This window comes from Dama dama, chromosome 15 (genome assembly GCF_033118175.1).
Source record: "Dama dama isolate Ldn47 chromosome 15, ASM3311817v1, whole genome shotgun sequence".
Lineage (NCBI taxonomy): Eukaryota > Metazoa > Chordata > Mammalia > Artiodactyla > Cervidae > Dama > Dama dama.
Window position 1 is genome coordinate 85,725,034 of NC_083695.1, and position 72,089 is coordinate 85,797,122.

General features: G+C 43.0%; 1 protein-coding gene across 1 annotated transcript; it reads left to right on the forward strand.

The window, feature by feature from the left end:
* Positions 1-36,002: 36,002 nt before the first annotated feature.
* On the forward strand, positions 36,003-36,268 carry LOC133070782 (small ribosomal subunit protein eS27-like). Its single transcript, XM_061163178.1, has one exon. The coding sequence runs from the start codon at positions 36,014-36,016 to the stop codon at positions 36,266-36,268; it is 255 nt and encodes an 84-aa protein (XP_061019161.1). The 5' UTR covers positions 36,003-36,013.
* Positions 36,269-72,089: the final 35,821 nt, after the last annotated feature.

A 72,089-nucleotide genomic window follows, 5' to 3' on the forward strand; every position in this document is an offset into this window, starting at 1 on the left:
ACAATCTCCAAGCTCCTCTCTTTCAGTTTTTTGGCTATCCTGAGTAATGCTCCTATAAACATTCATATACAAGTCTTTGTGTGGGTAGATATTTGTGAGTGGAATTGCTGGGTCATGTGGTATCATTTATGTTGACAAATGGCACTTCTGATTCTTCTAAAAATCCTGTGAAGCAGAAATTTTTATTCCCATTTTACTGATGCTAAAACTGAGGCTGGAGGTGGTTAAGCATCTTTTCAATGTAACACAATTAGCAAGTGGCTGAGCCTGGATCTGAACCCAAGTGAGTGAGTGAAAGTTGTGTCCAACTCTTTGTGACCTCGTGGACTGTAGCCTGCCAAGCTCCTCTGTCTATGGAATTCTCCAGGCAAGAATACTGGAGTGGGTAGCTGTTCCTTTCTCCAGGGGATCTTCCCAACTCAAGAATCGAACCCAGGTCTCCCGTATTGCAGGCGGATTCTTCACCAGCTGAGCTACCAGGGAAGTCTTCCCAATTCCAAAGCCTGGGGTTCTTTCCACTGTGCTCTGCGGTCAAGGCTTAGCTCTGCTTCTGGTTTGCATGCATTGATGCAGGAAGGCCACCATGAGCTGGTGGAATCAGCTTCCTCCACGTGTCTCTCACCTCCTTCAGGTCACAGGACTATTTCTGATAGTAAGCCCACGGTGTAAAGTCCACTGTGAGTGGGACTTACATGGGATTCTCTCTCTACAGCGACGATGAGGTATTTAAAACACGACTGGACCACCAACTGAAGGGTGGACCTTTTTCTTACGAATATCCAAGTTGTAAGTCACCCATTGCCAACTGTCGCCTGCATTTTCATCCCCCATTAGTTCTGGTCCAGCGAGTCCCATGCCCTGAACATAGCAACAAACTCCTGTTTCCTCTGCTCCACTGCTGCCGCCGGATTGTTGCTACGACAACGCACACCTCTGACAGCTCTTGGCAGCTTTGTGGACTTCTTGTTGAGTTATTCTGATTTTCAGGTCTGGAGAGCATGCAGCAGGTGGCATGACCTACACTGACTCTTCTAATAGTGTGTCTAGGAGTTGCTGAACAGAGGTTTCAGCCACAGGACAAAGCTATGCACTATGTGTGGGACAGTTTCAGAGGTGAAGGTATTTAACTGCACTGATTCCTCCCACCCCCCCCCCACCCCCCCCCCGCCGAATGTTGTTATGTGTAAACAAGTGATTTTGCTGAAAGCACTTCAAAAATAAGCTCATGACCATACTTTACATTTATTTATTGTAGCAGCCCTCTCTAAGGAGCCAGCTGCTTTGCTAATATTTAGGACCATTAATTCTATGGGCTGAGTCAGGGAGCAGACAGGATTATTAGGCAGCCATATTTTCACTATGAAATTTATATGAGATAAGGAAAATTTGCATAAGCCTTCCCAACACAATCATTTTAGTATTTTGATGCATTTCCTTCCAATCTTTTTTTCTTTTTCTTTATGCACAGGATTGAAATCAAATCTAGTTCTATGCATGTTCTGTGCTGAGCTGTTATATCTGACTCTGTGACCCCATGGGTTGTAGCCTGCCAGGTTCTTCTGTCCATGGCATTTCCCAGGCAAGAATACTGGAGCAGGTTGCCATTTACTTCTCCAGGGAATCTTCCTGACCCAGAGACTGAACCCATGCCTCTTTGTCTCCTGCATTGGCAGGCAGATTCTTTACCACTTCACCAACTGCCTGGTTCTAGGCATACTGTGTACACAATTTTATATCACCCTATGACTTATTATAATTATACAATATTATGTGTATTATAATTTTCAAATTATTACATTATTTTTATCACCATTTTAAAAGGTGCCAACACATGATCAGATAATAAGGTTGTTTATTATTTGCTTACATCAGACATTTAGATTACTCTTGTGCATTGCAGTTATTTCCTTAGGAGGAATTCCCAAAGGTGGAATTTAGAGGGATCTCTACTATCTGTTGTCAAATTGTGTTCCAAGAACAAGTGAGTTTGTTTTCACTTCTCTGGGCAGGATGGGAGTGCTGGTTTCAGCATATCTTCACCAAGTTTGCCTGGCTGGTGTTGGAAAGTTCAAGTGTTGGGGGTGATGTTGGGCTCAAAGAGAAGATAAAGACTGCCTCTCATCTCTGGGGAGGATGTCCTGGGAAGGCAGGAGACTCATCTTGAGCAGGGGGAAATTGGGATATGTATATTATAAAAAGCAATTTGTATCAATTACGCTAGAGGAAAGACTAAGTACTTTCTATTCTCGCTGTAGAAACTGATAGACATCATTGTCTCATGGCAACGTGAACAAAGATTGTGCGGCCAGCAATGTTGGAAAGTAGGATTGTAGACAGATGACAGGCAGCTAATAAAAAGTGTGGTTTTATAAATTGGTTGTAGAGGGGTTCCAGGTCTTACTTTTTAATTTTTTATTAAAATTTATTTTTAAATTTGTCATTTCTTTTCTCATCCTAATTATCCAGTTTGCACTGAAATTTGTGTTTGCATTTTTAAACTGTGGTTAAAAAAAAAACACATGACATGAACTCTACTCCTTAACAAATTTTTAAGCTATAGTACTGTATTGTTGGAGGCTTCCCAGGTGGTGCAGTGGTAAAGAATCTGCCTGCAATGCAGGAGACGCAAGAGATGCAGGTTTGATCCCTGGGTTGGGAAGATCCCTGGAATAGGAAATGGCACCCTGCTCCAGTATTCTTGACTGAAAAATTCCAAGGACAGAGGAGCCTGGTTGGCTACAGTCCTTGGGGTCACAAAGAAGAGGACACCACTGAGCACACACTGTATTTTTAACTATACTCAAATTATTGTACAATGTATTGGCAATTATGGGCTTCCCTAGTAGCTCAGCTGCTAAAGAAGCTGCCTGCAATGCGGGAGACCTGAGTTCAATCCCTGGATTGGGAAGATCCCCTGGAGGAGTGGATGGCAACCCACTCCAGTATTCTTGCCAGGGAATTCCCATGGATAGAGGAACCTGGTGGGCTACAGACCATGGGGTCACAAAGGCTTGGCCATGACTGAGCGAATAAGCAAAACACAGCACATTGGCATCTATAAAATTATGTGTGTTGAAGAAGGTTCCCCAAATTGTATACATGCAAGGCTTACAAACCTCAATCCATTCTTGTCCTTGGACTTTCCAAAGTGGCATTTTAAAGCTACATATTAAAAAGAAAGTTTTTATTTTCTTTTTTTTTTTAAGAACAGTTTTATTGAGATATAGTTTATATACTATATGTTCACTCTTTTTTTTTTAAAACAAAGATATATTTTAAAAATTATTTATTTGTTTATTTATTTTTGGCTGCACAGGGTCTTCTCTTTGGGGCACTGGCTTCTCATTGAGTGGCTTCTCTTATTGTGGAGCACGGGCTCTAGGGCTCGTTGGCTTCAATAGTTGCAGTGCAGGGTCTGAGTGGCTGTAGCGCAGGGGCTTAGTTGTACCAAGGTGCCAGGAGCCAGCACACGAGATCCTCCCCATGACAACGTCATGGGGAGAAAGCCTGACGGGCAAGGCGGATCAGGTTTTCAGGGATTCTGAAAAGCTGCCCCAAAGCTGCCCCCGGCGCTCAGAAAGATGGTATCTGTTCTTCTGATGCTTGCTTTAATAAACTACTCCCTAATTTCTGTGACACAGGCAGAAGGCCTTCCCCCATCTCTTCCCAAATAAGAATCAATTTAGAACTTTAATCAATAAGTTTCCCAGGTGGTGGTATTTTATGAGATTATCCAGGGTGAAAGGAGTGTTTTAATTTAAACTCCTTTGTTGGTAGTTTGTTAGCCAAATACATTTATGCCCTTGGTACTAATATGCATGATTGCTTATAATATTTTAATCATAAAATAGCATAAAGAATCTGATTACATAAAAGCCCTAATAGACATAGAGCATTTTTGAGGGGTGAAGGAGTTTTATTAGAAAATATAAGAAAAAATTATTATAAAAGTGGTTATTGGGTTAACGTTTGCTTGCTGTGTTTTTGCTTTTAGTGTGCTAAGGTTGTGTTATAGAAACCATTGTTAGTATAGTTAAAGATCTAGAGAAATAAGAACTTAGCCCTAGTGTGGTAACAATGAGATGGTTGTTAATTGTCAGCCAGGAGTGCTAGGCAGAAGCTGCCTCACCAAAGTTGCAGAGTCAGTGTGGGGTAAACTTCTTAGATAAATGCAACTGACAACTTCTGCAGAAGGATTAATTTTTGTGTTAACAAGGTTATACTTCCACTCTGTACTGTTGCCGTATGAGACTGCTACCTTTCAGTTAAGGTCACCATAGAAACAGAAAATAGGTTTACATTCACCTGACCTGCATAAAATGTTAATAGGCCCCAAGGCCAGAAGAAAATGTACAAGACCCGCATAAACAAAGAAATATGCAGAAAACACCCTGGTTTTGTGAAGGACAAGCTGACTTAATGTTAAACTATCTTCCCCTTAGAAATGTACTAACTTAGGGTATAAAAGCTATGGTAAAAAATAAAGCATTGCCAGACTCTGCCAGACTCTCTGCACCCCCGTCTGGTCATTCTCTCTCTCTCTCTCTCTCTCTCTTTCTCTCTCTCTCTCTCTCCCTCGCAGACTGGGCCCTATCAAGGCTGGTCTCACGTGTCTTCTATCTCTCGCAGACGCCGTTCATCCTGAGGGTACCCCCTGGATCCTGCCAAGGTTGGACCCCGGCACCAAGGGATGTGGAATCTTCCCACACCAGGGATTGAACCTGTGTCCCCTGCATTGGCAGGTAGATTCTTAACCACCCATCACCAGGGAAGTCCCTATATGTTCACTCTTTTAAAATATGCAATTCAATGGTTTTTGGTATATTCACAAAGTTGTTCAACTATCATAAGATAATCTTCAGAACATCTTCATTACCTCCCCCAAAAAATCTTCTACCTAGTAATAGTCACTGCCCACTTCCCTCTTCCCTGGGAACCACTACTCTAATTTCTGTCTCCATGAATCTTCCTACTTTGGACATTTCATGTAAGTGGAATTGTATAACATGTGGTCATTTGTGACTGGCTTCTTTCACTTATGACATCTTCAAGGGTGATCATGTCATAGCCTGTATCGGTACTTCACTTATTTTTTTTATTACTGAATAAGATTGCATTGTATAGATACACCCCATTTTGTTCACCCATAAATCAGTTAGTGGGAATTTTGGTTGTTTCCACCTTCTGACTATTACAAATAACATTGGTATGAATATTTATGAGCAGCTCTTAGTGTGGATATGTTTTCATTTCTTTTGAGTTGATATCTCAGAGTGGAATTGATGATTATATGGTTACTGTATAGTTAATATTTTGAGGAATATCCAAACTATTTTCCAAAGTGGCTTTACCAATTTATGAACTCACCATTACTTGTTAATGTCTATCTTTTTGGATTTAGCCATCTCAGTGGGTATGAAGTAGTATCTCCCTCCATACTTAATTGATGTTTAATATGTACACTTACATCTATTCAATGTTAATGTCATTAACACACAGAAGGGCTTCCATTACACTGAGATTGTAGGGATAAGAACACATCCATTCATAAGTGGGTCTGGATACATATGAGTTTAACATGTAAACTAATTTAAACTCACGTTTAAGCCCTCTTTGAACTCTTGGCTCAATTTCTTAAAACCCAAACTACATTTTTGGCTTTAAAAATCCAGACAATATGTAAACCCTTCTTTACATTTCACTGCAAGACACTCTTTCTGAGCAGGGACTATTCCATCCACCCTCACCCAAATTTCCAGCCCAGTACATCTTTGCATTAGTACCACTTTCATAAGAGTGTTGTAAGGATTAAATGAGATTATGTATGTCAAACACATAACATAGTAAGTCTTCAACAAATATCAACAACAACAAACACGATAAGAACAGGTAGGGTGTGCTGGTTGTGAGGAGAGAAGTCTCACTTCAGGTCAGTTCCTAGTCTTTTGTACCCAGATTTTATCAACTATGTTGAAATAGGCATTTCCATAAACTTCCTCCCACGACTGGTTTGTTTTGTTGCTTGGGGTCTAAACATCATCTTAGTGATGTGAGCCCTTAATTTCTCTGATTAACTAAGTCCCCCAGAGCTGGAAAGCCCGCAGCCATAATACCCCCACTAGTCCCCGGCATTCTAGTCACCCTCTAGCCATTTCCTGAGCTGGAAGAATTATTGGGCTTATCATGGGGAGTATATTTTGCAGTCTGTGAGGGAACACTGCCTACATCCTCTGAGTCTTTTGTTATCTGAAGACTGTCAGCTATGTTGTTCAATAAAATGAACCTTCCCGCCAAACTTTCCTGGAAAGGCAGTTCGCCAAACATCACCTTTAATAACCCTCAGGCTATAAAAATCCAACAATACCTGTGTCGAAACCTGTTACAGAGAGGACAAACTGAAAACTCAGTTGATAACTCTTTTGAAAGTACATGCACATACTCCTATTCAACAGAAATCCTGGTTTCACCTTTCAAATATATCTCCAAATTAAACTTGTAAATACTTTAAACCTGGTCGTTATTTGTTGATTACATTCCACGGACAGAGCCCTGTGCTGGCTTTACTGAGAGGGTTAGAGATATGCCGCTTGCATAAAAACGATGAAATCTTGTGATCATCTTGTGATCTTGGCCTGCAGAAAATCACGTGTGAGAAATAACAGCAAGGCAGAAAAACAGAAATGAAGGCAATTCATATCTTTACCCCATCTCTTGAGAAATGTCAAAGGGCAGAGAAGAGTCTTGATGTGCAGTGAAACATCTTAAAAATCCTCTGTAGAGATCTCTGTCATGCACAATTTTTCTCTTCTGCCAGATGGTGGCTCCTGAAAGCCTTCTCTGTCTTGTCCAGGCCTCTCCTGGAAATCAAGTGCATGCATTGCTTCCCTTGTTCCACCATGGCAGTCCTAAGAATGTCTTCTCTCCCCTCTGTGTCCTGTCCCTCCTGTTCACTTCCCCTGTTCCTGGTCCTTCTCACAGATTGTTGTTCGGTTGCTAAGTCATGTCTGACTCTTTGTGGCCACATGGACTGCAGCATGCCAGGCTCCCCTGTCCTTCACCGTCTCCCAGAGTTTACTCAAATTCATGTCTATTGAGTCAGTGATGCTATTTAACCACTCATCCTCTGCTGCCTCCTCTTCTCCATTTGCCTTCAATCTTTCCCAGCATCAGTGTATTTTCAGAGTTGGCTCTTCACATCAGGTGGCCAAAGAATTGGAGCTTTAGCAATAGTCCTTTCAGTGAATATTCAGGATTGATTTCCTTTAGGATTGACTGGTTTGATTTCCTTGCTGTCCAAAGGACTCTCAAGACTCTTCTCAAGCACCACAGTTTGAAAGCATCAATTCTTTGGCTCTCAGTCTTCTTTATGGACCAACTCTCACATCTATATATGACTGCTGGAAAAACCATCCATAGCTTTAATTATATGGACCTTTGTTGCCTGATGTCTCTGCTTTTTAATATGCTATCTAGGTTTGTCATAGCTTTCCTTCCAAGGAGCAAGCGTCTTTTAATTTCATGGCTGCAGTCACCATCTGCAGTGATTTTGGAGCCCAAGAAAATAAAACGTCACTACTTTCACTTTTCCCCTTCTATTTGCCATGAAGTGATGGGCCTAGATACTATGATCTTAGTTTTTTGAATGTTGAGTTTTAAGCCAGCTTTTTCACTCTCCTCTTTCACTTTCATCAAGAGGCTTTTAGTTCCTCTTTGCTTTCTGCCATTAGAGTGTTATCATCTGCATATCTGAGGTTGTTGATATTTCTCCTGGCAATCTTGATTCCAGCTTGTGCTTCATCCAACCCTGCACTTTGCATGATGTACTTCGATTTAACTTCGCATATAAGTTAAATAAGTAGGGTGATAATACACAGCCTTGTACTACTTTCCCAATTTTGAACCAGCCTGTTGTTCCATGTCTGATTCTAACTGCTGCTTCTTGACCCGCAAACAGTTTCTCTGGAGACAGGTTCTTATAGATGCTGGTCTCCAAGTATGATCCCAAGGGACCATGCTTCTAGTAGTATGCCCTGTGTGGCCCCTTCTCAAATCAGAGCTCACCCTGTAAGACACTTATAATCAACAGTAATGTTGCTGATTGCTCTGAGGCTGGGTCAGAGAAAGCCTTGCAGCTTCTGCCTTGTCTTCATGAAAAATCTGATTTTGAGGGAAACCAACTGTAGAGGTTAAACAATGTCCCTTAAAAACTCATGTCCACCCAGAAATTACTTGGAAATACTGTCTTCACAGATATGATTTGTTATGGGTATCTAGATGACATCATGCTCGATTTAGTTAGAAAGTGAAAGTGAAGTCGCTCAGCTGTGTCTGACTCTTTGTGACCCCATGGACTGTAGCCTACCAGGATCCTCAGTCCATGGGATTTTCCAGGCAAGAATACTGGAGTGGGTTGCCATTTCCTTCTCCAGGGGATCTTCCTGACCCAGGGATTGAACCTGGGTCTCCGGCATTGTAGGCAGACGCTTTACTGTCTGAGCTACCAGGGATTTAGTTAGATTGGGTCCTAAATCCACTGGTACCCTTGTAAGAGGACAGGACACAGAGAGACAAACACAGAGAAGGCCACGTGGAGTTGGAGGCGAGACTGGAGTGATGCAGCTCGAGGCCAAGGGACCTGAGGATTGCTCACAGCCCCTGAGAGCTGAAAGATCCCATCCTTCATTTACTTCTGTTTGTTTCAAAAGTACCTGGTGTTTGACAGAGATGTTTTGCAGCTATGCTTTGAGAGCCATGCAGTGGTCCACTGCCCCGATTGGGCTCAGACTTGACCACAGGAATGTACCTGCACAGATGAGACCTGGACTTGTCTGGAAGTTTTCTTTGCTTCCTTGCTATGCTAAGCTCTCTGCCCAAGGCAAGGGTCTGTACTCTGCTAGGCACAATTCCACGTGCAAAGAAGCACGGAAGACTATGCATGCTCCCGCTGCTTCTGGAAACCTCTGCTCCTTTCCTAGAGCCCTGATGTCACTTCTTCTCCTACCCCTTAATATTCCCACCTTCCCTTTCCTTCGGGGTGAAGGTGTTTTTAGAGCAGGAACCGTCCCTTCTCCAGGCTTGATCAATGAATAAAGTTTCTGCTCTGCTATACCAACCTGATGTTGCTTGACTGGCATTTGCAACTCAGGGCAAAGGACCCATCGAGGGATCCCCACCTTGTTGGGGACCGTCAGCACCACAAGTTACAGAGAGGCAAGGAAGTTTCTCTTAAGGAACCTCCAGAATGACATTCCATTGCTTAAGCCACGCCGTTTGTGGCAATTTGTTACAGCAGCTCTGGGAAACGAAGGTGATATGGAGCAAACGGCTTGCTGCCCAACATGCATAGAAGCCTATGCTCTGGCACCTGCTTTTGAGAAAGGGAAAAGCTTCATTGAGACAGGGAGACAGGAGGCACGGCTCAAATCTGTGTCCCCAGTAGAAAGACGAGGGGGATATTTAATAAGAGTTTGGGTTTGGAGGCTGTGAATCAAGGAGAAACATGGCTGTTTACAAAGTTTAAGGCAAGCGGTGGGTTCTTACACCCAGGTGCAAGCACGTGGCTTGTTTCTTCCTGGGTTGCACGTGCCTATTTGCCCAGAGCTGGTATGAAACTCCCGGTGGAAATCCGAGCTGTGACGTCAGAAGGACGCCCCACCCGCAAGCAAGTCTCTTCTGCGCAGACTCTGATCAGCTGTCTTGGCTCCAGCCGGTTTCGGCCGCTTCTGTCCTGTTACAAACGAAGTTGATTTCCACAAGCTGCCTCCCTATCTGTCCTCCTGGAAGACAAGGTCAAGAGTTGGTTAGTCACCAATTTCTTTAACCCTCTGGGGCATAGTTTAAGGACACCAGCAGTACCCCAAAATGCTCTGGAGATGCCCAGGCAGGCTGGGTGCAGAGACACACGTTCTTGTCTGGATGGCCGCCAGCGGTAGGCATGAGGCCGTCATCTGAACATCTGTCCCTGTGGACCATTCTTCAGCTGACCCCAGCCAGGATCTGAGTGCACCTGGAATGGTGCTGGAGAAGACTGAGTCTTGGACTGCAAGGAGATCCAACCAATCAGTACTCAAGGAAATCAACCCTGAATGTTCATGGGAAGGACTGAAGCTGAAGCTCCAATACTCTGGCCACCTGATGCGAAGAGTTGACTCTTGGAAAAGACCCTGATGTTGGGAAAGATTAAAGGCAAAGGAAGGGGGTGGCAGAGGATGAGATGGTTAGAGAGCGTCACCGACTTAATGCACATGAACTTGAGCAAACTCTGGGAGATAGTGAAGGACAGAGGAGCCTGGCTACTACTGCCCATGAGGTCGCAGAGTTGAACACGACTCAGTGACTAAACAACAGCAACTAGAGACCTAGGTGAGAGCCGCCAGGTGGAGTCTGGTAAATGCACAGAGCTGTGAGAGGTAATGCCCATCGCAGTGACTCTAAGCCGTTCGATCCTGTGCTGGTTTGTTATGTAGCCAAGGTCTTCCTACAGCAGCTTCCCATTGAACACTGGCCCTTGGGAACAGGGTTTTTCTCCCTTCATCTTTCTCATGAGAATCAGCCCCCACCACCCCTGCCAGTCTGAAATTCAGATGAATAATGTTCTCTGTCTCTTCCCACATACATAATAGACTGGTTCTTCTCTTCAGGTTGATAGCCTGATTGCGGGGGCAAACCTAACTTAAGAATGCTGTTTTTAATTCTTTCCAAGCATCATGATAATGAATTCAAAACTATGTGCAACCCAGGTATGGAGGAGGTGCATGGTAGAGATGAGGAAGAGGCCCCTCTGGGAGGACTCCCTGAGTTTTGAAGGAGGAGCTGGGAGGGCATTTCGGAATGGGAACAGGTGCGGGTGTTAAGTAGTTGCTTCACTTGAGGGGCAGATTGAAGGGAAGCTCAGAGTGGCTGCCATGGCCACGTTTTCGGATGTGCTGCAGGTCAAAACAAAAGCTAGACCATGACAGGAATAGTCTTTCTCTGTGGAGGAGCCGAGGGGCACAGCTGGGGCTCTGGGCTGGCGCTTGTCTGTTTTTAAAAAGAGAGGAGACACATTTTATGCTCACGTAAATTATATATCAAGATCACACAAAGTACTTGTTTTCAGGCCTGATGAAACGCCGTGGTTCCTGCCTGCGGCGTCCCCCTGAGATACAAGCTGCCATTTAAGCATCCTTAATTGGTGATGGGCTGTGAGGCAGTTTGTTGCTATTCCCGGTTCCCTGGGGAGAGTCCATGTTCCATAGCATTCGTGATTCTCTGCAATTTTATTTTTTAAGTCAAGGAGCAGATTGATCCTCTGATACGTTCCTTCTCAAGAGAAGAGACATCACAATGGACCTTAATTTAGTCAAGGACATGATCATTAATGTCACTTTTTAAGTGGTCAGACAACACAGTCCCATCAAAACATACTAGGACTTCATGGTCTGACCTAACCTCCCACTTGAGGAGAAAGATACCTCCTGGCCTTTGAGGTTAGTCAGACTGGAGTTCAGTGCTTGTTTTGTTTTCTAGCTGTGTGGTCTTGGATTAGTGCTGTGCAGTACTTGGAATGTGTCATAAATTCAATACTTGTTGGTCATTATTATTTTTGATACTATTCATTTGCAAAGCACTCAGCACAGTGAATGGGCAGCTGTTAGTTTTCTCTCTCTCTTGGGTCTCAGACGATTTGGGGAATCACAGACTCTTGGGGCTGGACTGAAGTCCAACCTTCTTCCTGAATATAAATTAAAAAAAAAAATTATTTATTTATATTTATTTTTTATTTGGCTGCACCAGGTCTTAGTTGTGGTATGTGGGATCTATAGCTGTAGCATGTGGTCTCTAGTTCCCCAACTAGGGACCAAACTTGGGCCCTCTGCATTGGGAGCTTGGAGTCTTAATTGCTGGACCACTACGGAAGTCCCTGAAGTATAAATTCTTGAATCCTTAGCATCCTTGCCAAGTGGTCTTAGAGATTCTTCTTGATTACCTAACATGATGTGCAACTCACTTCTCTTGAAGGCATCTTTCTCCTCAGGCATCTCTGATTAGGCAATCCAACCCCATCATGAACTCTTTTTTTCCTTTCTTTTTTTTTTTAACTATTCTTTAGTATTTATTTTACTTTACTATTCTTTACTATTGAGCCACCAGGGAAGCCTGAAATCTGTCTTCTTACACCTACTGTGATGAAGAATCAACCTATGTTTAGTGAGCAATAAATATTCATTGTGCAGATGGTATTAATAGAGGATAAAAAAATTTAATTGATGTTCCTTAACCTTAAGGGGAGTAAAGAATTATGCCCAAGGGAAGTAAAAGGGAATGGAAGGTAGTGTTTGACACACAAGAGAAGCCCTAGAGCTCCCAGCTCCTCAGAGGACCCAGTCTCCCAGATCCCTGAGCTTCAGGGATAAGGATGACTGTGGGAAGGAGGCAGGGGATTTAAAAAAAAATGTTATTGACATATAGTTAATTTACAATGTTGTATTAATTTCTGCTATACAACAAGGTGATTCAGTTATACATACAGATATGTATAATTGTGTATATATACATTCTTTTGCATATTCTTTTCCATTGTGGTTTATCACTGGGTCTTTTTTTAATTAATTAATTTATTTTAACTGGAGGCTAATTACTTTACAATATTGTAGTGGTTTTGCCATACATTGTCATGAATCAGCCATGGGTATACATGTGTCCCCATCCTGAACCCCCCTCCCACCTCCCTCCCCATCCCATCCCTCTGGGTCATCCCAGTGCACCAGCCCTGAGCACCCTTCCTCATGCATTGAACCTGGACTGGCGATCCATTTCACATATGATAATACACATGTTTCAGTGCTATTCTCTCAAATCATTCTACCCTCGTCTTCTCCCACAGAGTCCAAAAGTCTGTTCTTTACATCTGTGTCTCTTTTGCTATCTCGCATATAGGGTCATCATTACCATCTTTCTAAATTCCGTATACTGTATTGGTGTTTTTCTTTCTGACTTACTTCTCTCTGTATAATAGGCTCCAGTTTCATCAACCTCATTAGAACTGATTAAGATGCATTCTTTTTAATAGCTGAGTAATATTCCATTGTGTATATGTACCACAACTTTCTTATCCATCATCAGCTGATGGACATCTAGGTTGCTTCCACGTCCTGGCTGTTGTAAACAGTGCTGCGATGAACACTGGGGTACACGTATCACAGGGTCTTGAATATAGCTCCCTGTGCTATATAGTAGGACCTTGTAGTTTATCCATCTTAGGTGTAACAGATTGCATCTTCTAATCCCAAACTCTAAGTTCTTCCCTCCCCTACCTGCCCTTGGAAACCACTAGTCAGTTCTCTATGTCTGTGAGTTTCTTTCTTTTTCACAGATTTGTTCATTTGTGTCGTCTTTTAGATTCCATATATAATGAAATCATATGGTGTTTGCCTTTCAGGATCTGGCAGGATTCTTGATGGAGCTATATGTCTAGAAACTCAGGCTCCTGAGTCAGTACAGAACATTCTTAAGAAGAAAAAATATTTTCATTTATTATTTAAAAAATTCACCTGAGGATTATGACTGTGGTGCCTTAGCCTGAGAGCTCTAGAAAACAGGCCTGAAGCAGAGCTTATGGGCTGAAGCTGGACTGGCAAACTTTGGCCTGCGTCACCTGGTTTGTATAATCTGTGAATGAAGAAACCTGACGACTCAGTGATTTCAAGGAGGGCTATCAAACTATGGGCCAGATGCATCCCCATATTGTGTTATATGATCCATGAGCTAAGAATGGTTTTTCCATTTTTAGTGGCTGAAAAAAGATGAAAAAAGAATTTTTTGACATGTGCATATTAACATGAAATTCAAATATCAGCATCCATAAATAACATTTTATTGACCAGTCACACCCACTCATTAACAAATTGCATTGCCACCTGCTTTCAGGCTGCAAGGGTGGAGCTGAGTCGTTGTGATAGAGACCATGCGGCCTGTAGAACCTGAAATGTTTACTGTCTGGCCATTTACAGAGAAAGCTTGGTGGGAAAGTGGAGTGGTGAAATACCAAGAGGAAAAAGAGAATTGAGAGAGGCAGCCAATGACAGTAAATACAAGCTGGTGTTTGCCAGAGGGGGTTAGAGTTAGTAAGGAATACAGCAGTGCAGGGCATCACGGAGCAGAGGCATAGAATCACAGCAACTCAGAACCATCCAGAGCCGGGTGGGGAGGCTGGGGGAAGGGGATAAGAGGTGGGAAGCGTTTACCAGCTGGCTTCTTCGTTTCTTGGCTGTTGGGTGTTAACAATCCTGCATTTCTGCGCTCTGTTTCCTGACCGATCCAGGGAGGTGCTGGGAGAGGCAGAGCTTCGGTGACGTGGTCTGGCCAGTGGGTCAGTCATGCTGCGGGGCAGGGGGGCTCCTAATTGATGGCATCAAGCGTGCTGGCAGGGGCTTCCCTGCTGGCTCAGCCGTAAGGACTCCACCTGCAATGCAGGTGACCCAGTAGATACAGATTCGATCCCTGGGTTGGGAAGATCCCCTGGAGGAGGAAATGGCTACCCACTCCTGTATTCTTGCTGAGAAAATCCTGTGGACAGTGGAGCCTGGCAGGCTAATGTCCATGGGGTTGCAAAGAGTCGGACATGACTGAGCGACTAAGCATGTGAAGGCAGCTGGGCTGTATAGCAAAGAAAATGGCATGAACCCTCCCTAAGAAGGCTCTAGAGAGCAGGGGTGGGGGAGAGGGAGAGGTGGGTGGAAAGGTCTGGAGAGGTGCGTAAACAGGGCCTGGTGCATGGAATCAGTTCCCGTACCCAGCCTCTTGTCAGTGCGTTAAAGAGATCAGGTGATGCCTGCTAGAATTAAAACCATGTGAAGTCTGGGCACAGGGTGATACTTGGGATGTGGGTGAGGTTGAGAAAAGGGAGGTCTGGAAAAACTCTTTTAAACTTAATCTCCCAGCATTCCAGGCCCCAGGGATGTCAGAAGGGAAAAGCAAGCTCTCAACCACACGGAATTTGTTTATTTATTTTTAGAAAAGCTTTGGTTCAAGGAGCTGATAGGCTAACTGAGAAGATATTAGATTAGGGGCAAAGTCTGTAGATATGGAAGCTGTAGTTGGCTTCCCAGGTGGTGCTAATGGTAAAGAATCCACCTGCCAAGGCAGGAGACGAAAGAGATGAGGATTCAATCCCTGGGTCGGGAAGATCCCCTGGAGAAGGGCGTGGCAAGCCAATCCAGTATCCTTGCCTGAAGAATCCCATGGACAGAGGAGCCTTCTGGGCTACAGTCCATGGGGTCTTCCCCCCTGAAAGTGTTAGTCACTTAGTTGTGTGTGAGTCTGTCCGTGGGATTCTCCAGGCAAGAATATTGGAGTGAGTTGTCATGCCCTTCTCCAGGGGATCTCCCCAACCAGAGGATCGAACCTGGATCTCCTGCGTTGCAGGCAGTTTCTTTACCATCTGAGCCACCAGGGAAACCTAGGGAGCCATGAGTAGTGTTGTATTGGTCATCAATGAGTAGATATATTGGGTTTTACTTTAAGATGATACAAACATTTTGACCAAGCCAATACATAGCAATGTACAGTGTAGTTTTTTTTTTTTTTTTTTTAATTTAGAACAGTTTTCAATTCATAGCAATATTGAACAGAAGGAACAGAGGTTTCACATGTGCAGAGCCTCTTCCATTATCAATATCAGAGTGTAAATTTGTTATAATTGAAGATCCTACACTGTCATATTATTATCACCCAAATCCCACAGTTTATGTTAAGTTTTGCTCTTGGTGTTGCACAATCTACTGGCTTGGATAAATGTACATGTATCCATAATTGTAATATCACAAGAGTATTTTCACTGCCCTAAAAATCCTATGGGTTCTGTGTATCCATCCCTCCCTCTCCCCTAAACTCTGGCAACCCCTGATCTTTTTATTAACTCTATAGTTTTACCTTTTCCAGAATTGATGTATAATTGCATACTGGAATTATATAAGATCTATGCTTTTCAGGTTGGTTCTTTCCACTTAGTAGTATGCACTTAAGTTTCCTCCATATCTTTTCATGGATTGATAGCTCATTTCTTTTTAGCACTGAGCAGTATTCCATTGTCTGAATGTACTACAGGGAAATCTCTTTACTTACGTACTGAATGACATCTTGGTGGTTGTTCAACAGTTAGTTGTGATTTTGGTGTTTCTGTAAGAAGGGGTGAGCTCACGTCCTTCTATTCCTCTGCCTTGTCTCTGGAGCCAGCATCCATGTTTTTGATGTGTAGTGATGTTGATCCTTTGGCTTCCGCTGCTCACATCTTCAGATCAGACTCAGGACTGAAGCCAGATCTTTCTCTTCCTTCCCTTTGTGCTTTGTCCAGTCACACTTGCTCACGGGGTGCCGTGTGCAGACGCTGTGCCCGACCCTGTGATCTGCAGCCTGACTGAAGGACATCTTGGTTGCCTCCAACTTTAGGTCACTTCTTCCTCACAGCCTCAATTTCCTGCCTGTTAAATGTTAGCTTGAACAGGTCATCTTTACTTTTTTTTTTTCCCCCCAGCTCTAATGTATTTCTTCCAGAATGCCCAGACTAAATATGGTACCCAGGCTGACCTAGGTAGGTCCTTGGCAATGGGAAATGTTGATAATGGGACAGATAACTGTGGACGCCTTTTCTGTGCAGCTCGAATCCACGGGCTGATGATTGCTGTTTTCCGAATTTCATAAGGGCGCCCTAATGCCTAGGGAACTCTGTGCTGTCAGCTTCATTTCTTTAGTGTTAAGGTTTTGTTTAGAAAAAACCAAAACAAATAAGAAACAAGTCAAGTTTAAATAAAAAGGATAAAACACCACAGAGCCAATGTATTTTTGCTAGATGATGCATAATCCTGCAACCGTCTGAATGGATTTAAAGACTTCAGGGAGACGATTTATGGTATTTGTGAACCCTTTTGCCAGCGCTGGTAAAATTATGAAATTTAACAAGGAAAAAAATTGCTTTGCCTGTTTAGCAAATAATAAATCAAATAACTCCCACACTGAACCAAAAGCCAAGAAGGAGAGAGAGCAAGCAATACAGAGAGGAAAACAAGGAATAATGAAAAAGGCCCCGGGCAAGCCCACAAAACAGCAATAAAGTGAGATTTTCTGCAGGAGCTCCTGTCCTTCAATAAGGGGTGAGAGTCGGTGACGCCAGGGTTGTCGTCGTTGTTCAGTTGCTCAGTTGTGTCTGACTCTTTGCAACCATGAACTGCAGCACATCAGGCCTCCCTGTCCTTCACTATCTCCAAGAGTGCTCAAACTAATGTCCATTGAGTGCGTCAGAGATGCCATCCAACCATCTCATCCTCTGTTGCCCCCTTCTCCTCCTGCCCTCAGTCTTTCCCAACATCAACGTCTTTTCCAAAGAGTCGGCTCTTTGCATCAGGTGGCCAAAGTATTGGAGTTTCAACTTCACCATTAGTCCTTCCAATGAATATTCAGGGTTGATTTCCTTTAGAATGGACTGCATTGATCTCCTTGCTGTCCAAAGGACTCTCAAGAGTCTTCTCCAACACCACAGTTCAAAAGCATCAGTTCTTTGGCACTCAGCCTTCTTTTTGGTCCAACTCTCACATCCTTACATGACTCCTGGAAAAACCATAGCTTTGACTAGACGGACCTTTGTTGGCAAAGTGATGCAGGGATGTGGGAGGCATAGGTCCCATCACCCCCTGCAGTGGATGACAGTGATAACTATGGCCTGTGTTCCTGTGTACCTGGTCCAACCCAGACCCTGGGCTGATCGCTTCTGATGTGTTAACTTCCCTGAAATTTCCCGCTGAACTCCCTGGTCTCTGATCTCTGCAATTCTGGCTCTGCACCATGCCGCACCCCCGCCTGTTCTCCTGCTCTTTCACCCATGCCAGTGTGTTTCCTTGGTGACACCATTGTCACAGCGGGCAGGTAGGTAGGTATGAGCAGAGAAGCGGGGGCAGGGGCCAGGTGGCAGGAAACTATGAATCTTGTAGACAGTGGGCGTCTATAGACAGACAAAGGAAAGCAGGAACCTCCAGACTGACAGGAAGCCACAGATTTTGGGTGATGAGTGTCCTGGAAGCAGACAAAGAAAGGTGAGGAGAGATGGGAATGTTCTGTGTCCAAATGTAACTTTTGCTCATTATGCTCTCATTATAATAAGATTAGCCTTACAGATAAGAAGTACCCATCATGTACTGACACTTCTGATCTAAGCTAAATAAGGACAAAATCCTTCCTTCTGGTGGACAGAGGTGGAGAGGAGCCTGGTGGACTACAGTCCATGGGGTTGCAAAGGGTCAGACACAACTGAGCGACTGAAGACCCACACACATCCCCTTCTCCCCTCGCAAAAATGGAGCCGGGATGAAAATCAGGGAGTGTGACCCCGGGGCTCCTCCTTCCCCAATGACTATTCCACCCTTCATTTGTATGCCTGCCATAACTGGCTTGCCAAAGAAGCCCAGGGCAGCAGCTCCTCACTGTCTGCCGGCTCTCCCTCTGAGGGTGTGCTTCTGGGCTCCATTGCTTCTGTCCTGACTCTTTGTGACCCCATGGACTGTAGCCCATCAGGCTCCTCTGTCCATGGGATTCTCCAGGCAAGAGTACTGGAGTGGGTAGCCGTTTCCTCCTCTAGGGGATCTTCCCCACCCAGAGATTGAGCCTGCATCTCCTGCCTTGCAAGGGGATTCTTTACCACTGAAGCATGGGGAATATTCTTGCTTAAATAAACTCTCACCTTGCTTTCTTAACCCTCTTGCTCCACCTCCGAATTCTTTCACAAGGAAGAAGCAACCATAAGTTCACCAGGAGCACTGAACACTGAATCTGAGGGGAGAGTGTGTTTGCCTCATGTGATTGTCCTTGGCCCTGAGTAGAGAGGTAGGTCTGAATTGCAGGCTCAAAATGACCTTGATGGAGTAGCTTGCAGAGCCCTTTGATGTAATAACGACTCCTGATGTTTATGAAGGACTGTGTCCTGTGCCCTGCGCTTGCTACCATAAAAGCATGACCTCTGCTCATCCTCATAGCAGCCCCTGGAGGCAGGCAGTTTTGCCTCTGCTTTCGTGTAGGGGGCTGAGGATCGAAGCGGTTATGCTACTTGCCCAAGATCACAGCCAGAAAATGGTCAATGTGGGTTTTGAACGGGGGTCAACCTGACACCCCAGTTACGCACTTCATCACACATGCTTTTGCTTGGGGAAGTCCCTGAAGCCAGGAGTAGAGAGCTCTCCTGCAGTTAATGTGGATTAATGCGGGCTCGGGTACATATGCAGGAACTGTCTGTCAGGCCCTGGAACTTAATCCTAAACAGTCTTCCCTGCTTTTGCTGAAAATCTATTTCCTTGGTTGTTTAGGAATGAATTGAAGTGGAAATGACACTAATGGTGGGCAAGGTGGAGGGATGATATAATGGAAAAACAGAACTTAAAGGAAATTGCAGAAGCAACACTGTACTCCCTTCACTTAAAAGCAAACAACCGACTGGTGCAAAGCATTCTAAAGGACTCCTATAAAGCATGTGCAAGTCCACACATGTTTCTATGCAGCACATAGCAGAAAAGCCTGTGGGTTCTAGAAATAATCCATATGATAAATGGTCTCTGTCTACATATATTGGAAGCAACAGTGTCAAATTATTTGGACAGGTTTGCCAACAGATGCAATGTGTTTAGCTAAACAGATACTAATTTTCCAGCTCTTTGACCTGCTGATAAATTATATCCTGTTGGAGATACACTTGGGGCTTCCCTCATAGTTCAGTTGGTAAAGAATCCGCCTGCAATGCAGGAGACCCCGGTTTGATTCCTGGGTCGGGAAGATCCGTTGCAGACGGGATAGGCTATCCACTCCAGTATTCTTGGGCTTCCCTTGTGGCTCAGGTGATAAAGAATCAGCCTGCAATGTGGGAGACCTAGGTTCGATCCCTGGGTTGGGAAGGTCCCCTGGAGAAGGGAAGGGCAACCCACTCCAGTACCCTGGCCTGGAGAAAAAAACCTGATGTTGCATGTGATTGTCAGGACATGATTCAAACAGGGTGAAAACTCTTCTGCCACATACCATGTTCTTTGGTATAGAAAATATCCATACTGCTTTTGATGAAGTAGATTTTAAAAAGACTATTTTATATGATGGAGTAATAAAGGCACTTCTTATACTTAAAAATTATATATTAGTCCCAATTTTTTTTCAGTATTTTGAGCCATTTATCATTTCTGAGACAGGTTTTGGAATTTGTGACCTGCCTTTTGGTAAGATATTTTTCTCGAGCACTTCTGCAGAATCTTCTGATACCAAGTACCCAGCTTGAAACGTTGCTAGGTTACAAAATAAAGTCAGGGGTAGTCCGAGATACATGCTGCTTTTGTGGGATGTATGATCATGATTTGGAATTCCCAGTGATTTGAAAAGTTGCTGTCAGTCTCAGCTGTAGCTTTTTTTTCTGTGAAAAGTGAATTTCTCAACCTTGACACTGTTAACACATTGCTGTTCAGTCACTAAGTCATGTCCAACTCTTTGCAACCCCATGGACTGGAACATGCCAGGCTTCCCGTGTTAGACTGGATCATCTTTTTTTTTGCTGTGTGTGTCTGTCTAGTACATTGTAGGATTTTTAGCATCATTGTGGCCTTTGCAGGCTAGATGCCAGTAATGCTTCCCCAACTGGGACAACGAAAATATATCCAAAGGCTGCCAACATAGCTCCCCTTCTTCCTCGCCCGGTTGGGAATCACTGATAGGAAGCTTCAGAAGTCAGATGTCTGCAAAGCTCTGTGTGTTGCCCTGATTTTATGGATAGTTATAGAATATTTTACATGCGCTTTCCTTTAGCAGCCTGCTATTAACATAAATATTCTTATTTGTAATTCTGGCAATAGCCTGGCAGTGAAGATTAATAGAGGGAAAAAAGCAAAAACATCCTCCTGCAATGTTGCAGCATGTGGAAGTACATGCCGTTGAGGTGTCAAGAAAGGAGACGATGATAAACAGAGTAACTTTCAGTTAAACACTGCTTTCCCTGCTTCCTGTTCATAGTGTCCCTCACTAGAGCTTATCCTTGTGGATCAATTAATTCTGTGTTTCTCTTTAACCTTCATTGCTATCACTGAGGGTTGACTCTCCAGTATTTTATTTTTTATTCTTGCAATCAATAAAGCTTTGCTACCTACTTGTGATTAAAAGTGTCAGCTTGTTTTCCATTCCATATATCTGACTGACTTCCTCTTGGGTGGATGGAAAAAAATTTTTTTGTCTTTCATGGGGCTAAGATTATACTGCAGTGTCTTTTGCATGGCAGCTTAGTACAAGTAAAATCATAGAATTTTAGCCTATGCAGGTGAACAGTAATATTAAGGATAGAAAAAAGATACATACTCAGTTAATAGATCGAGAATAATCTCTTCAGTTAGACTTCAGTTAGGCATCTGATTTATAGGATGATATAATGTGGACTGTGAATTTAAGAGTTTTATTGTTCTAGAGAACTACTCCAACCTCCCTCACTTTGTAAATGGAAAAGTTGTCAGGTGAGAAAAAAAGTGATGCTGTCAAGACCATATGACCAGATAGTTCCAGAACTAGGACTAGAAGCCTATGTGGAAGATTGCAGTGATGGCTCTAATCCAGAAGTTGGCAGACTCCAGCCTTGGAGCAAATCTTTCCTGCTGCCTCTTTTTTCTAATACAGTTGTATTGGAACTCGGCCACACCCTTTAATTTACTTATGATGTATGGCTTCTTTCATACTACAATCACAGAGTTGAGTATGGCCCAAGAAGCCAAAAATATTTACCATAGTTCTAGCCAAGGCTATGGTTTTTCTAGTAGTCATGTATGGATGTGAGAGTTGGAGTATAAAGAAAGCTGAGCACTGAAGAATTGATGCTTTTGAAATGTGGTGTTGGAGTCTGTTGGACAGCAAGGAGATCCAACCAGTCCATCCTAAAGAAGATTAGTCCTGAGTGTTCATTGGAAAGACTAATGTTGAACCTGAAACTCCAATACTTTGGCCACCTGACGCGGAGAGCTGACTCATTTGGAAAGAGCCTGATGCTGGGAGGGATTGGGGGCAGGAGGAAAAGGGGACGACAGAGGATGAGATGGTTGGATGGCATCACCGACTCAATGGACATGAGTTTGGGTAGGCTCCAGGAGTTGGTGATGGTCAGGGAGGCCTGGCGTGCTGTGGTTCATGGGGTCACAAAGAGTCAGACATGACTGAGCGACTGAACTGAACTGAACTTTTACAGAAAGAGCTTGCATAGACTTGGACTAATTCTTCATTCTCTTTGCTGTGTAATATTACAGTGCCCTCCTTCCCCACTTCCTGACCTTGGACTCAGCCATACGACGTGCTTTGGTCCTGCTTGGTCTCGTGCCTCTGCTTTTGCAATGAAAAATGCCCAAACTAGCCTGCTGGAGGGTGACAGACTTGTGGAACAGAGTCAAGTCATCTGAGTCCTCCCGACCAAGGCCAGCCTCCATCAGCTGTCTGCTGAGCAAATTCCAGACAGGTGAGTGGGGTCAACTAACAAGCAATAACAAGTGCTTATTGTTCATGCAAAAATAATTGTGTCTTATGAAATGGATATACTTCTCTTGAGACTTAAGTGTTAGTTAAAGACTCAGATTTTAGCAAGAGGTAAACCTGGGCCTGGGTCCTGACTCTGCCACTTTTTAACTGCGTGACCTTTTTACTTCTTAAATCATGTTGCCTCTCAAATCTTTCTTTTTTCAGTGTTTTTGGTAGATATTCCTGCTTTCCTGATATCTGGTTTCTTTTCTCCTTTGCTCAAACAGAAGGATTGTATTTTTCTGTCTTCTTGAAGGTGGGTGTGGCTCTATGGCTTTCTGTGGCCAACAGGCTCTCGGTGATAAAAGTGTGTCACCTCTGGGTGGAAGCATCAGTTGTGAGCATCAGTGCTCACTCTCCGTTAATTCCAACCCCTGTGTAGCATCTGTAGAAGAAAGGGCTGATGGAGGTCAATGATGATTGGTCATTATTGATGGCCAGTGCAGAGGCTGAGCCACTGTATGGTGGACAGCTTCCTTGGGGAGTCATCTGTACCCACGGTGGTCTTGGCATGAGTGAGAACTTAACTTTTGTTGGGTTAAGTCACTGGAGTTTGGAGGGTGCTTGTTATGACAGCTGAGCAAATGATTTTTTGAGAATTAAATTTTTTTTTCCTGAAATGCAAATCACTACAAATGGAAAAAGTTGTGGTGGAAAGAATGGGGTCACTGTGAGTTAATCAGCAACCATTTATCAGAGATCAACTCTGTGCCAAAGAGTAATGGGGAAAACCATGCAACTCCTGGGATCCAATTGAAGAATCACCACGAAATAAGTTGCTTGACCTGTAGTAGAACTGACTTCATCCTTTGGAGCTTCAGTTTCTAAAAAGACTGGGTCAAACCTATTTGTCCTTTTCAGGATGTGACGTAATGATGAAGTTTCCAGAGTCTTGGATGAACTGTGGAGACTGTTATGTGCAAGGTACACAGGATGGAGTGTTCTGGGGTCTAGATCAGGCTGGAATGCCCAGTAGCCCAGTGGGCCATGGACTCTGGGTTGTAGCTGGGGAGAGCCTAGGTAACTTCCAGAACTCTGAAGGTCATGAGGCCAGTGCAGGGGGAACAAGGACAGGAGGGGGACATGGGTGGGCACATCAGGAGCCACAAGAGGCAGAGTAGAGGGAAGAGCAGGGCTTTGGAGTCAGAGGCCTAGGTCTGTACCATGGGTCTGCTCTTTCCTTATTTGCTGTGTGACCATGGGCAACTCTCTAACTTCTCTGGGCCTTCATTTCTTTATCTGTGAAGTAGAGATAACAGTAGTGTCAACCTTGTAGGGTTGTTGGGAAAAAAAGGAGAGGATAACTATAGCACACATGGCAAATACTTAATTATTGAATGCCATTCTTACTTTTTTGTTGGTGTTAATCTACAAAGTTAGAGGATGTGCAGGCCTGCCCAATTCAAGTGATGTCCATCTAGAACATATCCATCCAGTATGCATCCCTAGGGTTTCTTAAAAGGAATATACTGGGGGAGAAAGGTGGGGTGGGCTCCCAGTCTTTTACTTGGCTAAGGTGATGGGAGGCTGCCTGGCTAGTATTGAGACCTTAGGGGAATAATATTTTGACAATAGACTGAACTTGCTGAGTTATAATAAGTTCCTTGCCTGATGATGCTAAACAGAACAAAACCCTGTGGGGACCATGAAAACCAAACAACCTAATTTGATCCTGCCTGAGTGTCTCTGTAACGGATATGTGAATGCCTACTCATGATCTCCTGTATCTCTTAGCCCAGCGGAATTCAATGTGAACTTGAAATCTCTTAATGGCTTTAAAGTTTTAACTTCTTTTAGGGAAGAAAAAAGCAGGAATAAAAACTTAATTTATCCTCTTCTTGTTGCATAAAGGTAAGAATCTTGTGCAGATTAAATTATGTGGCAGTTTTCCATTTCTAGTTGGGCAATATTAGCAATATGGTGATCATGAAAAAGAACAATTAGATTTTATACGTGATGTACATGTTCCAAATGAACACCTCTGGTCTCTTCTTTTAATTGTTATATGCCTCTGGGGTTTTAGCTTATTGGAAGGATCAGGAAGCAATATTCTAAGTGGGCCAAGTTCCAGAAAGGGAGGATGGGAGGAGGAAAGTTTTTTCCCTTGCATTTCCCTGGCAAGTACCGTGTGGGACGCACATATATAAAATGACCAACTTAGATGTAAGCAAGGACTAGCAGATGAACTGATGAGAGTCTGGTGGTGAGGTAGAACACACTGCTGAAGGCTCTGAAATGATCCTCAGCTCAAGAGCTACTAGTTGGCATTTGGGGGGGCCCTTTCAAGGAAATGGCAATCCACTCCAGTATTCTTGCCTGGAAAATCCCATGGATGGAGGAGCCTGGTAGGCTACAGTCCATGGGGTCGCAAAGAGTCAGACATAACTGAGCGACTTCACTTTCATTTTCAAGTTTATGGTTATGTTCTGGGCAGCAAAGTTGTAGACTACTTGGTTAAAGATGTTGCAATTAAATTTGCTTGAAATGAATAGTTAGTGTGTCATATCTTTAGGAGGGAAAAAAAAACCTTTTCATAACAAGAGAAAGATACCCTGCAAATTAATTTTCTAATTTATTCTTGCTATGGATTTTGCCCATTTCTGAGAACCAAGGTATAAAACTCAAAGAACTGAAATAAAGAAACAAAAACTTTTTTTGTGGTTTTTTTTAGCTCATATGTTGGGATTGTATTCACTTTGGAAGTCTTTGAGTCTATGAGTATTCCTCTCCATTGCCAAGTTGATAATGCATACAGAGTAGATATTAAAAATACTTTTATGCTTAAAACATAAAAGCAGATGTGGCTCTAGTTGTGTATTGGGTTTATAAGTTGAATTCCTGCTGTCAGCCTCAAAAGAATCTTGTTATCATCTAGGAATTTAGATAGCTGTTTTAAAGAATATTCCAAAAACATAAGCAATAGTATCAAATAAAAATGCCTTGTGTTTGGAGATAAGACTTCTAAGGACAGAGTTTACTTTTTTCCTTTTATTTTTCTTCTCTTCACTTCTCTTTTTTAATGTCTTTTCAGTTATTTAGGGGTTTGTAATCTTTTTGAAATGTTTTTCTAACTTAGTTTAAATTTTAGATGAAATTATTTTGCTTCGGGGACCTGACAAATGGTCTCAGGATACAACTTTCTTTTGTTCTGGCTTCAGAAAAATACAGAAGATACTGCAGCACTGCTTTGAAGCCTAATTAATGCAATTAAATTGCTTTCAAACTCCCAAGACAAAAGCACTTAGATAAATATGAAGTAGTGAGCCAAATACTTGTCCTTTGTAACTCAGTGGAAGTGTGTACACACCTTGACACTGGAAAACCATGTGACTTTCAGTAGAAACCCAGAAGCTGCCAGACTTCTAGTCTATTTCCAGCTAAGACACCAAAGTGTGTGTATGTGTGCATGCATGTGTATTTGCATACTTTCAAACAAAATTTTGTTATATTAAGACAAATTCCTTGAATCTCTTTAACTTCTCCCAAGCCATGCCATTATGATTGTTTCAGGCATTATCCTTGATTTCCATATTCTGTGTATAAGATCGCAGAAAATGAGCTCAAAGCAGAAAAAGCCAAAGCAGTTTGCAATTCTAGGCTTGATTGGTTGGCTTTTGGAATTAGATCCGAGGGAAAGGGAAGTGGGATTTATATTTTGAGTAGCCTTGAGACCCAAATACTGAGCTAACTTAGGGAAGGGCCTTGAAGCAGAGGCCTGGGGATGCCTCTGCTCTTATCTTAGCAGCTCAGGATGGCTTCCCAGTGGTTTCCCAGACCTCCAGGGCCAGAGGCAGCTCAGAGGAAAACCAGTGAACACCCTGCACAATTATGAACACCAGCTTAAAGTCTGTGATGAATACCGTAATGGAGGGGCTCTTAGGTGTAAAACTGTAAAGCTAATAAGCGGATGTGCTGGAGATATTTGGATTTCTGAATATATGCAAATGTAAGAACCGGCAGATGCTGAATGGCTGCTTCTCCTAACACAATGAATGCTTTAGTCTCAACAGACTTAGTTAGTTGGTGCCCAGTCCTTTCTTTGGAAGCCATCAAGAAGCTTCTTTCATGATCCCACATTGACCATTGGTGAAGGTTTTCTTTCCCAAAGGCTTGGCTTTTGTGGCTCTAGGAAAGCTGCCCAGGTCTCATAACAGGAGAGGCCATTTATCATCAGAGAAAAGCAGGTTTCCAGTATTGTTGGAGCTGTCTTCTTTCTGGTTGGTCTTTGTGACTGTGTCTTGCTCTGTGGTCTCCTGAGCCTTCTCGAAGTGCCTCATGTGATTGACCCCTTTTAAACCTTCATATTAATTGAAATTACACTGAGTTGCTAGTTTCTAAGTGTGACTCCTTTTTATGTGATTTTAAACACTCTAGAGTATTGTAAACCTAGGAGTAGACTCATTGAATCGTGGAGGGGAATTTTATGTTTTTGTCCTTGTGATACTCTGAGTTTTCCCCAGGAATTTGTAGGTTTTCCTTTTTTAAGAATTTTACCTTTGAGACTCCTTTATTTGAGAATTGTAGCAGTATTCACTGTTCAACCCAAATTAGTCTTTAACCTTGAGGGCAGAGGCAGTACCTTTAATTTTTGTGGTAAGTGAGGTCACACATGTTCCACGGTGGGGAATTCTTTTTGTGTGTATGTTGAGGGGATGGGTGGGTTGGCAAAGGGCAACAGCATTTATGTCTTCTTCGGACATGGTGGGGTCCAGCCCTCCAGCAGCACAGTACTCTGGGAAAACTGAGGCTCCTGACAGCCCATGGAGGCCAAGGGCAGACACCCAGGATCTTTGTGCACCAGTGGCAGGCAGGGACGCCAGCTCCACGCCACAGGGCTGGAGACCAGACCTGGGGAAGGGCAGGTGACAGCTGCCTCCAGTCCTGCCGCCCTGCCCTCCGTTTTAGATCTCTTCCCACTATGCCCCCAGGACCCCAGGGCTCTTGCAAGGGGTCCTGAGTGGCTCTGGCTTTGGATGACAGGCTGTGGAGAGAGCGTGAGAAAATTAGTAAATGGAAGAAAAGCCTACAGCTCTCATCTGCTTTTACCTGAGAGGAAACACAAATACAAGTTCTTGTCTCAGAAAATTATGGCAAAAGACACCTTTCTCTGAAGAAAAGCTATGACAAACCTAAACAGCATATTAAAAAGCAGAGACATCACTTTGCTATGGTTTTTCTGATGTGATAGTTGGACCTTCAAGAAGGCTGAGTACCAAAGAACTGATGCTTTCAAATTGTCCTGGAGAAGACTCTTGAGAATCCGCTGGACAGCAAGGAGATCAAACCAGTGAATCCTAAAGGAAACCAACCTTGAATATTCAATGGAAGGACTGATGCTGAGGCTGAAGCTCCAATACTTTGGTTACCTGAATACCTCTTAAGTTGCTTCAGTCATGTTTGACTCTTTCTTTTTTTTTTTTGACCCTATGGATTGAGCAGGCTGTCAGGCTCCTCTGTCCATGGGATTCTCCAAGCAAGAATACTGGAGTGGGTTGCCATTTTCTCCTCCAGGGGATCTTCCCAACCTAGGGATTGAACCAGAGTCTCTTAGGTCTCCTGCATTAGCAGGTGGGTTCTTTACCACTAGCGCCACCTGGGAAGTCCATGAAGAGCTGACGCATTGGAAAAGACCTTGATGCTGGGAAAAATTGAGGACAGGAGGAGAAGAGAGCGACAGAGGGTGAGATGGTTGGATGGCATCCCTGACTCAATGGACTTGAGTTTGAGCAAACTCTGGGAGATGGTGAAGGACAAGAAAGCCTGGGGTACTGCAGTCCATGGGGTCACCAAGAGTCAGACACAACTGAGCTACTGAACCACAGCAACCTGCCGCCCACAGAACTGATTCATAAAGTCTGTGGTGTTTCCAGAAAACCAACGGAGTCTCCGTGGAGACAGGAAAACAATAGATTGTTAACGCCTTCTGATCTGGGTGCCTGCTGGGGCTCAGCCAGGGCCACCGGCTAAGTTCCTGAAAGAGGTGGTCCTGACAGGTGGCATGGGGATGACTGGGTGATGGGCGGGCAGAGAAGTGATGGGGGGTGGTGAAAATGGGCCTAGGGTGGCCCCAGACCCCTGCCTCTGCCTGCCATTCTGTCTGGTACCATCATCAGTGAAAAGCAAAGCACGAGTTTTCTGCCCTCGACTGTTCACCCTGACTGCGACACCATTTCCTCCAGGGTGGCTGCAGCCTGGACTGAGGCTCTGCCGGAACCTGCCTTCCTCTGCCCCCTCGGCACCCAGGGTGCTGCCTCCAGAGAAGGGGGAGAGCCCATCGGAGACTAGGCTGGCCTCTTTAGAAGCCCCACGACCTTGCCTGGGGGCCCAGGCTGCCTGCCTGCCGTCCCCTGTGACCTCAGAGGAGGGTAGCAAGTTCAGGTCTGGGGACAGCACAATGGGGAGTGGGTGTTTATGACTTTGGCTCACGTGCTCCGGAAGTGGATTAGTCCACGAGCTCAGATAATTTAGAGGTAGACATACTGTAGAGGATTTTTAGCCAGACCTCTGACTTTTAACCCGGAGGACCTGGAACAAGAATGGGCCGTGCTTTAGAGATGGTCATATTTGAGCTGGGTCTTGAAGGCTGAGGAGGAATTCATGACAAATACAACAGAACTGGACATTCCAGGTGGGTACAGGGAATCAGTCTGCAGAGTCAGACTCCAGGAAGCTCCTCCTTCCTTTCTTTCTTCCTCCTTCCTTTTTTCTTCCTTCTGCCTCCCTCCCCTCTCCCTCTCTTCCTTACATCTCCCTCCCTCCCTCTCTCCTGCCCTGTTTTCCTTATTTGGGAAAAAGAGTTTGGGACCTTGGGGCTGCTGGAACCTAAGTGACCTTGAAGTAGCTTTGGCTTTGGGGTGTGGCCAGGAGCTATGACCTGGATAACCCTTCTCTTGAAGCTTGGGTGGTCCCAGAGGTGGGATTCTGTTGGAGATACAGCAGTCTGCGGGGGTAGGGGTGGGGTGAGGTGGTAAAGATGGAGAGCCAGGATTTTGGTAGCTAAGAGTCACCATTACTTTTTAAGTTTTGTTAAGATATGGCTGACAAATAAAAATTATTAATATGTATATTTAAGGTGTGCACCTCAATGTTTTGATAGATGCAGACGTTGTGATCATCGAAGTCCAGTGAGTTCACATGTCCATCTGCTCTCAAAATTACTGTTTGTGTGTGTGTGTGTGTGTGTGTGATGAGATATAGTCTTTTAGCAAATCTGAATGCTTTCTATGAATTTTTGGTCCCAGAGAACCCCTCTGAATGAACCTTGTATCCATGGAACAGGGCTTACTGAACTCTTTAACCCGAGGAAAATACTGCAGGAGACTGGGAGAACCAAGACATACTCAAGGACGTGATTGTCTAGGAGGGACCGAAAGATGGAAAAACAGAACCCTTCAGTCCAAAGAACAGGCGCATGAGATTCAAGGCACTCATCGTGATGGAGGATCAGGGATGGCTTCATGGATGAGAGCACTTGCAGTTGAGCCTGGGGGAGTGTGTGAACTTTCAAGAGGTGGGGGTGATGGGGGGGTGGCCCTGACCCAGAAGGAGCCTGTGCAAAGGAAAACTCAGGAAGGCATATTAAGGGAAAAGCGAACAGAGACTGAACATTTCATTTTATGATATTCCATTTTATAATATAGTCTAGAGCTTTAAAGTAGGGGAATAATGTGAGGTAAGACTGGGAGACTGGCGTCTTTATTTTGGAGGCTCTTGAATTCTGAGGGAGAGAGGGGGGAGTTTATTCAGTAGGTGATGGGGGCTCATGGAGGGTGTCTAAAGGGTATTTTGCCGTGCCGAGTAACCTCAAACAATGCAGCAGCCATCCTGGCTTACCCTTTGGGTCAGCCTTCTAGTTTTAAGTGCAGCCATTCAGAGATGGCTTCAAGAGAATGACAAGAAGACCAGTTAAGAGAAGGAGACCAGGCTGGGGCCACAGTGGCCCTGGGCAGCTGGTGCAAGGGCGGTGGGAATAGAAGGGAGGGGCCGCTATGATGGGTACGCTGGGGGGAGGATCTCAGGGGAGAAGCCAGGACCAAGCGGGCCCTTGTGCTTTGTATCCGGGAGGATGGTGAGTCAGACGCCGGGAAGCCTGGAGGTGCTCTTTGGAGGGAAGGCAGTGAGCTGGGCTTGCGTAGTTTAAAGGCTAGGGATGAAACTGGAGCCCATTATACAGAGTGAAGTAAGCCGGAAAGATAAAGACCAATACAGTATACTAATGCATATATATGGAATTTAGAAAGATGGTAATGATAACCCTATATGCAAAACAGAAAAAGAGACACAGATGTACAGAACAGACTTTTAGACTCTGCGGGAGAAGGCAAGGGTGGGATGTTCAGAGAGAACAGCATCGAAACAAGTATACTATCAAGGGTGAAACAGACCACCAGCCCAGGTTGGATGCATGAGACAAGTGCTCAGGGCTGGTGCACTGGAAAGACCCAGAGGGATGGGGAGGGAGGTGGGAGGGGGGATCGGGTTGGGGAACACATGTAAATCCATGGCTGATTCATGTCAATGTATGGCAAAAACCACTACAATATTGTAAAGTAATTAGCCTCCAACTAATAAAAATAAATGAAAAAAAAAAAAAAAAAAAGGCTAGGGAGACCGCGAGAAGAACTCTCACTGGGCCTCTAGGGGAGGGGTGAGGCTGGGTGAGTGAACTAGCAAGGGCACAGGGAAAGAGCCCAGAGACAGAGAATGGTAGAGGCCGTGGTCAGAGCCCCGTGGGAGTGTCTTTCTGCAGAAAGCGGGGCAGAGAAAATAATTCATAATAGGAAGGACAGAAGGAGTGTGCAGTAGTAGAAAGCCAGGCAGCAGCAGCAAAGAAGATTTTAAAAGCTGCAGGCTCAGTTGTGTCTGACTCTGCGATGCTGTGGACTGGAGCCCGCCAGGCTCCTCTGTCCGTGGGATTCTCTAGGCAAGAGTACTGCAGTGGGTTGCCATGATCTTCCTGACCCGGGGATCAAACCCATGTCCCTGCATTGGCCGGTGGATTCTTTACCAGTCGTGCCACCTGGGAAGCTAGAGATGGAGAAAATTTCTGAAAGAGAGAGAGAGAGAATGAATGTGTGAAGGCCCTTCAGTGCTGCTGCAAAACTCAGGAGAGGGATGTACACCCTGGGCTTCTGGATTGGGGTCTGGGAGGCCTCAGGGGGCCATCCTTGGAGAGCTGAGTTTCAGAGTCTAGTTTCAGTCAGACTTAAAGTGGTGAGAAGAGCTGTTAAGTCCCCCTTGGAGAGGTATTTTTGATATTTCCCTTAAAAAGTGCTTTCCATTTTCACAATGTCATTTAAAAAATTTGGCTGGTATATTGCAATGACAAAAATGGGCAATATGATATCCTAAATGTGAATAAGTGCACTTGAGTAGATCCAGGAGACTGTTTAATGTACTGGAGAATTATTTTTCCAGCCTTGCATCGTTTCTAAATTGGGTTAATGTACCCCCAAAAATGAATCAGCTACTCCTCGCTGACCAGTAAGTTTAGACCAACTGTTCCTAAAACCTTAGAACATAGAGCTGGCTATATACTGCTGTTTGTAATGTCTGTTTCCTGGATCAGCATGTTTTAAATCCAGAATTTTCAACCCAAATAGCTCTTCACAGCTGCAAAAAATATACCATAACTTACAAGTAATCGTCAGTTTGATAAAGGATACTGAGTGCCTTGTCTTATGAGAGTGGTCTTTGATATAAACGGTAGCATTGATGAGTAGACACACATGCTCAGGGACTCACACCCTGGAAAACATTGTGTCTTGTAATTGTCAGCCTGGCAATCAGCAGCACTGACTTTTTCAGGGGCTCACGTTTTGCGGTTAGTTGAGTGTGCCTTTTTTTCCCAGGCCATGGAAAAATTTAAGTATGGCATTCTTAAGCCTTAGGTCTTTAAAAAAATTCTTTTTTAAAGATGATTATTTCAGGAGACCATTTTTCTTTTAATTTTGTCCAGATCTTCATGTAAGTTAGATCTTTGAGATGCTGTATAGGAGTAATATTAAAACTATAATTTATAGAAATAACCTTCATTCCTGATTCTTCTCTCCTCCTTCCCACTCCTCAACTTTAAAGCAGTTACAATTTTAATTCAAACATTCCAAGAGTCGGTGGGAAGGTGTGAAGAAATAGGATGGAACTGGTCTCCACATTTCACCCATTGGACCTGGTGGGTCTGGCAATACAGGATGAAGGATGGACATTTAGTCTATAGTTCTTCATATCCTTTCTGAGTGACCGTGGAATGGATTATCTGCCATGAACTATTGAACCCCCTCTCAGCAGAGGTCCAGCCAATGAACATGAGGTCCTATGTTTCTGTTTTAAAAGAAAAGGAAGTTATTCTCCAAAGACTGAACCCATAGCGGCCTGTTTTTTACATCATTGCACCCAACACCTTTGTGGTTATTTAACATCAGTCTTTTTTGCTAGATATGCAATTGCATGAGGATAAGGACCTGGGCCTTTTTTTTTTTTTTATCATGTTTCTAAACCCAACATATCTTAGGAGCTCTGATATTTGCTGAATGATTAATCATTGGAGAAATAAATATTCATTTTGGCTACCTGAGAATAAGAAGCTGAGAAGTAATTTCAACATCCAAAGAAGATCCAAGAGTAAAAGTTAACATCTAAGAAGGCAACTCTTGTCAGTGGAGAGTTGGTGAATCATGTCTGCGAGACAAATTAATTTAATTACCTGGTATGACTGCTTCATTTGCAATGATTATTTATTCACTGAGCTGGCTAAATTAGGCTGTTATCATTCACCTCCTTGTTTCACTACCCTGGAGATCGGAGATGTGAATCTCCTGCGTGTTCGTAAGAATGGATTAAACCGCCCTTCTAATACAGTGCACCTTTGTGCATGGACAGTTTGTTCAGCCCCTCTCCCTGGCTCTGGGAGGCCATTTTGGGAAAAGCAGAGCCGGTATTTGCTCAGTTCAGTTGCTCAGTTGTGTCTGACTCTTTGTGACCCCGTGGACAGCAGCACCCCAAGCTTCCCTGTCCATCACCAACTCCCAGAGCCTACTTAAACTCATGTCCATCACGTCAGTGATGCCATCCAACCCAGTACTTAACCTTGCTCCTTATGCATTTCCTTTGAGTGAAGTGAAGTCACTCAGTCGTGTTCGACTCTTTGCGACCCCATGGAATGTAGCCCACCAGGCTCCTCTGTGCATGGGATTCTACAGGCAAGAATACTGGAGTGGGTTGCCATTCCCTTCTCCAAGAGATCTTCCCAACCCGGGGATGGAACCCAGGTCTCAAGCATTGTAGGCAGATGCTTTACCATCTGAGCCAGCTTAATGCCTGGTTCCCTCCCCCTCCTTTGGTTCATTTCATTTAAGTTGTAAAGAAAAGATTCAAGGCACTGAATGTAAAACTGAACATACTGTGATGGTTCTTCCTCTGGTAGCTGGGCTGGTCTTAGATGTTATGAGGCTCTGGGCATTGCACATGTGGGGAGTGGAGCTGTTGTAGTTCCATTGTCAAGTCGTGTCCGACTCTCTGTGACTCCATGGACTGCAGTGCACCAGGCTTTCCTGCCCTTCACTATCTCCTGGAGTTTGCTCAAACTCATGTCCATTGAGTCGGCAATGCTGTCCCACCCATTCTTCAAAGTTCTCACTCCTTTTGTACCCACTTCTGACTCCACACAGGCAGAGATGGCCATGTATCTTGAATCTGGCTCCTCCCAGCCTGCAGTAGTCTGACAACTTGGTTTGGGTTGGGTGGAAAGGATCATACAATTTTGGAACTGGAAGAAAAGAAAGTGAAGTTGCTCAGTCGTGTCTGACTCTTTGCGACCCGATGGGTCGTGGACTACCAGGCTCCTCCATCCATGGGATTTTCCAGGCAAGAGTACTGGAGTGGGTTGCCATTTCCTTCTCCATGGGATCTTCCTGACCCAGGGATCAAACCCAGGTCTCCCGCATTGTAGGCAGACGCTTTACTGTCTGAGCCACTAGGGAAGTCCTGGAATTAAAGGAAAGCTTAATAAGTTCTCTAGCCCAAGTCCCACAGATGGGAAGAGTCCCTGTCTTTCTGGCTCCAGACTCTCACTGAGTGGAAATTGGGCCAATTAGACTTTGCACTACTTAGATGCTCTTACCAATAAGAGCATCTTATCTCCAAAAGGAGATAAGTTATTTTTTTCCCTTCAGGAGAAAAATAAAACCTGCCCAAACCACCCTCAGTAGCTTGTTAAAATCACCTTACTTTCCCCTGACTCTTCAGCATAATGCTGTTTTCTTTGCTGTTCTCTCTTCAAATCAGCCAGAAGCAACTTTGATGGAGCCCCACTTGCCCTCTGGAAGGTGCTGCTGGAGCCTAGAGGGTAGGGCCAGGGATGTTGTTAAACATCCTCCAATTCACAGGGCAGCCCCTCGTAACAGAGAATGATCCAGCCCAAGGTGTCAGTAATGGTGAGGCTGAGAAACCCTGCTCTCATGCCATGTCGTAGATACATCATGAACCAGTTTAGCATTTGCATGAATGTGAGTGAAGCAGATAGAGTTCTCAGCATGTGGGGTCTCCAGTTGGCTTTCCAGGTGGTTCAGTGGTAAAGAACCTGCCTGCCAGTGCAGGAGACAGAGATGTAGGCTCGATCCCTGAGTGGGGAAGATCCCCTGAGGGAGGAAATGGCAACCCACTCCAGTATTCTTGTGGGGAGAATTCCATGGACAGAGGAGCCTGGTGGGTACAGTCCATGAGGTCATCAAGAGTTGAACACGACTGTAGTGACTGAGCATGCATGCACAGGGTCTCCAGCGCCCAGCCCAAAGCCGAGCACACAGTGGATCCTCAGGATGCTTGTGCTAAGACACGGTCGCTCTGTTCTGGAACTCCACAGCCCCGGGTGTGACCTGATCTGGTGTTTCAATCCTACCATGTGAGCAGTGGGAATCTTCAGAGCTGATGTTTCCTGGACGTTTTTATGCTTAATTACTTTCAATGCCTTTGGAAAAAGGAGATAAGTTATTTTTTTCCCTTCAGGAGAAAAATAAAATAGCTTTTTTCCTTTTGATTCTAGAGACTGTGCCTTTCTGCAAGTCAGTAAAGCGGAATACTCTTGTTATAAATCTATGTTTCTATTGTACAACATTTCCTTTCTTTGCCTTTCCAAGGAGACTCCCAGAGCTATTGTTTAATGGGATGCAAGCCTGCTGCTTTTAGCGTTTTGACCGAGAGATCCTCTCTTGGAGTTCAGAGTGCTTGGGGCTCTGATGGGCCCTCTTCTTGTCCTCTTAGGGAGAGAGAAAGTCAACCCATGTCTGTAAATCGTGCTCAGAGAGTAAGGAAAAGGGGTGATGCAAAGCTGTTGCTCTAGATTGTCTGGAACCTGGGTAGATATTTAAAAGTATTGTGGAGGGACTGAAGAGGGCAGAGAATAGGAAAGTCTAGCAGGGGTTTGAGTTTAAGAATCACTCTGCCTTTCCGGTGGTGATGACCTCCTCACGAGAACATGCCTCTTGCAAAGGATCTTCTTCATCCCTCTCCAGAAGAAGAGAAGAGGAAACACAAGAAGAAGCGCCTGGTGCAGAGCCCCAATTCCTATTTCGTGGGTGTAAAATGCCCAGGATGCTATAAAATCACCACCGTCTTTAGCCATGCACAAGCAGTAGTTTTGTGTGCTGGCTGCTCTACTGTCCTCGGCCAGCCTACAGGAGGAAAAGCAAGGCTTACAGAAGGATGCTCTTTCAGACGGAAGCAGCACTAAAATCTCCCTGTATCAAGATGAACGGGAAAGCATCCCAATAAACAAGCTTTGGATAAAAAAAAAGAATCACTCTGCATTTTTAAAAATAACAGATGTGATAGTTTTATTTTACTGCTTTTGAAAAACTTAGCTGGCCATTTGACAACATTTCATCACTTCCTCGCCAAGTGGGTTAAAAATCAAAGTAAACTTTCTGCTTGCTAAAATTATGCCTTCTCTGGCTAGGAAACCCTGGATTTCCAAGAACATTACATCTCATATTGTGCATTTCCTTCTGTGACAATGAACACAGGTGTGAACACTTTATCCTCCCATGGAAGAGGTTAGTCTAGCCCCAGATGGTGAGAGCACAGGGACTCATCTGAAGCAATGAACCCCATGTGAGCCTGCCTCATAATTGATGAGGATTGAGATAGAAAAATAGGAGGTGGACTTCTCTGGGGGCCCAGTGGTTAAGGCTGCACCTTCCAATGCAGGGGATGCAAGTTTGATCCCTGGTCAGGGAGCTGAGATTCCACATGCCTCGTGGTCAAAAAACCAAAACATAAAACAGAAGCAATATTGTAACAAATTCATTAAAGACTTTAAAATACTAAAACCACCTTAAAAATGATAAGTAGAAAAGCATAGTTTGAAGAACTATGTGGTCATTAGTATTCCTTATTTAAAAAATTTTTTTAAACTCCCAAAACATTTTGTATTGGGGTATAGCCAATTAACAATGTTGTGGTAGTTTCAGGTGAACAAAGGGACTCAGCCATTCTTACACATGTTTCTGTTAGTATGTTTTTTTTCTGGAAAAGGCAATTTAACGAGAGGTGAGGTACAAATAAAAGCAGGAGTATGGATTTTGGTGAGATGATGAGGTCAGCTTTAGTATTTTTATAATAGCTTTATTGATACATAATGCACTTACTATACAATTCATTCATTTAAAATGTAAATTCAATAACCTTTAGTCTGTTCATAGATGTATGAAACTATTACCACAGTCGATTTTAGAATATTTTCATCAGCTTAAAAAGAAACCCTGTATCATCTTTAGCTATCACTTGACATTCTCACAAGCCCCTAACTGCCCAGCCCCTGGCAACCACTAATTGTGTCTATATGAATTTGCTTATTCTGAACCATTCATTTTATTTTTTAAATTTATTTATTTTAACTGGAGGCTAATTACTTTACAATATTGTAGTGGTTTTTGCCATACATCGACATGAATCAGCCATGGGTGTACATGTGTTCCCATCCTGAACCCCCCTCCCACCTGCCTCCCCATCCCATCCCTCTGGGTCATCCCAGTGCACCAGCCTTGAGTGAACCATTCATTTAAAATGGAGCACACAGTATCTGGCTTTTGGTATCTGGCTTCTTTCACTTTGCATAATGTTCTCTAAGTTCATCCATGTTGTGGATGGATGAAAAATATTCTATTGTATAACATATTCTGTTTATTTATTCATCAGTTGCATGCCAATCAATCAGCAGAATCCCCAGGTGCCTGATGAGTGTTCAGTGAATGAAAGGATGAGTCCATTCATTCAGCATGCATTTATGATGACCTACTGTGTGGGCTTCCCTCATAGCTCAGTCAGTAAAGAATTTGCCTGCAATGCAGGAAACCCAGGTTCAACTCCTGGGTTGGGAAGATCCTCTGGAGAAGGAAATGGCAACCCACTCCAATATTCCTGCCTGGACAATCCCTTGGACAGAGGAGCCTGGCAGGCTACCGTCCATGGGATTGCAAGAGTCGGACACAACTTAGCGACTAAATCACCACCACTGTGTGCTAGCAGTTGGGGATTCTGAAGAAAGCTAAAGAAAGCTTTTATTCTGCTGGGGCTTAACAGTGCCTGGAGAGACAGACAGGTGACAAGCGAACATGTAATATGCTGGCTGATGGCAATTCCTATGAAAACCATAAAGCAGGATGAGGAGGACTGGACTTGGGAGAATCACAAATTTACATATCCCTGATGGCTCAGATGGTAAAGAATCTGCCTGCAGTGCAAGAGAACCAGGCTCTATCCCTGGGTCAGGAAGATCCCCTGGAGAAGGAAATGGCAACCCACTCCAGTATTCTTTCCTGGGAAATCCCATGGGCAGAGGAGCCTGGCGGGCTGTCCACGGGGGTCACAAAGAGTCATACACCACCGAGCGACTAACGCACTATGAGTTCCTTTCCTCTTCTCAATCCCAGTACTCCCAGTGAGGCAATGGCAGAGCTGGGAGAGAAACCAGGTCTCCTGTAACCTGAATGGCACTTCTGACATTGTGAGACTGGCCTGGATGCTAATGGAGAGCAGTCTGGTCCATATATCTCTGCTTTTCACACAATTTCCATTGTCCTTGGAGAAGGCACTAACTTTCTCCCTTTTTCTTCCCTGCACACTTTGTATTCTAAACTCTGATACACATGAAGAGCTCACTGTCATTTTGCCATTTGGTACTTTGGTGGGCATTGAATATTCCCTTTTTTATTAATGGGATTTAATTTTTATCAATTAATCCTGATGGAAGCTCTCTGTGGCGCCTCCTCTGTGGCTGGTGTTTGCAAGCGCCTGGAGCAATGAGAGCCCGCCTCCCGCCTGTGCAGGCAGGAGCAGTGGCTGCTAATTGTGCCGCGGATGCAAAGGCATCACAGACTATGCTCCAAGGAACACCTACCTAAGTGCCCTAAAGCATGCTCATTTTCCTTTATCCATGGCCCCTCGCAATCTTGACAACCTGGTTTCTGAGAAGTGAAGTGGGGCTTCAATTCTTTCCAATTGAAGGGTTCAATTCAATTCAACCCTTACCAATTAGGAGGTAAGGGTTGCAAGCAGAGAATTTTCAAAAAAGTGAGTATTTCTTCTCCAACTACAGAAATGTATGTCTGAGATAACCAGCAATGAGGGACTGAAGTCCACTTAGGAGAAAACTTTGTCACTATAACGTTCCTTTTTCATGGACATATCTTTTCCTCTTTAAAAATGTAGAGCTGAAGCACTGGGTACCGTGGCCATTAGGACTGGGGGGATGTGACATCTGACATTTGATACCACTAATGGGAGCCCCTTGAGTCAGTAGTAGAAGATCAAAGGCTCTGCCCAGTGGGTCTGGGGTGCCGGGGAGGGGCTTCCTGCCTTTGCCTTGGTGCACTCCTGGGGTAAGTTATTCTTCCAAGTAAGATCTGCTTACTGCCTTAGGGAGAAATGCAGACAGTGGAGCTCCTGGGAAACCCTACATCTCAGGCCCCATGCACATTTCCTCCTTATGTAACTGGCTAGGGTTCTTTTTTTTTTAAAAAATTAATTAATTTTAATTGGAGGATAATTACTTTGCAATATTGTGGTGGTTTTTGCCATACATCGACATGAATCAGCCACAGGTTGGCAAGGGTTCTTGAATGGCAGAGGGAGACTTCGTTAACAGTCTGCGAGCAACTGAGAATGTGCTCTGAAGCAGGAATCTACCTCCAACAAAAAAGAAGTAAAGTCAACATATTTGTAATAATAAGTATTGCTACTACCATTGAAAAAGTACTAAGGTTGATAGAGGTCTATTTATCAAAGTTGTATATTGTAACAATCTTTGGGGGTTAATTTTATTTAAATGAAAATAATTATGTATGTGATGCATGTACTTTGTTTAAAAAAATATCCAAACAGTACAGATAAAAGCAGTGAAAAATAATGCTCTCTCTCACCTCTGGACTCAAAATTTTCCTCCTCAAAGACAAGTAGAGTTCTGTGCATGTTATTAAAAAACTGTTTGATGCATTTTCAACACTGCAATAATTTGTAAATAATAGCCTGTAAATTGCATGTAGTCATCCTGACCTGGACTTCTATCCTAGCGTTCATTGCTCTCCAGCTCAGGGCTTCACTTCTAGAAGCCTCTGTATTTACTTCCTTCATAAGGCTGTTAGCATCAAATAAGATAAGTCTTACATATCTGAGGTCCTAGTCAGGTCAGTGCTCAGTAAGTGGTGGCCTATGTGACTGATTCTTTATGATTTATCTGCTAAGTTATGGTTTCCAGATAAAATGTAGGACTCCAAGTCAAATTTTCAGATAAACAATAAAGAATTTTCTAAGTATATCCCAAGTATTGCATGGGATATACTTACACTAAAAATAATCATCATTTACCTGTAAGTCTAATTTAACCAGATGTTCTGTGTTTTTATTTGTTGAATTTGGCAACCCGACAGTAAATGACAAACTCCGAGCTGTAGGACATGGAGAGAACAGCATTCTAGAATGTTAAAATATTACAGCTGGTGGGGGACCGTGGTTTAATCCCCTCATTTTATGAGGTCCATCTTCAGCACTCTGAGTGTCAACCAACTTAGCCAGATTCTTTTTTCTTTTTAATTTTTGGTTGTGTGAGTCTTCGTTGCCGTACATGAGCTTTATCTAGTTACAGCAAGCAGGGGCTTCTCTTGTGGAGCACAGGCTCCAGGGCATTTGGTCTTAGTAGGAGTTGTGGCGCATGGACTTTGCTCCGTGGCACGTGGGCTGTTCCCAGACCAGAGATCAATCTCGTGTCCCCTGCTTTGGCAGGTGGATTCCCATCTGTCGTACCACCAGGGAAATCTTCGAGCCAGACTCTTAACTGAAGAAGTGATATGGCAGGAGGAGATTCTGTCTGTGGCTCTGTCCTCAGGATTAGTCTATTGCCAGCTACACTCATGGGTTCTCTGCTCTTCTCTGTTACTCCCCACACTCTCTGTCCTTGGAAAGTCTGGAACCAAGAAAGAATCTTCCTTCAATCGTAGCTGTAGGATTATACACTGAGGGGAAGGGAAGTGAAGGGTGAGGAAGACTATTTAGCAAGCCCTGGAGAAAACTGATGGGTCTCAAGACGAGTGAGGTGGAGACAGTGGGGCAGTTAGTCTCTCAGGGCTTATGGAAGTCAGAACTGTCTTAGTTGATGTGTGGACCCTCCTGAGTGGTACCCTCCCCTTCTCTTTCCTGGATAGAATAAAACATGAAATGCTGGTGAAGGTTGCCTGTTGAGAGGAGGAGGAAGTTTCTGATATTTGGCCGCTGATAACTCAGCTAAGCCCTTCCTTAAAAGCATGTTAGGTTATAGTTTTCATGAATAATATGGACACTAGGTAAACATCTGGAAATGAAAAAAAATGTAAGTAAACATCTCTTTTCCTAAGCATATGTTATCCTGTAGTTTAGATTTCAGAATACTTAGGTGGTCTGATTTTTTAAAATATTTTATTTACTTGGGTACCAGGTAAATAAAATTATTTATTTACCAGGTCTTAGTTGCATCACGCAAGATCTTTAGTTGCTGCATATGAACTCTTAGCCGCAGCATACGGGACCTAGTTCCTGGGCCAGGGATCCATCCTGGGCACTCCTGCATTGGGAATGCAAAGTCTTAGCTACTGAACCGTCAGGGAAGTCCCCTGGGGGTCTGGTTTTCATGAGATTGACCATTCTCTTTCCTCTGTGGTCTGGTTCTCTCTGTTTCTGTCTCTCTGTAAGCTCCTCCTTCCTTTTCCCCCATTCTACTCCTGGGTCATTTCAGAGCACCTCTGGCATTTCCTTCGTGAGCTTCAGTTTCATAATGTCCAAGGAAAATTTATGTCACTGCATTCCGTGTATGATATTCTTATCAAGTGGCAGTCGGGGACAGACAGTAGGGGAAGTGGTTTGGAGGCCATTACCTTCCCCATTCTCTCTGGTAGAGAGAATGCTGATGGTCATCCGTGGAAGCCATCAGAATGAGAGTATCTACAGCCAGCGTACGTGCTAAGTCACTTTGTCGTATCCGACTCTTTGCAACCTCATGAACTGTAGCCCTCCAGACTCCTCTGTCCATGGGATTTTTCCAGACAAGGATACTGGAGTGGGTTGTTATGCTCCCCTCCAGAATCCTCCCTACCCAGGGATTGAACCTGTGTCTCCAGCACCTCCTGCATTGGCAGGAGGGTTCTTTACCACTAGGAGCCTCCAGGGAAGCCCCATCTACAGCCAGAGAGGAAGTGTTTTCTAAGCAAGTGGCTGCCAGGGTTGCATTTGTGAAGGCAAATGAGAGGAGAGGTCTGATGTAGGGCATGAAACAAAATGGAATAATAAAAGACATTTCATGGTGCTAGTAAGTCTGGGAATGGTTGGTGAAATTATTTTGATTTTGTAAATTATTTCAAGAATTTATTTTTTGAGATATTTAAAGTTTTTCTTCCTATTTCCTTCCAATTATAATTATCAAATTATTGGGGAAATTGCTTCTATATTGTAATTCATAAAATAATAAGGCTAGTTTGGTCTCTTTTCTTCCCCTTTATATTTATTTCTTCAGCTGTGCCATGCAGCATGCAGGATCTTAGTTCCCTGGCCAGGGACTGAACCCATGCCCCTGCCTTGGGAGCACAGAGTCTTAACCTCTGGGCTGGCAAGAAGTTCCAGTTTGGTCTCTTGCTGCTGCTGCTGCTGCTGCTAAGTCGCTTCAGTCGTGTCCGACTCTGCAACTCCATAGGTGGCAGCCCACCAGGTTCCTCCGTCCCTGGGATTCTCCAGGCAAGAACACTGGAGTGGGTTGCCATGGCCTTCTCCATTGGTCTCTTAAGGAGGTTTTAATTTTTTGGTATGTGTTTGTGTCATACTTTTCATCAGGCTTTTTCTTAGGATGCATAGAAAACAAAATCTCTTTTAGGAATAGTAGATGCAAAGAAATGTGTAAAGTTAAATATAACCTATCTTTATGAATTCTGAAAGAAAAATCTGACTAATCAGCATGGGGTTGGTACTTTTAAAACCTCCAAAGGCCTTCAGGCAAGGAAGACACAAGAATCATAGGCTTGAAATATTACCATCAGTAAGTTGGAGTTTAATGAAGTAAAGCTTGATCTTCACGTAATGGTGTCAGTTAATTGATCCTTGGCATACTCAGTGAATTTAACTACTGCTTAAGTCATGATTTTCTCCTCTGAAAACCAGGACAAAGGTTGACCATCTTGTTCTTTAACTTATCCTTGATTAAAAAATAAAATCAAGTGGAAAACTTTTTTTTTTTTTGCATGTTAGTCATTAACAAAAAGGAGGAAGTATTTGCATATGATAATACACTTGTGTATTTACGAGTTGGTTTGAATGATAACTACTGGTAAGGTGACTGCCAGTGTACCATGTAAAGAATTAACAAGAGTTTTTGATAAAAGTTATGAGCTACTTTATGTCTTAAAACATAAGCCATCGATTCCTTGTAAATGTTGGCTACGGAATGTAGGGGTTGGGCATGTCCTTGTTTTGTTACAGGAACTCATTATAGAACTCAATATAGAGGCATTATTGTCTAAATATTTTTGCTCGGAAACTTGTAAACATTTATAACTTGTCACTTCAGTTCAGTTCAGTTGCTCAATCATGTCCGACTCCTTGTGACCCCATGGACTGCAGCACGCCAGGCTTCCCTGTCCATCACCAACTCCCGGAGCTTACTCAAACTCATGTCCATCGAGTTGGTGATGCCATCCAACCATCTCATTCTCTGTTGTCCCCTTCTCCTCCCACCTTCAATCTTTTCCAGCATCAGGGTCTTTTCCAGTGAGTCAGTTCTTTGCATCAGGTGGCCAAAATATTGGAGTTTCAGCTTCAATATCAGTCCTTCTAATGAATATTCAGGGATGATTTCCTTTAGGATAGACTGGTTGGATCTCCTTGCAGTCCAAAGGACTCTTAAGAGTCTTCTCTAACATCACAGTTAGATAATTTAGGTCTAGCATACATAATTTTCCTTGGCTTGTTAGAAATGTTTGCTTTTTTAAAATCTTCAAATATACAAAATAAAGAAGCCAACCTAAGTTAAAGGGAAGAAAAACAGTAAGCAAAAGATGATGAAAAGCTTAAAACTGTTTTTATGTTGTCTATCTGGTTTCTTTGGATTTTGTATCATAGTTATTTTAAAGTTCATGTCTGACAATATCAACTGCTGGCCCATCTATCTATTGACTAATTTTTGACGTAATTGTGCATTTTGTCATTTTTTAATGACAAGTACGCTAGATATTTTATATATGATAACTATAGAGACTGAAGTAAATAAAATTTACCTCCAGAAAAGGACATGTACTTTCTTTTTGCAGGCTGCTAGTGTGGGGTGATGAAGTCAGGTCTTGAATTAGATCTGGACTTTTCTGCAACTTTGGTTCCATTTACCACTTGCTTCAATATTTTGAGAGGAGATTTAGGGCATTTCCTGTGGGGCTAGGCGTCTAAGCAGTGTCAGATCCAGAGGTCTCTGTGTGTTTTTTTGTTGTCGTTCAGTGGCTGAATTGTGTCTGACTCTTTGCGACCCTATGGACTGCTGCATGCCCAGCTTCCCTGTCCTTCACTATCTCCCAAAGTTTGCTCAAACTCATGTCCATTGAGTTGGTGATGCCATCCAACTATCTCATCCTCTGTCACCTCCTTCTCCTCTTGCCCTCAATCTTTCCCAGCATCAGGGTCTTTTCCAGTGAGTCAGCCTTTGCATCAGGTGGCCAAAGTACTAGAGCTTCAGCTTCAGCAGCAGTCCTTCTAATGAATATTCAGGGTTGAATTCCTTTAGGATTGACTGGTGTTTGTTATAGCTGAACCGATTACTTTCCTAGTGGTAGGAGTGCTCCCTTTACTTTGCAATCTATGCCTAGCCTTTTGGATTTCCAGACAGCTTCCTTTGTTCTCCAATCCTACCCTATGCATTTTGCACCTTGGGAGATTTCTCTGCTTCCCAGAATGTTTTAGGCAGGTTTCTCTCAGCTCTTTCCAGCTAAGAGCCCTTTGTGTCTTCCTCAAAGAAATTGCTTTCCTCAGCTAGCCTGCTCTCCTTCCCACCTTTTCAGACTTGGCCCTGTTGCAGGAGGAGGCTCTGTGTGCCTTGGGAGAAATCTCTCTCATTTCTGGTTGATCCCCAGCTACAGTTTGCAGCCCTGAGCACTCTGTAAGGACCTGTGGAAAAGAACGGGCTGGGAGAAGCAAACCTGTTCTGGGGTCAGGACTCCTGGAGTTCACATCTGTCATTGCAGTTCACAAGTGCCCATCAGAAGTTCATTCAAGGTTTGGTTGGGTCCTCTTTACTCCCACCCTTGTAGGATTTATCCTCTTCCTGTTGCTCAGCCTGTGAGGAGAGCAGCCGTGGGTATCTTTTCTCCTCCAAATGGCTGGTCATTAACTGGAGTTGAAATTTAGTCTGGTGTGCATTCATAGCTTGGCCATCTCATTTGGTTGTTAGACAGAGGGTAATGGTCTCTTACAACTTTCTGCACATTATCTTTAAATATATAAAACATTTTCTGTCTTGACTCTTAGAGTGCTCTGTCATCCATGTTGAATATGTCCTCCTCTCTGCCTATTAAAATACTAATGGATTTTTTAGAACCAGATCAAGTCCATCTCCTCTGTGAAGCCTTTCCTGATCCCCTAGGGCACAGTGTTACTCTTACCTCTGAATTATTTAAGTACTTAATGTCTCTACAATGCTCTTGACTTTGGAAATAATGCAGCTGTGCATTTTCACTTATTTTGCCTACATACATCCCATCAAGCAAATGCCCATTTTGAAAAGTTGGGCATGTTCACATTAGCAGAACTGATTGACTTGTATATTCATTGGCTCAGCTCCCAAATGTAGAGGTGCTCACAACGACTTAGAAGAAGTAAAGAAGAGTGGCAGGAGTCCAGGGGGCCTAAAAAAGTTATAAACTTTTCTTTGAAAAATGAACTAAAAGGTTGAATCTGGGAAACAAAAGCTACCTATTTTATCATCAGTTGTGCACAGGACCATAGTAAAAAGCAAAAAGAAATTACTAATCAACCTGGAATCATCTGGAGATCATAGGAATAATAAAGCAAACAACATGCTTTTATAGAAACAAACCTGACCAGGTCTGTTTCATTTCCTTTGGAAATAGTGTACAGTCACAGACACAAGGAGAAGCGATGGTATAATCTGAGTTTATAATATTATTTCCCTTTAATTGTTTGTGAACCTAATCAAGAGGTTATGGCAGAGATTGAGAATGAAAAACAGATGGATGGTTTTATAGCTTGATAACCAGTGAGAGCCTTTGACTGTGTGGATCACAACAAACTGTGGACAATTCTTAAAAAGATGGGAATACCAGACCACCTGACCTGCCTCCTGAGAAATCTGTATTCAGGTCAAGAAGCAACAGTTAGAACCGGACGTGGAACAACACACTGGTTCCAAATCAGGAAAGGAGTACATCGAAGCTGTATATGGTCACTGTGCTTATTTAACTTATGTGCAGAGTACATCATGAGAAATGCCAGGCTGGATAAGCACAAGCTGGAATCAAGATTGCTGGGAGAAATATCAATAACCTCAGATATGCAGATGACACCACCCTTATGGCAGAAAGCAAAGAAGAACTAAAGAGCCTCCTGATAAAAGTGAAAGAGGAGAGTGAAAATGTTGGCTTAAAACTCAACATTCAGAAAACTAAGATCATGGCTTCTGGTGAGAGACTTTATTTTTTGGGGCTCCAAATTCACTGCAGATGGTGATTTCAGCTATGAAATTGAAAGACGCTTGCTCCTTGGAAGAAAACCTATGACCAACCTAGACAGCATATTAAAAAGCAGAGACACTACTTTGCCAACAAAAAGCCATCTAGTCAAAGCTATGGTTTTTCCGGTAGTCATGTTTGGATGTGAGAATTGGACTATAAAGAAAGCTGAGCACCAAAGAATTGATGCTTTTGAACTGTGGTGTTGGAGAAGACTCTTGAGAGTCCCTTGGACTGCAAGGAGATCCAACCAGTCCATCCTAAAGGAAATCAGTCCTGAATATTCGTTGGAAGGACTGATGCTGAAGCTGAAACTCTAGTACTTTGGCCACCTGATGCAAAGAACCAACTCATTTGAAAAGACCCTGATGCTGGGAAAGATTGAAGGCAGGAGGAGAAGGGGGTGACAGAGGATGAGATGATTGTATGACATCAGTGACACGAAGGACATGAGTTTGAGTAAGCTCTGGGAGTTGGTGATGGACAGGGAAGCCTGGTGTGCTGCAATCCATGGAGTCGCAAAGAGTTGGACACGACTTAGTGACTGAACTGAACTGAACCAGTAAGTGGGACTTCCCTGGTGGCTCAGATGGTAAAGAATCTGTCTGCAATGCAGGAGACTAGAGTTTGATCCTTGGATTGGGAAGATCCCCTGGAGAAGGGAATGGCTACCCACTCCAGTATTCTTGCCTGGGAAATCCTATGGACAGAGGAGCCTGGCAGGCTACAGTCCATGGGTTCTCAAGGAGTTGGACACCCCTGAGTGACTAACACATTCACTTTCAACCAGTTAACACCTGAACTGACTTTAGGTCAGTCAATGACAACTTGCTTCAGTGAGCAGATCTCTGAAAGCCAGCCAATCAGGGACAATATTATGTAATGAAAATTAGTCAGCTAGCAGTAGACCTGCTCCAGTGAGCATACTTCTTCAGTCAGTTCAGTTGCTCAGTCATGTCCAACTCTTTGTGACCCCATGGACTGCTGCACACCAGCTTCCCTGTCCATAAGCAACTCCTGGAGCTTGCTCAAACTCATGTGCATTGAGTCATTGATGCCATCCAACCATCTCATCCTCTGTCATCCCCTTCTCCTCCCGACTTCAATCTTCAGCATCAGGGTCTTTTCTGATGAGTCAGTTCTTCACATCAGGTGGCCAAAGTATTGGAGCCTCAGCTTCAGCATCAGTCCTTCCAACGAATAATAAGGACTGATTTCCTTCAGGATGGACTGGTTGGCTCTCCTTGCAGTCCAGGAGACTTTCAAGAGCCTTCTCCAACACCACAGTTCAAAAGCATCACTTCTTCAGTGCTCAACTTTCTTTACAGTCCAACTCTCACATCCATACATGACTACTGGAAAAACCATACCTTTGACTAGATGAACCTTTGTCGGCAAAGTAGTGTCTCTGCTTTTTAATATGCTGTCTAGGTTGGTCATAGGATTTCTTCCAAGGAGCAAGTGTCTTTTAATTTCATGGCTTCAGTCACCATCTGCAGTCATTTTGGAGCCCAAGAAAATGAAGTCTGTCACTGTTTCCATTGTTTCTGCAGTCAGCACAGAAACATTTCTAAGGCTGACATCTTCCCATTCAATTCTTCCTTTTCCCCTAAATCCTGTAGAAGATCACCAGTTGGCTTTGCTCAATGAAGTCTTATGGGACCTCACCCTTATTTAAGTAAGTACTAAATTTAGCATTTTAGATTCATATTTTAAGTGATGAGTCTCATCCTTTCATATGTTCCACCAAAATAATTTTTAAGGCCTTCACTTGCAGCATTCCATGGGTTCCTTGGACCTAGGACATGTTTTTTGGGCAACTTGGTACAAATATTATTTGTCCTTTGCATTTGCTGCCAGGTAATTCTGACTCTACAGTGATTTGTCTTGCAACAGGTTTTAAAGTTCTTGTTGCTTATTTCATTATCCCAGGGCTTGTAACCAAACCATCTCTGGCTTATTTCATTGACTTTGGCTGCTGAGTTTATTGCCATATTCTGTGGTTTGTATCTTAGAATTTATTTAACAAAATTATTTTAAGGAAATTAGACTTTTGGTTTGTAGGCACACAAACTTTTTTTGTTTGTTTTTAAGTCAAATTTAAGTATATGTATACAACAATCATTAGAAGTTTTGGTTTGTAGTTGTACTGCTTGGTAAATATTTTTGCCATTAACCTACTGGAGAATTGCACTGATCCCTTTGCTTTTGCAATTGTTTGACTATTTGTACAGTGATGTCTAAGGTGTTTTTGTTACTTCCTGGATTGTCTTGTGCCTGTTGAATACATGAAGAAGTACTCCACAGAGAATGGGAATAGGTGCAGGCTCAATAAATTTCCTCTTCAATCCAAGCCCACCTAGAAGACAAATGATTGGACATCTGTTTGATTTGTGGCCAGTTCATGCAGACTTGATGGGTTACATTAATACTTAGCCTTGTATCCCCTTCAGAATCTTCATAAAGACACTGTCAAGTCAACCAGAGATTGTGTTGTTTCACTCATGATCTGGAGTCAGTAATTACCTGGGATTCTACGGCATGATCTCTTTCTAGTTAATCTGTGTCAGTGTTTCACTCTCCTCAAGAACTCTTTCCTACATGAAGTTGCTCTGTAATCCTCACTTTTGCACTTACCTTGATAAGTGGCAAATGTATTTTGATTTAGAATAACAATGCCTATTTGGGAAAACTTTTGACATGTCAAAATTAATACACTAAAGAAGGATTCTAGAAAAATTAGGAAATAATAACATTCAAAGGTTCAAAATCAGCTTCTTTAAAATTGTTAAGCCTAGGAACCCACAGAAGAAAATGCTGACTCTAAGGTATTTCCTCTCAAAAAACACTCTAGCTCACTATCATTCAAGCCGTGTGGAACCCACTCTTCTTACATCTCCCATCTCTGTGTTGTCTTCACCATCCACTTTACAGCCCTTCTCTTCCTTCTGTTCCTTCCTCTGACCTCCTAAATGAGCTTTCCTTTCTTCAGGATTTTCTTAATAAAAGAACATGCCGTTTTTATCACACTATGAATGTCTAAAGTGAAAGATTGCAGCCTGGAAGCTGAATTTAAGCCAATGGTCTAGAATTGAGTAAAGTAATTTAAAAAATTTAAACCTCAGTGAGATGGACAGAAATTTACTGCAGAGCTTGAGATTTTATTAGATATTTATTGTTCTGGACTATCAAATCTATACCAAGTAGTTCATTTGATTGCTAGCCCCCTCAGATGGGGGAAAATGGTTAAAAGCACAGGATGAGAAAGACAGTTTAAACAGCCCAGTGGTCCATAATTTAATAATCGCCTTGAGAGGGCAAGAAAAATAGACAGTGTATTCTATTAAGCTATTTCAGAAGTCTTTCCCAAAGAGAAGATTGGACAAAGATTCAAAATTGCAAACAAAATGAAGATGAATCAATAGGAGACTTACAAAATAGACCCTCGGAAACTTTTAAGCAGTATTCTGGCTAGTCCTAGCCACTTGTGTAAAGGGAGCCTTGTCCTCTCTTTTCGTAAGTAGATTTAGACCTGAAATAGAGGTTTTAGTCATAAATAAGTAAATTGGAATAGAAAATTGCCAATTTAAAAGATATAGAGAGTAAATAAGCTAGAAATTAAAATGGATTTCTAGATCTCAAGGCAAAACAACTGACCTTTGAAATAAGGACAAAAACAGGACTGAAAGTCTATGAATAAAGATCTCTGTAAATGTTTGTAAGCAGAAGGGCCATTAGAAGAATCAGTGTTCCATATTATCAAAGAAATAAAAACTCAAACATGGTATCATGCAAAAGAAACATTATCACCCCCCCAATTTGCTCTCCTCCCTCCGAACTTCCAGGAGAAATTGTCTAAAGATATGAAGAAAGCCATCAGCTTTTTTGTTAATATAGTTACCACTAACTCTCTCTGTCCTCCACTGCCTTAGAATTCAGTTCCCCAGAGTGAAATGGTAAAGTTGTCTGAAAGGTAAAAGGACAAGCACATTGACTGGAAGTAAGTACAAAAGCAGGAAAATAGTTTTACTGGTTTATAACAGTGTGTAAGTTTCATTATGTAAGCCAGGGAATCCTGTTGTGCTGCAGTCCATGGGGTTGCAAATGGACACCACTGAGCCATTGAACAACAATAAATTTCATGTGTCTCACGTTATATTTTGACTTCAGAATACAGTACAGTATGCTCATCACCAAAAGTTTAGTCACCAGAAACTTGACCCCCTTTACCCATTTTGTGCTCCCCCAACTGCTTTCACCTCTGGTAAACATTACTCTGTTTTTTGTGTCTGCTGTCTGCTGTTTTTATTTGATTATTTGCTTATTTACTTACTTAATTGTGTTCCATATATGAGTGAAATCATCTGGTATTTTTTTTTCTCTGTCTGACTTATTTCACTTAGCATAATACCCTCACGGCCCATCCATGTTGATAATAGCTATTCTATTGAGCATAAGATGATATCTTATTGTGGTTTTGCTTTGCATTTTCCTGATAATTAGTGATGTTGAGCATCTTTTCATGTGCCTGCTGGTATCTGTATGTCTTCTTCAGAAAAAAATGTCTATTTAGCTCTTCTGCCCATTAAAAATCTGTTGCTGTTGAGTTGTATCAGTTCTTTATATATTTTGGATATTAACGGAGTACTTTTATGTGTACATGTTTGTGCTCACTCAGTTGTGTCTGACTCTTTGCGGCCTCATGGACTGTAGTCTGCCAGTCTCCTCTGTCCATGGAATTTTCCAGGCAAGAGTACTGGAATGGATTGCCATTTCCTTCTCCAGGGGATCTTCCCGACACAGGGATCAAACCCGTGTCTCTTGTGTCTCCTGCATTGGCGGGCAGATTCTTTACCACTAGTGCCATGTTATGTCATACCAGAATGTAGGCTAAATTGTAAGAGGCAAACTTGAAGGCTTGTGGTAAACTGTAGAAGGTTAGAGAAGGTATAAATTTTATTTGCCTTGGTTTACTAAAGCCATTGAAGTACTAGGAATTTCTAGTTATTCTGAGGCCTGTCCCATGTTCACAGTAATTTTGGGATCATAATCAGAAGAACGCTCATTTCTCCTTGATGATGCAAACACTGCAACTTTAGTAAAAGATCTACTTTGTATATAAAAACAGCAGATATAACGTACTGAGAAAGGCTTTATTTTGAGAAGTCTCTTAAAATTCTCCTATACATGCTTATTGTAGGTGATTTAGACAGAAGAATGCACACTTTCTGTATGTTTTGAGAAATAACTGAAGAATGAACTATGGCTTCAGAATTCCTAGGGACAAAAGACTTCATGACATAGGCAGAAAATTGAACAAAGTCCAGCGCCCAGATTGGTGAAATGGGAGGAGCACATTTCAGCAGTTCTGTCTAAGTAGGATGGTCCTCCCAGGAGGAGTTCTGTGCCTGGTTGCTAGAGTTGTGAGCTGACCAAGCTTCTGCTTTCAGTGAACACCATTTTTAATTGAAAGAAATAACAGATGGGCAAAACTAGTTTTTTAGACTTGAGCATTTGGTACATATTTGCTCAAAAATGAACCAAGGGAGTTTGTTTCTTAAAGGAAAACATCTGACCAGATTTGCTATCAGCAATAAAGTTTGAGTTTTCTCAAACTTTGAGTATCTCTCATGATCTTGCCAGTTTCCCCACACTTTAACACTTTTCTGATGGGATCAGTTAAGATGTTAACAAATGCGATTTTGATATTGTATGATTAAATATGGTAATTATGGTAAATATGGTAAATTAATATTGTAATATCTGTATTACTCTGTGACCTAATACTTTCCAAATCACCAAAGCATGAAATGGCAAAATCATGTATAGACAAAATATCCATTCAAATATACTATCTGTAGTATAGATCAATTAATTTTAATATAGCAGAATATGAAAAGGTCATTGATATGATATCAGATTCCACTTTGCAGTTAACCTTTAAGAAACTATCAGCTGTCAAGTTTGATGTGGTATCAAGAAAGACATCCACGGGGACATGAAAAGACTATTATAATATTTCTCCTCTTTCTAATTATTTGTATGAGATCAGATTTTTTTTTTTAATGAAAGCAACATATTGCCACAGGTTGAATTCAGACACAGGTAGTAGAATCTGGTGTTTTCTTTTAAGTCAGTCATTTAAGAAGTTTGCAAAAGTGAAAAGCAATGCCACTCTTCTCCCTGATTATCTTGTTTTGTAAAATATAGTTACTTTCATTTAAGCATATTATTTCTGCTAACATATAGTGGATTTTTTTACTGTCATTTTAAATCAAGTAAACATTTACAAAATATCTCAGTTTTGATTTATAATGCACTAAGTATCAATGAATATAAGCCACATAAGCAAAAGGTCTTTGGAGTCTTCAATACTTTTTGAGTTAAAAAGGTTTGAGGACCAAAAAGTTAGACAAATTCAAGGAAAAGTTTTTGGGTAATTTATTATGTTCAGTTCAGTTCAGTTGCTCAGTTGTGTCCCACTCTTTGTGACCCCACGAACCGCAGCACACCAGGCCTCCTTGTCCATCACCAACTCACAGAGTTCACCCAAACCCATGTCCATTGAGTCGGTGATGCCATCCAACCCATCTCATCCTCTGTCGTCCCCTTCTCTTCCTGCCCTCAATCTTTCCCAGCATCAGGGTCTTTTCAAATGAGTCAGCTCTTCGTATTAGGTGGCCAAAGAATTAGTTTCACCTTCAGCATCAGTCCTTCCAATGAACACCCAGGACTGATCTCCTTCAGGATGGACTGGTTGGATCTCCTTGCAGTCCAAGGGACTCTCAAGAGTCTTCTCCAACACCACAGTTCTAAAGCATCAATTCTTTGGTGCTCAGCTTTCTTTATAGGCCAACTCTCACATCGATACATGACCACTGGAAAAAACATAGCCTTGACTAGACAGACCTTTGTTGGCAAAGTAATGTCTCTGCTTTTTAATATGCTGTCTAGGTTGGTCATAACTTTCCTTCCAAGAAGTAAGCGCCTTTTAATTTCATGGCTGCAATCACCATCTGCAGTGATTTTGGAGCCCAGAAAAATAAACTCAGCCACTGTTTCCACTGTTTCCCCATCTATTTGCTAGGAAGTGATGGGACCAGATGCCATGATCCTAGTTTTCTGAATGTTGAGCTTTAAGCCAACTTTTTCACTCTCCTCTTTCACTTTCATCAAGAGGCTCTTTAATTCTTCTTCACTTTCTGCCATAAGGGTGGTGTCATCTGCATATCTGAGGTTATTGATATTTCTCCCAGCAATCTTGATTCCAGCTTGTGCTTCCTCCATCCCAGCATTTCTCATGATATACTCTGCACATAAGTTAAATAAGTAGGATGACAATATACAACCTTGAAATACTCCTTTACCTATTTGGAACCAGTCTGTTGTTCCATGTCCAGTTCTAACTGTTGCTTCCTGACCTGCATATAGGTTTCTCAAGAGACAGGTCAGGTGGTCTGGTATTCCAGCATTAGATTAAAAAATGCAAGTATGTAAATGTCATTCTGGTGAGATGAGTTCCTACTAAACATTTGGCTTGAAGGTTCCTACTAAAAGAAATTAAAGATGGCAGATTTTGAGGACTGGATGGAACCTCAAGGGTCATCTATTCCAATGGTTATCTGCCTGGATGCAAATTAGAATAACTCATGGAATTAAAAATAAAATAAAACTTAGGTTTAGGTTCCACTTCAGACCTATTAAAACATTTCTGGAGGGCAGGCATAGTTATTAAAGCATTTATTTATTTATTTATATGTGAGAATAGACTCATGGATATTTATTTATACTTTGACTATAACCCAGTACTTTTTTTGCTCAAATTGTTCTAGTTCTAACCATTGGAAGCTCTTTTAGTTGACTTCTGGGTCCCTTTGGTATAATCTCATCATTGTGGTTTTTCTTTCTTTCATTTTTTAAAGTCCTTTCTTACTTTCTGGCACAATAAAATACTCCAGGATCATCTTATATATTTCTTGCTCCAATCTGAGAGTCAGTCGTTTATCCAGGGAGCCCTGATTCTTTTTTTTGAGAATGATATTAGAAACCAAGTTTCTTAGGTGTGTTCGTTGCTACTTGGGTGTCATTGCTTCCAGGCCCTCTCAGCTGACAGAACAAGGGAATATTTTTGTGTATACTAAGCCGTGTATCTACAAGTATTTCTGTATTTCTATCTGTATCTATATTAAGCTAAATATGCATTCATACTGATGTCTCTAATTCTAATCCATTGCTGCATGAATCATTCCAGCTACTTCCCTGTGTATTTATTTTATTCTGTTCTGTTTTACTGTACTGCGTGGCTTGTACGATCTTAGTTCCCTGACCATGGATTGAACCTGGGTCATGGCAGTGAAGGTACCAAGTCCTAACTACTGGACTGCCAGTGAATTTCCAACCCTGTGTATTTTAATTTTACAGTCTTCAAAGTTATTAAAATTAGGCTGAGACAGTTCTGGTGTCCCCATTTTATTTTTATATTTTTAACTTTATTGATTCATTTACCAACTTTGCTGTATACCTAGTACCACTATCTTTGGCCAAGAATAATAGCATTTTTATTTGAGCAAATAAGACATTGATTAATGCTCATGGTCAACTGGATATAATCTCAGGGTTATCTTTAGAAAGTGAATTGAGCTTTACAAAGGAAGAAGCAATGAATAGATTCTTTGTCTTAAAAGAAGCCATAATTTTTTGTCCCCAGATGTGCTTTATGAATATATCATTATATGAGTAGGAAATAGAAAAATACCAAGGACAGTCATCTATGTTTGAGATCTGATACCAGTTTAGAGCATCAGTTGCAATCCTCTTAGCATCTGCGTATCATGAACTTTTACTGTATAATAGAACTGGAGGAAAAATTATGAGAAAATCTGTTGAGATATAAAAACTTAATTTGCTTCAATACTTTGGATGGATATAATTTTGGAAACAGGATGGAAGATAACACAAAATGCCTAGATCTTTTGTGAAATATAGTTACTTTTAACCTTTGGAAGCATATAGGTTTGAACTTACATTACTAAACCTAGAAAGTGAAGTCCATGTCTTAGGCAGGACTGTTCAGTGGTTTCCATGTCTTATAATCCTCTTTTCCTGACTGAGAACCTAAAGTTTGTGTTATTGCTTATCTCTGCAATTGATTCCAGTGGCCACCTACAGCATCTTAGTTAACACTTTTCAGACTTTGAAAAAAGACACTGATGCATTCTTCTGAGCAAAGTGTATATTAAACAGTTTCCAGTGGGAACTTAACGTCTTGTCTCCCTCAATGATCACAAATACTGGGACAGTAGACACATCTGGGCCTTAATCTGTTCTCAGGTATTTCTAAAAGCTGTTTGCTTCTGGTGGACACTGAACATTGATGGTGGTTCATTATTATGAGATGCCTCCTGCTGAGGACTTAAATCATGTTCCCTCTAAAGTAGGGGATAAATCTGGGACCTGCTCAGGAAGGTTTTGATTTCTGTATCTTGGGATACAGCAATCAGTCACCTAGGTCAGGGTCCAGGACTCTTGTCCTCCCCTGTTTGATAATTCCTGGCATATTCAGGTCCAGCAATTTAGTTCCTGTCCTGGTCTCTGATTTTGTTTTCCGCTTACTGTTCAGTTCAGTCACTCAGTCGTGTCCGACTCTTTGCAACCCCATGAATCGCAGCACGCCAGGCCTCCCTGTCCATCACCAACTCCCGGAGCTTACTCAAACTCATGTCCATTGAGTTAGTGATGCCATCCAACCATCTCATCCTCTATCGTCTCCTTCTTCTCTTGCCTTCAATCTTTCTCAGCATCAGGATCTTTTCTAGTGAGTCAGTTCTTCGCATCAGGTGGCCAAAGTATTGGAGCCTTAACTTCAGCATCAGTCCTTCCAATGAATATTCAGGACTGATTTCCTTTAGGATAGACTGGTTGGATCTCCTTGCAGTCCAAGGGACTCTCAAGAGTCTTCTCCAACACCACAGTTCAAAAGCATCAATTCTTTGGCACTCAGCTTTCTTTATAGTCCAACTATCACATTCATACATGACTACTGGAAAAACCATACCTTTGATTAGATGGCTCTTTGTTGGGAAAGTAGTGTCTCTGATTTTTAATATGCTTTCTAGGTTGGTCATAGCTTTTCTTCCAAGGAGCAAGCATGTTTTAATTTCATGGCTGTAATCTCCATCTGCAGTGATTTTGGAGCCCCCCAAAATAAAGTCTCTCACTGTTTTGTTTCCCCATCTATTTGCCATGAAGTGATTGGACTGGATGCCATGATCTTAGTTTTCTGAATGCTGAGTTTTAAGCCAAGTTTTTTACTCTCATCTTTCACTTTCATCAAGAGACTCTTTAGTTTTTCTTCACTTTCTGCCATTAGTGTGGTGTCACCTGCATATCTGAGGTTATTGATATTTCTCCCAGCAATCTTGATTCCAGCTTGTGCTTTATCCAGCCTGGCATTTCACATGATGTACTCTGCATATAAGTTAAATAAGCAGGGTGACAATATGCAGCCTTAACCGTACTCCTTTCCCGATTTGGAACCAGTCTGATGTTCCATGTCCAGTTCTAACTGTTGCTTCTTGACCTGAATACAGATTTCTCAGGAGGCGGGTCAGGTGGTCTGGTATTTCCATCTTTTTAAGAATTTGCATAGTATACAAAGCAGAAGTAGATTTTCTTCTGGAACTCTCTTGCTTTTTTGATGATCCAACGGATGTCTGCAATTTGATCTCTTGTTCCTCTGCCTTCTCTAAATCCAGCTTGAACATCTGGAAGTTCACAGTTCACATAGTGTTGAAGCCTGGCTTGGAGAATTTTGAGCATTACTTTGCTTGCGTGTGAGACGAGTGCAATTGTGCAGTAGTTTGAGCATTCTTTGGCATTGCCTTTCTTTGGGATTGGAATGAAAACTGACCTTTTCCAGTCCTGTGGCCATTGCTGAGTTTTCCAAATTTGCTGGCATATTGAATGCAGCACTTTCACAGCATCATCTTTTAGGATTTGAAATAACTGAATTGGAATTCCATCACCTTCACTAACATTGTTCTGCTTATAGTTCTATATAATAGTGCTGTGTGCAGAAGGATATAAAGTGCTTCTATATGCATTGTCTAATTTCACTAACTTGTTATGTATATAATTTTGAGTTTCATGTACTGAGTTAAAAGGAGGAGGGATAAAGAAGATGAGTACAGCGGGGAGGGGGGCAGACATAAACAGACATACAAACTACCACAGTTCAGAAAGTACAGAAGTCCAATAGTAGAGATAAAAACCAATTCAGGCATATGTTTTGATTTTAATTACTATCATCCACATCCTTAATTTGAGGCTAAGGATGGCTGCTTTCCTAAGGTCAGATGTCTTACAAATGTCAGAATTGGGACTTGACCCAGGGCCTCTGACTTTTGTACTCCATTTGCTCTACAGTTGGAGTCCTACTTTTCTTAATCTTCTCTCTCACATGCAAAAACTCTTAACTCCAGTTCTTGGGGATGCCTGGATTTTTGCTTCCAGATTGTTGCTAACTGCAGGGTTCTGCTTATTGCCAGAGTCTTTGCCTCTAGGCTCCCCTGGACTAGCTAGACATACCTTCATGCTACTGTCAATGGTTCTTTATTCTCCTAAAACTGCAGAGCCAATTGGTAGGCTTCCCACGGGACCTGGTGATTCTAGCTGCTGTTTACGTAGTGACCTTCCCTTTCTTATTCTAGAGCTCAGATGCAGGTCACACGAAGGTTTCTCTTCAGCACCAGGCCCAGGGAACAGCTCCAAGAAGTGTCCCATTGGGAACCTTTAACATCAGCTTGGTGCTGAATATAAACTTAGCAAAAGACAGATCCTCAAGGGTTTCCCGAATTGCTGCGGGAAATACTATTCAGAGTTTCCTGCAACAGTTCTTCCAGGATCTGGTCTGTGGTTTAACGATCAATTTTGTATTTTTGGTTGTAAGTGAGGAACTCAATTTGCTTAAGAACACAAGACATATATTAGTTCTCAAAACTTACATGTCCAGGAGTGCATCTGACTTCAGGTCTGATTGGGTCCAGAAGCTTAAATAATGCCACCATGAACCATTGTCCCATCTCTTAGACTGATTCCTCCATGTGAGGGGTGAAATGGCCACCCACTGCCTCTAGACTCATGTCCTCTTAGCTTGCGTGTGTGCATGCTCAGTTGGTTCAGTTGTGTCTGACTCTTTGCAACCCTACAGACTGTAGCCTGCCAAGCTCCTCTCTATGGGGATTCTCCAGGCAAGAATACTGGAGTGGGTTGCCATGCCCTCCTCCAGGGGATCTTTCTGATGCAGGGATTGAACCTAGGTCTCCTGCACTGCATGCAGATTCTTTTCTGCTGAGCCACCGGGGAAGGGAAGCCTGTTTTGTTAGCATGGTGACTCCAAAAAATAGCACTAGCAGCAAAATCCCAGAGAAGATTGATTGTCTGGCATGAGCCTTTGACAACTTCATGATGAGGGTGGTTGGGAGGAGCTGTATCAAGGTTGGTTCCTCCCAGGAAAGGGGATTTAGTACCAGGAGGAGGAGGCAGTAATACTGGAGTGACGGAAGTAACAGGAATACCCTGTAGTTGGCATCCTCAGGGGAACTCTCACAACCCACAAATTCTCTGAGGGCTGTTGTTGGTTAGGACCGTCATTCACCTTAGTAGCACTTGAACTCGACTTTCCAGAAGGCTCAACAAAAGCCCAAGATTATAGTTCACCTACTTCCTCACTGTCCCTCTTCCTCAAGAAACAGGGGCCGGAGCTCATATGTATACTGAGTCCAGGAACAGCCTGGCTATGCCTGAAAATCCTCCAGGATTGATACGCAAATAAAATTCAGCACTGAATCCAGGTTACATTTGTAACCATATCCCTACCATGCTTATACTGAAGCCTAGTCTATGTTGGCTTCACAGAATGTGAAATAAATGAATGTTAAAAAAATACCTTGACTGTGATAAAATGGACACTTCTCTTATTTTGCAAAGAGATAAGATCCTGTCATTCACTTGATCCATCCAGGAAGAATTCCCTTCTGTGCCATTGTGCAAGACACTAGCTTCACTTGGCTTTTAAAATTCATGTGCTTTTTCCAGCATTCATTTTGCAGCAGAACAAGTACACCTCTTGTGATTGCACACTTGGTCAGCAGTTTCTTCCTTCCGTTGTTTGTTATTAACTTGATGCTTTTATTTAAAGGTGATGCTGCTGAAGCTGTTCCTCTGTGATTTAATTCAGCATTGACAGGTAATACTGCAGGTCTCAACAAGGGCCTGATGGTTCCTACCTGCTCAGGACCCACACAGGGAAAACCCAGGGGCTGTCAGGAGCTGTTTTCCTAGATCAATTAACCCCAGTGCCTAGTGGAACGAACTCAGATATGAAGTCTTATATCTAGTGCTTGTGGCTGCTTGACTTCTATGAAAGAAACAAATGCCGCCCTGTTTGTGATGGGAAAAAGTCTCTGTGGCCTTCCCTCTGCCAGGATCAGATTGCATAAACTGGCCTCCAGCTTCCTAATTAGGGGGTTGGAAGATTTCTCAAGAGTTTTAAGAAGGGAGGGAAATGGAAAGTAAGGGGGCCAGCAGTGTAATTTGGAATGGCCTGTTCCCATAAAGAAAGTTCTGTTTTTAGCCTTAGAGATGGGCTTCTTGATTATCAGATCAAATTTAAGATGTTTTCAGCAGGGAGAAGAGCTCTCGGTGGTCTGACATCTTGCTTCTGTATTAGTCCTTCAGCGCCAGTGCTGGAGACAACAACAAATACCATCACCACTTGCTGAGTTCCTCTGTGCTGGGCAGGCTGCTAGGCACACAAAGTAAATTATTTTTCAACCCTTTTCTTGTGTAACAGTGCCAGGGTGTCTACACCCTTCACCTTTACGTGGCTCAGCTCGAAATGTCTACAGAAAGAGGAAAAGAACAGGTTAACTTAAAAGAATTGCCAACGATCCCAGCTGGAAGAAAGGGAGGCAACTTTAATGACCTACTGTATGTGCCTGGTACCATGCTCAGGGTTTGCATACATCATCCAGTCCACGAGGCAGCTCCAAGAGCTGATGTTTTGATCCCCTTTTAAGAAATGAACATAGAGCTCAGCCAGGTGGAGAAACTTGCCCAAGGTCAAACAGCTTTCAAGTTTGGTGTTCGAAGCCAAGCCTATCTGAGTGCATAGCCTGCCTTCCTTCTTCTGTTGCATGTCTTGCAAGAGTTTCACGGGTCAAGTACTGCTGTACCCGTGAAGTAGTTACGGCACCATGGTTATGACAGCTCTTATTCAGGTGTGGATACATACATTCTTTTATGATATTAAATCAAGAGCAAATGGCTATTTTTGGGGGGGTACTGTCACCCCTTCTATCCTTTGGGAAAAATGTTTTTGGTAGCCAAGGAGCAGTGGTAATGTGGGGGCATCTTTGGGCTTCTCTCCGCAGTGGTTTCTCTCCTATGCTGACCCCATCGCATGCGTGCATGCTCGGTTGCTTCATTTGTGTCTGACTCTTTGCGACCCCGTGGACTGTAGCCCGCCAGGCTCCTCTATCCATGGGATTTCCCAGGCAAGAATACTGGAGTGGGTTGCTTTTCCTTCTCCATGGGATCTTCCAAACCCTGGGGTCAAACCCATGTCTCCTGCCTTGGCAGGCGGATTCTTTACCACTGAGCCATGTAGGAAGCCCCATTCTGACCCCATTAAAGGAGCCTAAAAGAGGCTGAAGGGGACTCTGGAGCTTTGGAACTGGGGGGGTTCGAATTCAGGGTATTTGGGTCAGAGCCTGGCCCAAGAACGGGGCTAAAACAGCATCCAGAGTGCTGGCTGCTTCTTCCAAACTCTCCTCGCCACTTCTGAACCCAGGCTTCTCGGAGTAGCTACATCATCCTGTCCTTCTCGAGCCAGGTTTTCACCTCATGCAGAGCCACCTCTTATCACTGATTGAACTCAGGTCTGTAGACTTTCTCTTTAAAAAAGTTTTTTTAATTAAAAAATCTTTTTAAATTAAAAATTTTTTATCGGGGTACAATTACTTCTTGTGTTAGTCTCTACTGCACAGCAAAGTGAATCAGCCATAGGTATACACACATCCCCTTTTGTTCGGGTTCTTTCCCATTTGGTCACACAGAGCGCTGAGTAGAGCTTCCCGTGCTGTCCAGTCGGTTCTCATCACTTGTCTGTTTCATGTATAGTTGTCAATACTGCCTCTGTGTCAATCCCAATCTCCCACTTTGTTCCACCCCACCCACTTTCCCCCTTGGTATCCATGTTCGTTCTCCATTTCTGTGTCTGTGTTTCTGTTTTTGCTTTGCAAATAAGATCGTGTGGACTGACTCTTCCTTCCTGAAGAGGCAGCCACTCTGCTGTCTTCTCTCAGCCCTTTCCCAAGACCTTTCCGCTCCTCTCTGCTCAGGGTTGAGGGGATCTCCTCTCTCCACTCTGTTTTTAGGTGTGTCCCTCTTCCCTGTTTTCAGGTTCAAGGCCTCTCTATACAGTTTTTCATGAAATCCCAAGTGAAGGGGATAGTGAAGGGGATCCTCTGCTTAGAATCTTCTCCTGGCTGCCCATCTAACTTAGAATGGAGTCTGCACCCCTTACTACAACCTGCACATCCTTCTAACCTGACTCCTATACCTGCTCACACTTCATCTTATTCTCCTTATATCTGGCCACCCTGGTCTTCTTACAATCTCTTTTTGTTCCTACCTCAGAGCTTTGAACTTGCTCTTTCTTCCTCTGGCTTCTGCTTTTCAGATGTTCACTTTTCATATTTCACTTCTTAACCCCAAGACAACTATTTCAGGGAGGCCTACTCTTAATCCAAAGGAGACCCCTTCCAACCTCCTAATTACTGGCTTTCATCATCATTGCCCTATTTCATTTATTTATAATACTTACAAATTTTGTATCTTACTCACTTATTTGTCTTATCCCCATGAGCAGCACCATATTGCCAAGGCCAAATACAATGTCTGGCATGTAGCAAAATTTCAGTAAATATTTATTGAATCAACAGTTTGAACAATGGTACCTGGAAGATAAACTCTGACACTGTTTCCACTGTTTCCCCATCTATTTGCTAGGAAGTGATGGGACCAGATGCCATGATCCTAGTTTTCTGAATGTTGAGCTTTAAGCCAACTTTTTCACTCTCCTCTTTCACTTTCATCAAGAGGCTTTTTAGTTCCTCTTCACTTTCTGCCATAAGGGTGGTGTCATCTGCATATCTGAGGTTATTGATATTTCTCCTGGCAATCTTGATTCCAGCTTGTGCTTCTTCCAGCCCAGCATTTCTCATGATGTACTCTGCATATAAGTTAACTAAGCAGGGTGACAATATACAGCCTTGAAGTACTCCTTTTCCTATTTGGAACCAGTCTGTTGTTCCATGTCCAGTTCTAACTGTTGCTTCCTGACCTGCATATAGGTTTCTCAAGAGGCAGGTCAGGTGGTCTGGTATTCCCATCTCTTTCAGAATTTTCCACAGTTTATTGTGATCCACACAGTCAAAGGCTTTGGCATAGTCAATAAAGCAGAAGTAGATGTTTTTCTGGAACTCTCTCGCTTTTTTGATGATCCAGCAGATGTTGGCAATTTGATCTCTGGTACCTCTGCCTTTCCTAAAACCAGCTTGAACATCTGGAAGTTCATGGTTCACATATTGCTGAAGCCTGGCTTGGAGAATTTTGAGCATTACTTTGCTAGCATGTGAGATGAGTGTAATTGTGCGGTAGTTTGAGCATTCTTTGGCATTGCCTTTCTTTGGGATTGGAATGAAAACAGACCTTTTCCAGTCCTGTGGCCACTGCTGAGTTTTCCAAATTTGCTGGCATATTGAGTGAAGCACTTTCACAGCATCATCTTTCAGGATTTGAAATAGCTCAACTGGAATTCCATCACCTCCACTGCTTTGTTCGTAGTGATGCTTTCTAAGGCCCACTTGACGTCACATTCCACGATGTCTGGCTCTAGGTGAGTGATCACACCATCGTGATTATCTGGGTCATGAAGATCTTTTTCGTATAGTTCTTCTGTGTATTCTTGCCACCTCTTCTTAATATCTTCTGCTTCTGTTAGGTCCATACTATTTCTGTCCTTTATCGAGCCCATCTTTGCATGAAATGTTCCTTTGGTGTCTCTAATTTTCTTGAAGAGATCTCTAGTCTTTCCCATTCTATTGTTTTCCTCTATTTCTTTGCATCAATCACTGAGGAAGGCTTTCTTATCTCTCCTTGCTATTCTTTGGAACTCTGCATTCAAATGGGAATATCTTTCCTTTTCACCTTTGCTTTTTGCTTCTGTTCTTTTCACAGCTATTTGTAAGGCCTCCTCAGACAACCATTTTGCTTTTTTGCAATTCTTTTCCATGGGGATGGTCTTGATACCTGTCTCCTGTACAATGTCACGAACCTCTGTCCATAGTTCTTCAGGCACTCTATCAGATCTAGTCCCTTAAATCTATTTCTCACTTCCACTGTATAATCATAAGGGGTTTGATTTAGGTCATATATAGTGGTTTTTCCTACTTTCTTCAATTTAAGTCTGAATTTGGCAGTAAGGAGTTCATGATCTGAGCCATAGTCAGCTCCCGGTCTTGTTTTTGCTGACTGTATAGAGCTTTTCCATCTTTGGCTGCAAAGAGTATAATCAATCTGATTTTGGTGTTGACCATTTGGTGATATCCATGTGTAGAGTCTTCTCTTGTGCTGTTGGAAGAGGGTGTTTGCTATGACCTGAGCGTTCTCTTGGCAAAACTCTATTAGCCTTTGCCCTGCTTCATTCCGTACTCCAAGGCCAAATTTGCCTGTTACTCCAGGTATTTCTTGAATTCCTCCTTTTGCATTCCAGTCCCCTATAATGAAAAGGACATCTTTCTTGGGTGTTAGTTCTAAAAGTTCTTGTAGGTCTTCATAGAACCATTCAACTTCAGCTTCTTCAGCGTTACTTTATTTTTTGGGGCTCCAAAATCACTGCAGATGGTGATTGCAGCCATGAAATTAAGAGACGCTTACTCCTTGGAAGGAAAGTTATGACCAACCTAGACAGCATATTAAAAAGCAGAGACATTACTTTGCCAACAAAGGTCTGTCTAGTCAAGGCTATGTTTTTTCCAGTGGTCATGTATGGATGTGAGAGTTGAACTGTGAAGAAAGCTGAGTGCCATAGAATTGATGCTTTTGAACTGTGGTGTTGGAGAAGACTCTTGAGAGTCCCTTGGACTGCAAGGAGATCCAACCAGTCCATCCTGAAGGAGATCAGTCCTGGGTGTTCATTGGAAGGAATGATGCTGAAGCTGAAACTCCAGTACTTTGGCCACCTCATGCGAAGAGTTGACTCATTGCAAAAGACCCTGATGCTGGGAGGGATTGGGGGCAGAAGGAGAAGGGGACGACAGAGGATGAGATGGCTGGATGGCATCACCGACTCAATGGACTTGAGTTTGAGTAAACTCCGGGAGTTGGTGATGGACAGGGAGGCCTGGCGTGCTGCGATTCATAGGGTCGCAAAGAGTCGGACATGACTGAGTGACTGAAATGAAATGAACTGAACTGAACCTGGAAGATAATGTGTTTTCAATACATCTTGGTTGAATGGCTACATCCTTTCTCAAAGTATAGCCCTAGATTCCCAAAGGGCCAGAGATTCCTCAACAAGTGGTCATAGATCAAAATAATTTTGAGAGCCACCATTTATTTTATTTTATTTTTTAAATTATTTTTATTTATTTTTTTTTCCAGTGGGTTTTGTCATACATTGATATGAATCAGCCATGGATTTACATGTATTCCCAATCCCGATCCCCCCTCCCACCTCCCTCTCCACCCGATTCCTCTGGGTCTTCCCAGTGCACCAGGCCGGAGCACTTGTCTCGTGCATCGAGAGCCACCATTTAGGATTCCTTTCTCCTAGAGTCAGAGATGGTTTGTGAGGCAAGCCTCTCCAAGTCCCTCTGAGTTTTGAATTATCCTTAGAGAAAGTTTGCTGAGCCTGAACACTAGCAGTGAGGGAGAATTTTCCAGTCCCCAGGTTGTTGTTGTTTCATTGCTAAGTCGTGCCCAACTCTTTGTGACCCCGTGGGTTGTAGCCTGCCAGGTTCCTCTGTCCGTGGGATGTTCCAGGCGAGAAAACTGGAGTGGGTTGCCATTTCCTTCTCTAGGGGAACTTCCTGATCCAGGGATCAAACCCATGCCTCGTGCATTGGCAGGCAAATTCCTTTCTGCTGAGCCACCAGAGAAGCCCAAAGGAAGCTCCCTGAATCTTTGGGCAAATTTGTTAGAAAGCTGAAATCATACTCTGACCCTTTTGTTCTGTTCTGATTCAGAGGATTATGTCGGGTGATCACTGGGCCTATGAATGGATAAATTCATGTTCCCTCATCCTGCACACTTTAGTCATCAAATTATTTCATTTGAATTTTACTCTATACCTCCTTTCACTTAACTTTGTCTAAAATGAGGTAGGTAGAGATGAGCTAGTTGACATGAAAGGCATACACGTCATCTGTTAAATGCAGGAGACTTAGATTCATGAATCTTTCTAACTGCTTGAATATAACAGAATCTCCTTTGAAAAAAAATTGTTTCCCTTTGAAGTCTTTTTCCTGAAGTCAACATGTTTTGAAGTCACTGTCATGCTATTATGTTAGTTAGCTGTTTCTGATCTGTTGTCCACATGGGAATTATTTAGAACATATGTTCTTATTACTAATCTAAATGAAGGACATTTTTTAAAAAGAGCCCAAAGGAATACAAATACAAAATCTTGCATTTGGTGTGTAAAACTTTATCCTAGCTAAATTCAAGGCAACAGAGAATAGCTTGCAAGCCCATCAATGTCAGACTGTTATCTTCCTTGTAGAATTTTTATGGTCTTATTCTTTAAAAAACAGCTTTATTGGAAGACCAGTGCAGGGTCTGAAGAACCTGTTGTCATCAGCAGTCACACGATAGCACCTGACTCTCCTCCCAGCACTCAGATGCTTAGTCTTTCTCACTGACCCTTGGAGCTGACTTGGAAATTCTGGCACTGAGGAAGGGGAAGAATACAAGGTGACCTTGGGGAGCCACATGGAGACCTCGGTCTCAGTTTCTTGTCACTTGTAAAACTGGAATGACCCCCATATTCACCCTTACAGGCTGAGTCTCTCAAGGATAGGCTGACATTACAAGTTTCCATGCATGCTGATACAAGTGAAACATGCTAAACACATTGTTACTAACTTTAAAATTCATGATCCAGCCATAGACCTTCCAGTTAACCATCCTGTCTGAGCAGAGCAGTTGTTTTACAATATATACAAAGTAAAAGAGCTGGTGCAGAAAAACTTGATTCTCTGTGGAAAATATATTTGATTCCAGAATCGCATCAGCCACTTGCAAGGACTGAACTGTGCTTCTGGTGGGGGAAGGGGTAGTCAGGGGCCTGGATGAAACAGAGAGAAAGGAGCACTGGAAGAGGAACCATTGGTTTTACTCTCACAGGTCCTCATGGACTTAGGATTCTAAGTAAGCGGGAGCTTCCCGGGTAGCTCAGTGGTGAAGAATTCACCTGTAGTGCAGGAAATATTGGAGCCTTGGGTTCAATCCCTGGGTTGGGAAGATCCCCTGGAGGAGGGCATGGCAACCCACTCCAGTATTCTTGCCTGGAGAATCCCATGGACAGAGGAGCCTGGGCTCCTCACTCCATGGGGTATGCAAAGAGTCAGACAAGACTGAGTGACTGAGCGCACATGCTGAGTCTTGGCTCTCCTAAAAGATGTTATATGTTGGGAGTCTCCACTCCTGAGATCACAGATGCTGCTGGTGAGGATCCACAGAGTCCGTGTACCTTTGCAGACCTCAGAGAGAATGACAATTGCACCAGAAACCTTGCCCAGGTCCACCGTTCCAGCCATGACTTCCACACACAGACCTCTATCTAGTGCTTTGTCTGCAAGGCTGTCCCTTGAACTCTATTTCTGAATTTTCAGCTTCTGCTCATGTACTTACCTGGACGTAATGCTAGAATTCTGCATATAGCAGGTCCAAAGACAAAATAACTGTCAGCTACTCTCTACAGCCAGTTTTTTCTCATCTCCTTAAATTTTTTTTTTAACTTTTAAAAATATTGATTGATTGATTGATTGATTTGGCTGTGCTGGGTCATAGATGGGGCACGCAGGTTCTTCGTCATGGCATGTGGAATCTTTTGTTGCGACGCATGGGCTCCTCTCTAGTGGTGGTGTGTGGGTTCAGTAGTTGCAGGGTGCAGTCTCAGTTGTCCTGGGACATGTGGGATCTTAGTTCCCTGACCAGGGATTGACCCACATCCACTGCATTGGGCGCTCAAAGTCTTAGCCACTGGACCACCAGCGAAGTCCCTCATCTCTTTTTTCTATCCATGGCATCACCCTTTTCACCTAGAATCCAGCTCAGAGATCCCTGTCTGCCTTTGTCTTCCTTGACCTTTTCTTTCCTGTGACCCTTCTGCGATTCTTCTTTAACCAAGTGCCTCTTTCCTTCTCCTTCCATTTCTTCTACCGTCACCTTAGTCTCTTTTCATAGACTATGACAGATAAACTCCAACTTGAAAATCTGTTCAGATAAAATCCCATACTATCACTTGGCATTTAAGATCCAAATACTTTGGTTCTCCCATCAATTCAGTCCAACCCCCACTGCTCTCTTGTTTAAGTTCTCAATGACAGCCTCCTCACCAGTCACCAAACAGACTGAGTGATTTTTTTTTTTTTAACCTCCAAGATTTCTTTCTTGCTATCCATTTCCCTGGAACACCCCATTCTCCAGCCTCAGCTCTGCAGCTCAAAATCTCATTTATTCTTCAAAGCCCAACTCACGCATAACTGGCCAGGCAGCCTCCCTTGTTCCCCACCCTGTAAGGGTGGTCTCCCTTGCGTGGTGCAGCGTATCACTGCATGTCAGGGGAGCGGACACTCTGGAGTCAGACAGACCTGGGCCTGAACCTTACCTCTGCCATGACCAGGTGTAGGACTGTAGGCCTCAGTTTCTACATCTCTAAAATGAGGACAATCATACCCATGTGCTAAGTTGCTCAGTTGTATCTGACGGTTTTGTGACCCCATGGACTGTAGCCTGCCAGGCTCCTCTGTCCATAGGATTTTTCAGGCAAGAATACTGGAGTGGGTTGCCCTTTCCTTCTCCAGGGTGTCTTCCCTACCCAAGGATCGAAATTGCATCTCTTTTGTTTCCTGCACTGACAGGTGGATTCTTTACCACTAGTGCCACCTGGGAAGCCCACTAATATGGATGCAGGATTCTTATGAGTCAGCGTTCACGAGTTCCTAGAACAGTGCCTAGCACATAGATGGAGCCTGGTAAGTGAGCAGTTCATTTATTCTCTCCGAACTGTTTTCGGCTTCCTCTGTAACTTCTGCACTGGCATATATCTTTGGGGCTTTTGTGTATGGTTATTTCAGAGTCAACCCTGAATATTCATTGGAAGGACTGATGCTGAAGTTCCAATACTCTGGCCACCTGATGCATATGGCCGACTCATTGGAAAAGACCTTGATGCTGGGAAAGATTGAGGGCAGGAGGAGAAGGGGTCAACAGAGGATGAGAAGGTTGGATGGCATCACCGACTCAATGGACACGAGAAAACTCTGGGAGATAGTGAGACACAGGCAAGCCTGTCTTGCTGCAGTTCATGGGGTTGCAAAGAGTCAGACACGACTTAGTGAGTGAACAACAATGGTTGTTGTTAAAGGACACTTAAATTCTGACTCTGTTCTTGTGAGCTGTGTGATTTGAGCCAAGTTCCTTTTCTCTCTGTGCTTCAGGTTTTTGATCTGTAAAATGGGGATTATAATAAGACAGCTGACCTCTGAAGGTTATTTAATGAGCTGATACATAGGTTTGGCAAGTTTTTCTCCTGTGAAGGGCCATAGTGAATATTTCAGGGTTGTGGGTCATATATATTCTGTCACAACTACTGTTGTAGCGAGAAGACAGCCAGAGAAGGTGTGTAAACAAGTGGTGTGCCTGTGTTTCAATAAAACTTTATTTACAAAAATGGGTAATGAGCTGTGGTTTTCTAACCCTATCATTACTTGATACACTGCTGAGAACAGAGCATGGTACTCAGTAACCGCTTGTGGCTGTTATTACTGGGGAATGGGTAACATTTCCTTTACTTATATACAGGCATCATAAAAGCAAGGTTTGTGGCTCATTTAACATAATCCCTGTGGTTGGCAGAATAATGGCTCCCCTTAAAGATGTCCATGTCTTAATCCCTGTATCCTGTAATATGTTAAATTTCATGGTTCTTAGGGAGTTAGGGCTGGAATAACAAAAATGCTGTTCACTTGGTGGCCTAACCAGCAAGGATTTCTCACAGTTTAAGATTGGGGCTGTCAGCATGGCTGTGTTAGAGAAGGCCTGCTTCAGGGCTGCGGATGACTGGCTTTTTGTGATATCCTTCTATGGTGGGAGGGGCCACAGAGCTTTCTAGCCTCTTCTTGGTGGTGGTGGTGGTGGTTTAGTCGCTAAGTCGTGTCCGATTCTTGCAACACCATGGACTGTAGCCCACCAGGCTCATCTGTCCATGGGATTTTCCAGGCAAGAATACTGGAGTGGATTGCCATTTCCTTCTCCAGGGGATTTTCCTGACCCAGGAATCGAACCCAAGTCTCCCGCATTGCAGGCAGATTCTTTACTGACTGAGCTATGAGGGAGGCCCAGCCTCTTCTTATCAGGGCACTAATTCCGCTCATGAGGGCTCCACCCTTGTGACCTAATCACCTTCCAAAGGCCCTGACTCCAAACACCATCACACTGTGAGGGGTTAGGAGTTCAGCTTATGAGTTTTGAGGGGATGCGTTCAGTCCTTAACACATGGCCAGAGGAAATTAAGGTTGCAAATGGAGTTAGGTTGCTAATCAGCTGGCTTTGAAACAGGGAGATAATCCTGAGTTACCCTGGTGGGCCAGTGTTATCAGGAGACCTTAAAAGTGAGAGAGAGACTCAACAGAGGGAATCACAGAGATGGGAAGGCAGCTGGAAGACTCGGTTTGCTGACACCGGCTTTGCAGACAGAGTGGTGTCACGAGACAAGGAATGTGGATACCTGTAGAAACCAGAAAAGGCAAAGGTTGTGGATTCTCTCTGGAGCCCCCAGATGGGGAGGCACCCTGCTGACAATTTGGCCTTAGTCATGGGAGACCTGTGTTTGACCGATATGCAGGACTGTAAGATGAAAAATTTGTGTTGTTCTGAGTCACGTTTGTGGTAATTTGTTATAGCAAGAATAGAAAACTGATACACTCTCCCATGCACCTGGTGCAGAGGACAGACCCTAATTCTTCGTCCGATAGCTACATTTCTTATTTCTCTCCTATGTCTGCATTAGAAAATGATTTGACAGTGTGTTTTCATATTATAAATACCGATATGCTTATAAAGCCTGTGTGTTAGTTGCTAAGCTGTGTCCAACTCTCTGAGACCCCGTGGATTATAGTCTGCCAGGCTCCTCTGTCCATGGGATTTCCCAGGCAAGAATGCTGGAGCGGGTAGCCATTCCCTTCTCCAGGGTATGTTCTCAACCCAGAGATCAAACCCAGGTCTCCTGCATTGCAGGCAGGTTCTTTACCACTGGAGCCACCAGCACAGCTATATAAAGCCTGTATCACCAACTATTTATCATCGTGCAAGTGCTGAACTGTCAATAATTATTGACTCTTTAAAGTGCTGCTGACAGTGACTGCTTTGGGGGTGTTTGTTTCCTTTTATCTCTCCTCAATTTCTTTTTTATAAATTATTTTTACTGACTTCTTCCCAGGACACCACTTGAAATGTGATAGTGTGATACATCATCACCTCCTAGAGTTTGTGATTTACAAGAAAATTGCTCTTCCCTTCTTTCTCTGCCATTTCTACTCTGAGTTTTAATTGTGCAAAAAAAGGAATTTGTTGATTTTAGAAGATGCCTTTTATATTCTAAATCCCTTCATCTCTGTTCTTTTCTGTTGCCAAGTGGAAGCATTTTTCTATTCTTCTAGAGGTTTTCTTGATCTTTTCTTCCCCTGATGCCCAGAAGATCTCTAGCATCATCCCCTCTATGTTTCTGGAGAGCATTGGTGACATGTTTCTTAATTCTGCTTTGGCTTAAGAAAGACTCAGTTTCCCCATGAGAGAATCTGGTCTTACTTGGAGCTCTCTCCTCTTAATGGTTCCTTCCGTTTCCCACTGTATTGGCTCTTGTAACTAAAAAAGACCGTTTGGAACAACATCTTGTCTGCTGTTTACTGGAATGTTGGTGTCCTGAAGATGGTTCCGTTGGCCGTGGAATGAATACCTATT

Coding starts and splice junctions, on each gene's coding strand:
- LOC133070782 (XM_061163178.1), top strand. CDS start 36,014: ATGCCTCTTGCAAAGGATCTTCTTCATCCCTCTCCAGAAGAAGAGAAG.